Raw genomic sequence first — 69389 nt, forward strand, 5'->3', positions numbered from 1 at the left:
GTCTCCAGGGTGGGAATCTGTTAACCTAAACGTGGTGCTTCCATGTATATTTAGATGTTATTATGTTATGATTCTGTTTCAAAAAGTCCCAGGGGTGCCTGGGTGGCTCAGTCGGTTGAGCGTCCGACTTCGGCTCAGGTCATGATCTCGTGGTCTGTGAGTTCGAGCCCCACGTCGGGCCCTGTGCTGACGGCTCGGAGCCTGGAGCCTGCTTCTGATTCTGTGTCTCCCTCTCTCTCTGCCCCTCCCCCGCTCGTGCTCTGTCTCTCTCTCTCTCTCTCTCTCTCAAAAATAAATAAATGTTAAAAAAAATTTTTTTAAGTCCTTATCCTTCACAGATATATACAGAGATATTTATGGATAAAAATCCAAGATTTGCTTCAAAATAACTCAAGAGAGGGGAAAGTGGATAGAGGTATAGATAAAATAAGATTGGCTATGAGTAGCAAACTGGGGAATCTGGGTGATGGCTACATGCAAATTCATTGTACTGTGCTGCTGACATTGAATTAAAAAATTAAAGCTTTATTAAGATATAATTCACATACCACAAAATTCATCCTTCTAAAGAGTACAATTCAGCGTCTTTTAGTATATTCAGGTTGTGCAATCATCACCATTCTCTAATTTGAGAATATTTCATTGCCCTAGAAAAAAAACCCATACCCATTGGTGGTCACTCCTCAGTCCCCTGTACCCTGGGGACCTGGCAACCATTGTTTTACTTGATGATTGATTCTTGCATATATTTGAAAGAAAGCAAAAAAGGATGGACAAACTTGTTTAAGGTCATGCAGTGATGTGACTGAGGCAGAATCCAGACTCAAGTCTCTTAGAAAAAAGGTAGACTTCACACCTGGTCCAGTTTGAACTGTTTCCACCACCTTGGCAAACTTGTGACGGTGGTTCTTCTCAATACTGAAGGGCTGACCTGGAGTTCCCAATGCAGATTGGAATGCTGTGATTTGCATTTCTTCCTCCTCCTCCTCCTCTTCTTTTTGGAAAAACCTAAATTAAAAAAACAGAATGTAGGGGCACCCAGGTGGCTCAGTCGGTTGAGCGTCCCACTCTTGGTTTTGGCTCAGGTCATGATCTCACGGCCATAAGACTGAGCCCGTGTTGGGCTCCACACTGGGTGTGGAGCTTGCTTAAAATTCTCTGTCTCTCTGGGGCGCCTGGATGGCTCAGTCGGTCAAGCATCCGCCTTTGGATCAGGTCATGATCTCAGGGTTCGTGGGTTCGAGCCCCGCATCGGGCTCTGTGCTGACAGCTCAGAGCCTGGAGCCTGCTTGGGAGTCTGTCTCCCTCCCTCTTTGCCCCTCCCCTGCTTGCTCTCTGTCTCTCGAAAATAAATAAATGCTAAAAAAAAAAAAAAAAATTCTCTTTCTCCCTCCCCACTGCTCTAACAAAACAAACAAACAAACAAACAAAAAGGAAGACACAAAAGCCATAGATTTGATCCTGAAATGAAACAGACTCACTCCTACCTGGATACCTAGTGTGGTATTTTGTGAATGAGGGCCTGGCGTCTCAGTTTGGTGTTTTGTCCTGTCATTTTTCTGAATGAAAGCCCTTAGACGTTCGTATTTACTTAAGGCAAATGCATCCTTCTGTGCACAAACGTTGCAAGATTTCACTATTCTGGGAAATTGGGTGGCTTTCGTAATATCCCACTGACTGAAGGTTGAAACAACTAGAGAGTTCAAGGGAAACAAGTACGAGAGACTCTAATGAGGTAATCTTTTCCCCCTTAACAAATGCTACTGAGAACAGTATTTTGGATGAATTTTCTCCTCAAAACGTAGGGCGTCTGATCACTTTACTCCTAGAGCTCCTAATAAATGCGCAGGAAGGAAGACTGCTTTTGTACATGGACTGTTGTTTGGTATGCCTTATACTGTTTTCACATGAACCTCTAGCTATCAAGCTCCTTGACGGTAGTCTTTGAATGCTAGGCACTCAGTACCTGACTTTTTTTTTTTTTTTAATGTTTATCTATTTTGAGGGTGGGGGAGGGACAGAGAGAGACGGAGAGGGAGAATCCCAAGCAGGCTCTGCACTGTCAGCGTGGAGCCCGACACGGAGCTTGATCCCATGAACTGCGAGATCATGACCTGAACCCAAATCAAGAGTCTGATGCTTAACCGAGCCACCCAGGCACCCCAATACCTTACTTTTTAAAGTGCAGCTGGACACCAGGTGAAGAATATCTAGATCATTAAAGGCTTGGCAGGAAATGTCAGACTGCACGGCTTTAAAATCATCTGATAATCCAGTAAGTTGTGACCTCATGAAGATACCTCTAACACAGCTCTTTTCGTCAAAGTAGAATTTCATCAATTGTCACCAAATTCAGCTAAATTCCCTAACGTACAGATAAAACAGGCAAGGCTGGGATTCTACAGCTCCAGTGATTGTCAGTGCTGACTCAGTTTAATAACCTAAATTTTGAGGGGCATCTGGGTGGCTCAGTCGGCTGGGCGTCCGACTTCGGCTCAGGTCATGGTCTCGCGGTCTGTGAGTTTGAGCCCCACATCGGGCTCTGTGCTGACAGCTCGGAGCCTGGAGCCTGCTTCGGATTCTGTGTCTCTTCCTCTCTCTGCACCTCCCATGTTCATGCTCTCTCTCTCTCTCAATAATAAACATTAAAAAAAAATTAAAAAAAAACCCAAAAACCTAAATTTTGACCCCTAGGTTGAGAGGGAAAAGGAACCAGAGCAAGACTTGAGAAACAGGATGCAAAGGAAACGTTGCAGGTGTCGAGGTGCCGCTGGGGGGAAGGCCGGGTGCTAACAGGGAGCACCGGAAAACCCAGGGCAGAAAATGGTGCCCCAGGATAACGCCTCATGGTGGGGTGAGCAGCCAGAATGCGAAGAGCAAGTTCACCAAAGCGTGAGTGGGAAAGAGGCTTCACAGATTAGAATGCCCGCCAAGTGAGTTGGAAGGCGGAGAAAAGCGCCCAAAAAAGGCCAAAGGCACGAAGAATGAACGCTATAGAAATGACTGTTTTCCCAAAGGTTTTGTTGTTGTTTCAATCCACCGGGTCACTTCCTAGTCTCTGTCCTGGGTCCTGTTTGAGATCTTCATATCGGACACACTCACGTATCGTGCGTCTGCGAATTCCAAGTCTCCAAGTGCGACTCTAGTTTCTACTGCTTCTCATCATGGCGGCTGTTTCCTCACATACTGGATCATGAACCCCGGATTCTTAGATCTGTATCTGAGAGAACGGAGGCCTGGGGGAAAGAGGTGTTCTTCCTTAAATTGTGCTGGCTTCTTTCTGTCAGGTGTCTTTGGCCACCGTCAATGGGAGTTGCTTTAAATTCTCAGCTGGCTTTTCTCCAAGCCACATAGGTAGTGTGAGTCGTTCTCACCTTACTTGGACAAATAGTTTATAGATGGGATTCTCCTTAAGATCTGCCCCACAAACCTGAGCCAGCACCCGGGCAGGCAGGTGTCCTCTTTCCTGGAGGCAGGGCTTTTGGCAAGTTCACCCCTTGGAGGGTAGGGGGTACCTTTCTTTGTAGGTCTTGATCAAAGCTCCCACCTTGTGGTCAGAGCTCAGAAATCATTAGGCTCCAGGGGAGTGACAAATGCCCTTGGTTCAGCTGGATGCCCTATCGGTCCTGATGGTCTAGATTTGTGGTTTTTGGTTGTTTCTGCCTCTCAGGAACTGCCTGAGAATTTCTTGCTAGCTCAGCCATCTATTTAGAGATTAAAAATAAACTCTAAACAGGTGTGTATTGAAAGGGCTCTCTAGAGTATCTGGTCCACTGTATTTTCAGAAACAGAAGTCTTCCCCCAAATCTGTTTATATCTTGCTGTGTTAAAAAAAAAAAAAAATCACTTCATTGATTGAGTGCATGTTGGGGATGATTTTGATTAACCACTTTAATCACAGAAAAGGAAGCTGTGACATTGAAATGACTTGCCTCACTACCTAACATGTCGCTAATACAGCTGAGGCTGTTCCCCCCATCATTGCCCTTCCGAAGGGAAACCAAAGTTTAAGGTAAAAGATTGGTTTCTTTGAATCATCGTAAGAAATGGAATTATAAAGTTTTTAGATTTTAAATTTGTAGAGTAAAAGAGATACATAGCTAAAGGAGATCTGCTATAAAAATCGTACTTCTAGAATCAAACACTAGGGGCGCCTGGGTGGCGCAGTCGGTTACGCGTCCGACTTCAGCCAGGTCACGATCTCACGGTCCGTGAGTTCGAGCCCCGCGTCGGGCTCTGGGCTGATGGCTCAGAGCCTGGAGCCTGTTTCCGATTCTGTGTCTCCCTCTCTCTCTGCCCCTCCCCCGTTCATGCTCTGTCTCTCTCTGTCCCAAAAATAAATAAAAAACGTTGAAAAAAAAAAAAAATTTAGAATCAAACACTAAAAGAAGAGCATGAAAGTTTCCAGTCCAAAGTCATGACTGCTGTTGGAGAACACATGTTCAAATATGTAAACATTCAAAGCAAGGTCCAAAAAAAAAAAAAAAAAAAAGGACTAGCTTTAAATTACCATTATATACAAAAAGTTTATTTTAGAAATCACATATCTTTAAAAAATAACATAGAAGTTCTAAGTTCCTATCATTCACCGTTTTTGAAAACCAGGTGTCACATGGGACAGTTAATGACATGCTGATGCCGAGTCCATGTAATATTCCCGGCATTCTTACCGGTTCAAAATATTGATGTGATTTTTAGAAGAAAAAATGTGTCCATTTTGGAAGCACAGAAAAGTATCTTGATCTTGTAGACAGAAGTCCTGAAACTTCCGATCCATGGCTGAGACTATTCCAGAAACTGGAAAAAGTAGGCATCATTATTCAAATTCACGAACAGTTAAAAAGACCCAGCGGAGCTTCAATCAGGAATGCCATGTGGTCATTCTAGCACATGTGCTAGACCAGAGGAATGCGGAACATGTTCAGCCTCTGCTGTAATTTCGTACGTGGAAAGCAAAAGAAAAGCCAGAAAAAGAAGTGAGGACTTTTGGTCTGTAATTTCCTTATGGAACTGGTTATTCCTGTTCCTACTCAGCAGGTTTCTTCTCATCCTATAAAGGAGCACCGACAGTCACGTGCAAATACCGGAGAATCAGGACACAAAACAAAAATAAATCTAAACTCACTACAGACCAAAAAATACAGCTTTGGAAACCTGAATGAAAATGGATTTAACACATTAAGAATGCTTCAAACGGTTTCACAGGCCAAAGAGGTGAAATGATCCTTAAGGAGGATGACTAACACAGAATTTTTAGGCAATAAACTTCAGAAGATTTGAAAGTTCCTGTAAAATGAAACAATCAATCTATTTAGTATTTTTATCAACTGACCCTAGATTATATTTCTAGGTATTCCTACCCAGAACATGAGGTATTTGCACTTGGGGATAAATATAAACCAAAGTCTATCTGGCAGAGGGGAGGTTAGGGTCCCCTCACCTAGCTTGAGCTGAATCCAGAGAAATACTGTCACTTCCTAAATTAGAAAGTTTCAAGAAAAACCTCGATCAAGATTTAATTGCAAAAATCTTCCAAGAACATAGTTGCCACGTGCATCCACGACGAGTAGTGAACGATTCATGCTGAAGAGAACTGAAAAATAAGATTTAAAATTATGTAAGAACAAAGTCAATCAATAGTAATCATCTGTGAAATAAGCTATGGTCGGAGAGCAGCGGCGGGCTCACTGAATTTTGATTAGATTGGCTTTATCTTCAATTATGCTTTCCATCCGCCGGTAATAACCTTATCAGAAATATTTGCTGAAGAGAAGCATTGCGGGCAATGAAAGGAGAACGCGGGAGGTACGACGAAAGATACATTTCCTAGAAATCTTCGGGAAAAACTGGCCATTAATTTTATTGACGTGAAAAAGGTAGAACACTAAAGTTGCAGATCTGAGCTTTATTATCAGAATGGTATCATTTCAGGATAGGACTGATGGATTCTCTAAACTGGTTTTAAAACGGCACGACGCTCTGGATTCTCAGAGCTGCAGGCCCACCTACCTGCCAAAATGTGTCCTGAAAAGAAAGACACAAAGAGGGTGTGTGTAGAAGAGGCACAGAAGTCGACAGAACCACCGGATGAAAATCCCTCACGACAGATCCACTTGAGCTCTAGAAAGCACTTTAAAACTCTACCTTTCCTCAAATGATCAAGAGATTCAAGAGAAGTGGCAAGTCCTGTATTTACAAAACCGATGAAAATCACACTGTGATAATCAGTGAATGCAGAGCCACCGCACGGATCTGCGTTTCCCACTTTTCCCACCATGATTCTGCATCAAGGTAAAAAAAGATTCTTTTGTACAAATCCAAGGACGGAGAGGTGGCGGCACAACCGCCGGATGGCACGGTGACTTACTACCGAAGCTGGTGACGGGACCCGGTGGGGGCAGGGGCACAGTCCTCCAGAAAAGAACCCTGGGCAAGGAAGGTGGGCTAGTCCGTGGTGGATCGCCGGTACCAGAACCGGGCTCGGAAGTCGTCGCTGCACGTCATGAAGCCGGGGTTGGTGGGCGAGTGCACTATGCAGCGCACGATGTTGTTGTGGCCCAGGGAGAGCAGGTTCCGACGCTCGGCGGTACGGGAGTCCCAGCAGCACAGACTGATGGTCCGCTCGTCCGGCAGCAGCACGTAGTCCTCGGTGTGGTTGAACACGGCCTGCGTCCGGTGCACCTGCCGCCCGCTCAGGCCGGCCCCTGCGCGGACACGAGAGGTTAAGGGTCAGAGTGGCAGGGCTAGCCCCCCAGGGCTACACTTTAGACCCTCACGCTGCCGTCCTTCTGTTCGTTACCCTGTCGATGTAAAAACGGCATCTTAAAACAGAAGTAATACGCATTTATCGTATAATTTTGGAGCCTCCACAGAAGCACGAAGAAGCAAATCGCCACCGACCTACCACCTGAGGCAGCCGACTCCGTCAACGTCCCGACGTACTTCCAGGCACAGGGACATCTTAAGAAAAAAAAATACAGGGGCACCCGGTGGGGGTGGGGGGGGGCTCAGTTGGTTGAGCGGCCAACTCCACTCGTGGTTCGGGAGTTCGAGCACCACACTGGGCTCGCTGCTCTCAGCACAGAGCCCGCTTTGGATCCTGTGTCCCCTCCCCCTCAGTCCCTCCCCCGCTTGTGTTCGCTCTCTCTCAAAAACAAATAAAACATTAAAAAAAATAATAAAAAATAGAAAATCGGTGCCGTGTCATATAGGTCATTTCTGTCATAGTTTAAACCAACTTTTCATTAGGTACATTTTTCTGTGTTTTTTACTGGCCGCAAAATACACCACCATCTGGAAGCACCCTTACTATTGAGTAATTCTTTTCCTGCTAGAGGCATCTGGTTGCAAGTTATGCTGACAAATTCTTTATGCCGAACATACTATTTCCTCAGGATTAAATTCCTAGAACAGAATTCCTGGGATGTTTGAATGTCTGCTCTCCAAAAAGAAGCTCTAGGCTTTTTTATGACCGTGAAAATACAGACTTTATGTTTAAAATATCATATAAAGTCAAAAAGAACAACCGCCTGATAATTCTACACCCAGAGTCAGTATTTCGATGAATCCTTTCTAAATATCTCTGTAAATACCTCTGTATTCTGTAAATCGGAGCTCACATCATATGCTATTTTTATACAGCAGGGTAGCAGAGATCTATAAAGATGGAATACGGCTTAATGGATAAAAACAGAGGCGCTGGCATCAGATCTGGGCTCATCACTTACTAGCGACGTGAACACGGACACATTACGTAGCACCTTTAAGCCTTACCTTTCTCTTCCATTCTCTGGGGGACAATTACAGCACCAACCCACACGATGTTGCGAGGACTGGCATGAGGGCACATCCAGTGGCATACGTGCTCACAAATGTTCCTGTATTTGTTTTTAAGGGCCGCACGCTGTGAAAAGGACGCGTGACAAGAGTGCCCTCGGTGCTTTCTGGTGGACACTTCTGCTGTCTCTGACGCTCCCCTCTTCGAGACTATGTTGGGACGGACATCCTTCTACGTGTGCGTGGGCATACCTGCCAGCAATCTTTTTAGGCTGAATTTCTAAGAGTCCAAAATATATACGTATGCTGAAAAATAGGATTCATGACACCAACCCCCCTTTAGAAGGTTTCCAATCAGCACTCCTTAACAACGAAGTATGTAACTTCCCCAAATGTTGTTCAATACGAGAGAATATCAATCTTTTAAATTCCTACCCTCTGGGGAGTACAAAAAGAAACTCTGACGTGCATTTCTTAGGTCTGTAGAACTGATGGTCATCTCTCTCTCCTTGAGCTCACTGCCCAGTGTCTGGCAGGTGTCTGTTACACGTGCTACACGGTGTCCCTAGCTCAGCATTTTATTTAGTCTTCTGAATTAATTTCTCACACTGAAATTTCTAATGCTCGATAGCTTTTCTTTTTCCTTCAGTATTTCAAAAACCCACTGAATTCTAACTAAACATTAAAACTGGAAACACAGACCTAAACATGCTGGTATGATGGGCTCTTAGCCTGTGAGTTAGAAAACGAGGGAATTTGCGTATCGATTCAGTATAATCTCACTTTAAAATCAAATCCCAATTCTCTGCCGAAGCAAACCAGGCAGCCCCACAGAAGCATAAAACATTCTGCCGTTCACAGGACAAAGCAAACGTAAGAAATGCTGTGAGAATCTGGCGCGTGCCCTCTACACACATCACACCCGACGGCGGCTGTTACTGCTGAAGATGGAGACGGCCCGCCCACTTTTACTTTGACCACTTTTGCATCTTCTTTTTGCAACAAGCACGCAGCCCTTTAACAGTAATAATTAGAGGAAGGTTTTCAAAATAGCTCCCTACAGAAGCGTTTCAACAAAGGACCAAGAATGAGGACGAAACTGACGCTTCCTAAGACCTGCTAGTTGTATGGTCTGTGTCAGAGCCAGAGAGGGACGGCAGGAAGCAAAGTGTCCCCAGGAGACGGATGTGAGGTGGATGATGCTGCACCCTGGTGGCTCCGACGTCCCCGCCTCTTCAATCTTCTCTAAAAGGAGAAGCGACTGCCGTAACAGTTGAGCCCTTACGACGGCGTGGTTTCCTTTCTTTAAAAATTTTTTTGATGTTTATTTTTGAGAGACAGAGACAGAGAGAGAGGGAGACACAGAATATGAAGCAGGCTCCAGGCTCTGAGCTGTCAGCACAGAGCCCGACGCGGGGCTCGAATCTCAAATCCATGAACTGTGAGATCATGACCTGAGGTGAAGTCAGATGCTTAACCGACTGAGCCACCCAGGTGGTCCTGGTGGTGTTTTCCTGTAGAGTTTTAAAGTTCTGGTTATGGTGATTTTAGTGTGGGACACAAACATCTCACAACAGAGGAAACTAGTTGAACTTTCCTGGAGGTTTGCTACCAAACAACAGCCTTTGCTGCTCCAAGGAACAGAAGAATAAGACAATATTTTGACAACATTCATTACCAAGTAACTGTCAGGGTAGCTGTGCTCTCTTATGAACAGGCCTAGATGGCCCCTCTCCGCCTTCCTTCCCTAATGTGTACACTCATTGAGATCCACTGACTCCGCCTTTTCTCTGGACTGCTTTTATGTTTCTGAGGGAAAAGGGCAGACCACTGGTCTACAAACGGACCACCAGAGTCTCAATGTTACTGGCATAGACTCACATCTAGTTGAAGCTGTGACGTACTGAGAAGAACACAGTTCAGAAACTAAGGTTCTATTTCCAGCTCTTACCAACTGTAGCCTTGGCTAAACTACTTAACCTCTAAGCTTTGCTTTCTTACCTAAAAGAGGTGTAACATCTGCCTTGCTCAACGCATACATTTATCGTGTGGCTCTCTTCTGGAAGCCAGAAAATGCTACAGAAAAGGTAACAGCAACTTTTCACGTACCTGTGTATCTGACCAGTGTTCGTCCTGTTGATATCTCCCAAAGTTTAGCTACGGAGTCTTTTCCACTGGAGAGAATGTATTTGGAATTTTTGGAGAAAATGGCAGAACAAACCTCAGCACCGTCATGCGCCTTCTCAAAGGTTGTGATGCACCGATTTGAAACACCATCCCACAGCTTGATGCAGCCGTCCTTGCTACCGGTGACATACATGTTGGCGCTGGGATTGTAATTAACGGAGCATATAGCATCGGTGTGTTGATCTTGAGGATTGCAAGAGACAAAACACTGAAACGTGTTGATATCATAAAGCCGAAGAGTAGGATGCTGAGTCCCAACGAGTATAAAGTCTCCGGAAGGATGAAAAGAGATAGAGCGTAGCATTTCAGCTTCCTGTTAGGACAGACACATTAAGTGGTGGTGAATAATTAAATGCAGAGAACATGTGGAAAATATTTGGTTGACGGAGAGAATACATAAAACAACGATCAGATGTTACAAGGCAGAAGAAGGAACAACGAACTTTGTAAAATACGTGAAGGTATCATTTGAACAGAGATTTTAAAAACCAGCTACTGGTGGGATTATATTCTCAAAACCGTGGAAGTGAGCTTCGTCATTTGCAAACGAGCACTGGGAGAACTCAGAATGGAACATCATCAAGCTAGGATAGTTTCACACGTTAACGAATGAGGATAAACACAACTTGTACGTGTGGACAGCTTCTTTAATCTGTCCTACGGCTCCAAATACGGAGTAAAAAACTCAGTTCAATTACTAAAAGGTGGAAGCCACTACTAAAACATTAGTATTTCTTTACTGCATACTCAAAATATCACTTTTGCAGTATCACTTTTCCAGTAAACGTCTGAGAGTTTCAACTGAATAATTTTTTGATTCCCGCTAAGTTACACTTCGGTGAAGTGACTGTTTCACCTTTAAACAGGGATCTGCGACGTTGAAAGAGTGACACAGGTTCTGAGCCCCTGTTGCACAAACTGTGACCAGAGAAAGTGGGTGCTTGACAGCGTGGGAACCACAGGCCAATACACTGATTCCTGTGCCACCTGCAGCACGCGTCCTTGCAGCTGCTTCGTTTTGTAAGATGATCCCTGAGGCTACTTTAAGAACAGGAACAGTCATACAATAAGTGCTCTTTGCTTTTAAGAAGAAACTGGATAGCTCCTTTCTAAACATTCCTAACCTGAATGTACTTGAAGGCTCTTTTTGCAGATGGTTTGGAATAATCAAATAACTTCAGAGTATAATCCCTGGAACCAGAGGCAAGGATTTGCTCCGTTGGGTGGAAAGCGAGACACGTGACTTCATCCACGTGGTCATAAAGCGTTCGGATCACTGGGTGGTTTTCCATGTTCTGTTGTGCAGTCTCATTCATCATGACCTAGACCAACGAGAAAAGAGATGCTCAAAGGGCAAAATCTGACTCAAAGCCCCCGACTATGCTATGTTAAAGCTGGTCTAAACTAGTCTCTCACTCTCCCGACGAGCAGCGAACGAAAGGCAGACGGTATGTACGTTGCTGGGATTTTTACCTCTATTGGCATGGCGCTCTTGGCCAACATTCTTTCCGTGTCAAGTATCTTTATGGAAGCATCGGCAGATCCGGTGGCTATTAACTGCCCGTCTCTGCTGTAGGTGGCTACGCGGCAGGGGCCTTTGTGGGATGTGACATAGCATGTTTCGTACTCTGAAGCCTCTGGGGACATAGTTTGGACGTCGGCATCAAACTCTAGGTCAATCCCCGTGCCAGGGGCCACTGTATCTGAACGACCAATTGCATACTGAACTGCAGTGTCGTCGTTTTCCATTCCTGAAATGAACCAAAATTAAGTGCATGCAAAAATGTCATTTTAAAAAGCCAAGACAAAATTCTGGATCCAAACTGGGAAAGATGTTGGCCAACATCAACTTACTCTGTCTTGGAGTGGCCTGACACTTAACCCTTCACAAAATTATGTGTATGTCAACCCGGGTGTTATGTTCAGTGACAACACCGTAGGCAATATAACATTGACTGCGGAAGGTCAGGCTCAATAGGTCACGTCACCTCCCCCTGTTTTTTGCTTCCAAAATTTTCTACTGTAACGACGACTACAGAAACTCAAAAAAAGCAGTTCTATAGCTAAGCTGCCCATTTTTTCTCGTTCTGAATTTTAATATTTTTAGTGCTGACATCTGTTAGTAGCAGCTCTGGGGCTCATTAAGACAGATACACTGTTAGCACTAACACTAGTGAAACGTAGTTGAAAGACTGTTGATATTTAAATAAGTTTTTCAAGAAAATGCATTTTAAATTGAAAAATAACTTCATGTACCATATAAACAGTATGTTTATTAGTATAAGAAAAATTAGCAATAGAGATGAACACAAAAATGACCTTGTATTAGATTACTCAAAGATAATTACTGTTAAAATGGTGGGATGAATTCTTCTGGACCTTTCTCCATGCACAGTTGTTACAATTCTTGCAAAAAAATAGAACCAAACCATATGACATGTTGTAACTTACTTGTTCATTTACTCAAACAGAATAAAAATCTGGCCAGTGTCATTTTTATCTACATCGTGTGGTTGGACCCAATTTGAGGATACAAGAACATTCACAACGAATTTCTTATTGTTGGATATTTCAGTTGTTTTTGTTTTATTTCCTCGGAACAAATTCTCAAAACTGGCATTGCTAGGGGCACCTGGGTGGCTCAGTTGGTTAAGCATCTGACTTTGGCTCAGGTCATGATCTCACAGTTCATGAGTTTGAGCCCCACATTGGGCTCTGTGCTGACAGCTCAGAGCCTGGAGCCTGCTTTGGATTCTTCCACTCTTTGGAGCCTCTCTCTCTGCCCCTTCCCCGCTTGTGCTCTGTCTCTCTCAGAAACAAACATGAAAAAAACATTGTTTTTTTTAAATTAAAACAAAACAAAACAAAACACCATGGGGCGCCTGGGTGGCTCAGTCGGTTGTGTCTGACTTTGGCCTAGGTCATGATCTCAATGTTCACAAGTTCGAGCCCCGCCTCAAGCTCTGTGCTGACAGCTCAGAGCCTGGAACCTATTTCAGATTCTGTGTGTCCCTTGCTCTCTGCGCCCCGCCCCCCCCCCCAACTCTGTCTCTTTCTCTCAAAACACTGTCTCTTTCTCTCAAAAATAAACATTAAAAAAAATTAAAAAAAAAAACCATAAAAACTGGCATTGCTAAGTCAAAGGGTGTAAACATATTGGAATTTCTATATTTTATAGAGTGCTTTCTACAGCCCAGGCAAGCACCAGGATGTACTGTTGAACGAGACAGAGATCCTGATGTTTATTGCACGTGCTGTCCTTTCTTGGGGAAGGTGCAGACGTGTGGGAAACAACCTGAAACAATGAAGTACATTTCGGAGAGTGATTCTGTCATGAAGGAAATGGGGTTGTTGTTGTAGAATAACTGGGGAGGTCTGGGGAAGATAGTGGGTTATTTTCAAAAAAGTGAAAAGGACTCTGAGATGACATGTGAGTTGAAATCTGCAGTCAATAAAACAATGACAGAATGTTCCAGATAATTCTCATAGAGATCCTGGGGCTACAGCCGGTTTGAAATCTTCATAATCTGGGGTTTGCTTACCCTTTCAGTACCTACCACTGTACCTGACACATACTAGGCACTAAGACTGAACAAAAATCATTGGGAAAAATTCTGATCGTGAAGACCTCTGAAACCTTGTTAAGGAATCCACGTGTCCCCAAGCTACCTAGTTTGATGAGGTGTAGGAGCTGCTCCGAGGGCGCACAGACAGACTGCGGCTTGATTTCGTTGATGAGGCCATTAGCAATGCTAATATAGCCATCGTAGAGCAGCTGGCTAATGATCAGCTTGTACAGCTGCTGGCGGTCCTTCAAGCCCACTTTGGTTCTGTACATCTCGGAGAAGACGAAGACAATCTCCCTGGCAGCTGCAAGGGGAGAAAGCAGGGATGGTGAAGGGCAGAGGCACCAGTAAATCACGGAAGCCACGCAGCAGTCTGGGCAGACCGGCGGGGCTTCCGTCCCGGCCCTGCTAGTTGCATCATCTTCGGTCAGTGACCGCGTTCCTGAGGTCAGGTTCCTCAGCTGTTAAGCATGTTAGCAAAGGTAAAAACAGATGGCACGTGCAGAGCATTGAGCATAGTAGCACACAGAAATTACTCAAATCGCACCAGCAACTATTTACAGAACTTCTTTTCGTCGACTATTCTCTGTCATACTACCCACCTGCCACTTTTATTCTATTCTGCTATCCCACAATCTTCTGTTTCTTCTGTTAAGAAAATACCGACTGTTTTTGCAGTAGGGAAGATGGCTACTATTGTTGAATGTCTAGACATTACTGTTTCCACCAGGTAAGCTGTATGTTTACTAATGTCAGCTATGTTGTTTTTTTTTTTTAAGTTTATTTATTTGAGAGAGAGAGCAGAAGCAGGGGAGGGGCAGGGAGAGAGAATCCCAAGCAGGATCCACGATGCAGTGCTCAGTCCTGCAACTGTGAGATCATGACTTGAGCTGAGATCAAGAGTCGGACACTTAACAGACTGAGCTATCCAGGCACTCTGAGTTATGTTCATTCTTTTTTTGTTTTTTAAAGTTTTCTTTTTTGGGGGCACCTGGGTGGCTCAGTCGATTAAGCGGCCGACTTCGGCTCAGGTCATGATCTCGCGGTCCGTGGGTTCAAGCCCCGCATTGGGCTCTGTGCTGACGGCTCAGAGCCTGGAGCCTGTTTCAGATTCTGTGTCTCCCTCTTTCTCTGACCCTCCCCTGTTCATGCTCTCTCTCTGTCTCAAAAATAAGTAAATGTTAAAAAAAAAAATTAAAGTTTTCTTTTTTTAACGTTTATTTATTTTTGAGAGAGACAGAGAGTGAGCTGGGGAGGGGCAGAGAGAGAGGGAGACACAGAATCCAAAGCAGGCTCCAGGCTCTGAGCTATCAGCACAGAGCCTGACGCAGGGCTTCAACCCATGAACTATGAGATCACGACCTGAGTGAAGCCGGCCACTCAACCGACTGAGCCACCCAGACGCCCTGCGTTAAGTTCATTCTTAAAACATGTTTTAAGGGCGCCTGGGTGGCTCAGTCGGTTAAGCGTCCGACTTCGGCTCAGGTCATGATCTCACGGTCTGTGAGTTTGAGCCCCGCGTCGGGCTCTGTGCTGACAGCTCAGAGTGTGGAGCCCATTTCAGATTCTGTGTCTCCCTCTCTCTCTGCCCCTCCCCTGTTCATGCTCTGTCTCTGTCTCAAAAATAAATAAACATTAAAAAAAAATTAAAAAAAAAAAACATGTTTTAAGGTAACCAACTTTGTTAAATTATATAACTTAATTATATAGTAAATAAAAACATGAGGGCAAACAAGCCACCACGCTATGAAAATTAAATCAAGTTGAATGCTTGGAAAGATTCAAAAACAAATTGCTTAATAAAATATTGGCAAATAGGGTATGGCCAAAACGAGTATAAAAAACGGAAAGGGGTGCCTGGGTAGCTCAGTCAGTTAAGCAACCGACTCTCGATTTCAGCTCAGGGCATGGTTTCAGGGTTTGTGAGTTTCAGTCCTGCATCAGGTTCTGCGCTGACACTGCAGAGCCTGCTTGGGATTCTCTCTCCTCCCTCTCTCTGCCTCTCCCTGCTCACTCTCTCTCAAAATAAATAAACTTTAAAAAAAAAAAAAAAGGAAAAAAGGGCACTTGGATTGGTTTCCAAGTTTTTAAGCTCTCTCTTATAAAGTAAAATGAAAACTGTAGATGATGGTTTCTGGTTTATGCAAAAAAAAAAAAAAAAAACCTCCAACTGGTGGACAGCAGATAACTTTGACTTTCAAAAATCAATATTCGTATGTGTATGTATGTCTGGACAGCTATCAGAAGGGCACGGGAGCCTGGGAACAGCAATAAAGAACAGAAGTCGAAGGCAGACAAGAAATTGGAAGTCAGAGTATAAGGCAGAGAGAGAGAGAGAGAGAGAGAGAGAGAGAGAGACAGGGTGGGGGGATGAATACAAGAAAGGAGAGGAGTAAGCAGTAACACCAGCCCTGCCTGGTATTCCTTGTACTTTACAGGGACTGATTCTGGAAGGAGGGGTGCGTTATAGGAAAGAAGTGGGAAACCATGTTTTCTAACTCCCTCCGGAGAATAACTGAAGCTACTGATAATGAGAATAGTTAACATTTACTGAGCGTTATGTTTTGTCTCACTTAATCCTCAACACCATCCTGTAAGAGAAGCAATGTGATCGTGTTAAAGATGAGGAGGGAAAGTAACTTGTTCAAGGTCCCACGACTAGTGCTTGCAGAAACCTGGACTAGAATGCAGATGGTTTGACTCTAGAGACTTGTGTTGTTCCTAACGACTACCTTTAGTGCTCCTTAAAAGCTTAATGACAAACTAGCTAAAACTAGACATTCAGTGTAGTGTATGACACCCATCACATAAGCAACTAATATGCATTACCTCACTGAATACTCATCTAATCCTATTTTAGAGATAGGTAACATGAGGGCCAGAGAGGTTAACTTACATGGGATCAAAGAGCTTGTAAATAGCAAAGCCTGGATCTTTACTCAGGGTATTTGACCCCAGAGCTTGAGTCCTCACTGTGCTGCACTGATGGGTGTTACTAACAACAGCTAACGTTTGTAAGCACTTGCCAGACACTGTGCTAAGCACTTTACAAGCATTAGGTCATTGAATGAAATCATTCAAAGTATTCAAGCACATGTAGAAGCAAATGTATATAAATCTATGCTTGTGCAGACAGCACTAGGGCACGATAGAGATGACGAAATCGGCACAAAGAAGTTAGGAAACTGAAAATAAAATGTGGCCGAGTAACTCGTCAAGTGGCCGCCAGGACTGCGCAGACCAGAGCCCAGAACTTAACCACTATTCTATCCCGTCTCCGCACTCACGACAGGAGCATCACGGCGTGTACAAAGATTCAAAAAGAAAAGGCCGAGCCCCGCTTCTCAATTCTCACAGAACGTTCACTCCCTGCGCTAGTAGGTGCCTAATTACCATCCCCAGTTTGCAGGCGAGGCCCGAGGTCAGGAAGAACAGGACCTAGAAACTGTTTACACCCGGGAACTGGAAGGGGGGGACCAGGGCGAGAACACAGACGCCCCCTCACTAGGCTCCGCCACCGTCCCGCCACAGAAGAGCACCAAGGATGGGAGCGAGGCCTTGGAGGAAGAGGAAGGGGTGTGCAGGCCGAGCCTGGCAACTCAGGGGGCATGCCACCCCGCTCACTATCGGGCCTTCCCGCCGCGCTCGTTTTTCCGGGGGTCCCGTGAAGACCCCAGCGGACCGCACCAGCCGCTCTCCATGCATCCCAGCCCCCCAGTACCCGCTAGTCCGGCTCTCTCGGTCTCCCGCTCTCTCCCAGAAAAATGGAGGCACGAAATGTGTCCGATCGATCGCTCCGAGCGCACGTTCACTGCGCACGCGCACAGGGCGAGGCGCCGAGCGCTGCGCTATCGATCGGCCCCACTCTCGCCTGCCCTTCTCGCCATCTTACTTACTGGCGCGTTCGAGGGGTTCGTTAACCTCCTCCGACTTTATCTCTTGCGCGACAACCCTGACTGACGCCAAGGAAATGCTGTCTCGCTGACAAATGTCGGGTCCCGGAGGGCACTGCAGGCGCTAGAACGGCCAAAGTCTGGCGGGCCGTTGGCTCCACCACTTCCGGGGCCTTACGGGGCAAGTGCGCCTGCGTGCTGTCACCGCCTTGGCCGTGCCTCAAGCCGTGAGGGGCTGTGAACCAATCAAAAGGCAGTGCCTCTCTAGCCCGGGCCAATGAGCTTTCGGATTAGAGGGTTTAACTCCTATTTAAAATAAAGACTTTGAATCGTAACGGCTGAGCTCTCGGCAGGAGTCGGCGGCCTTTGGGTCGGAGACGGGAGCCAACGGGTTCGTAGACCCTGGGACTGCTCTGTGAGGCGGACGGGCGAGGGCGGCGGGCCCGGGTGGCCTTTGAGCGGGCGGCGGAGGAAGAGTCGAAGTCAGGCGTCCCTGGGTCTCCACCTTCGTCCTCCCTTGTCCTCCTCTTCCTGTCCCCCTGCATCCTCCCAGCTCCTCTCCTCTGTGCCCGGTGCTTTCGCAGCGCCCTCCCATCTGCGCCTGGGTACTGGGGCGCCCTGTGAAATGCCGCTTGGGGGTTTGTTACACTCCTGGAGTGCGTGGGGTTGTTGAGTGGCATTGGGGTGGGGGTGCCTTCTGAGGGGGTTCTCCTATCGGCCAGCACCTGGGTAAGAAAAAATAGGGAGGGCTTTTGGCGTCGGGAAGTTCACGTTCTAGAGGGGGATGGGGGCCAGACGACGAACTGGCGCGATAGCTTTCAATAGAAAACAGTCGTTGGTTGACCTGGGCTACTTTGGAGGAATAAATGAAAACTTCCTCGAAGATGTCTTCCTTGGTGCGTGCTTCTGAAACCACAGACCTTGGACCACCTTTGTCGGGATTTCTGAGAGCCTTTGTTGAAAACATAGACCCAGCTCATGAATCAGAAATGCTTGGCATAGGATTCAGGTGTCTGTAGTTTGTCAGGTTTCCCAGCTGATTCTTGATGTTTCACGGAGAACCGGTGATCTAGACCTGCGCACATAGTCATCTGGGGATGGGAAAATGCTGGATGTGATTTGTTAGGTCTGTGGTTCGGCCTGACGGTCTCCACGTCTCACCAGTGTCGTCCAGATGGAGATACTGTCGCGGACTTTTAACGGTTCCTCCTCCTCCTCAACCTTCCTTGTTCTTTGAACTAAAAACACTTTTCAGCAGCACGTTCACTTCCACTCCTCCAAGTAAGTCCGTGCAGACACTAGCAGGTTTGAAGAAGGCAAAGTCTTCTAAATGCACGGTGATGTGAAGTCTTAGCAGTTTTCCTGTTTAGAATAGTAGGATATGTGGTTTGAACTGCAGGGTCTTGTGAAGGTCATTGGGTTATGTGGCTCCGGAACCTGGCTGTAGACTGGAATCGCTGGGGAAGCAGTCTTCTTGGGGGCGCATTCTGTTGATGATTATTCCTCTCCCTGGGAAGGCAGAGTATGTTCCGTTGGAGCAAATCTCTGGCTTCTGTCGAAGACTGTTGAATGAATGCCCTTAGGCCTGTGTGATCTCCTTAATCCGCTGCTTGTAACTGTTAGGGAAAGTGAAGAGAGCGTTAGAGTGCGTGTACAGCACGAGCTTGTAACTCCTTTTTCCTTTCTGTCGTTTCTACTAACCGCTGTTTGATATAAGGACTCCTGGCTGTGGTTCCGTCTTCAGGGTGGAGTTATTTGCCTATTTGTGGAATGGATGTGGAAGCGTGGGGGTGGGGGGGGTGCTTTCTGGCTGGGTTCTGGAAGTCAGAGAGTATCTGGGTAAGAAAAGTACAGAAAGGTTTCCGTTTTCTTGGAGTTTATGTTCTACTTACTTGATGGGGTGTTGTACCTGCCTCACAGCATGGGCCTAGTGTTATAAACCGTTTTCATTACTGATTTTGCTTCCTTAGTGGGTTAACTCATTCCCCAGACACTGGTGGGTGTACCTACTGTGTGCCAGGCATGTTCCGGGGAGGCCGCAGTGAACACAGTGGGACTAAGGCCTTGCTCTCACGGCGCTTACTTTCCTTGGAGATACTGGCAGGAGGTGGGATATCGCCTGGGGAGGCAGAAATAAACAAGCACAGTGAGGTTCTGTAAGATGTTAAGGGCTAAGCAGAAAAACAGAGATGGTCAGAAAGGAGACGTCTGAGCAGAGACCTGACTGGAACAAAGGAGCAAGCCACACTTCCATTTGAGCGAAGAGCCAAATGGTGAAGAGAGAACAGGAAGTACAAAGGCCCTGTGGCCGGGCACTGCTTTGAGGAAAGAAAGAAGTTCCGTATGACCAGCATGCAATAGATAAGAAGAGGAAATAAGGCCAAGAAGGTGGTCAGGGTCCACACTCTAGGAGACTGTAGGCAAGGAGGATTTTGAGGGACCGTGAGGGGCTTCTGAACCAAGGGCCAGCATGGCTGACTTGTTAATGGGACCACAGGGCGCAGTGTTGAGAATGGGCCATCACGGGGCAAAGGTGAAAGCAGGGTGACCATTGGGAGCCCGTTGCAAATAATTGAGGGGAGAGAGCCTTGGTTTGACCAGGTGGTGGTATTAAAGGTTGTGGGCAGTGGTTTTGAAGGTAGAGCCTCCAAGGTGTGCTGATGGATTAGATCTGGGCTTTGAGGGAGAACCGTGTAAAAGATGAGGGGACCCGAGTGACGGGCAGGATGGGTTTGCCAGCAACTGAGGTGGGGTCATCTATGAGAATAGGGTTGGGGAGATGGGGACAGGGAGGGAGCAGGAATTCAGTTTGGAACTTTTTTAAAGTGAGATGCCTCTCCGATTACAGATTACAGGTCGAGATGTTTCGCAGGTGGCAAGGGTCAGGGGAGAGGTCTGGAGATGGAGGTTTGGAGGTCTCAGCCCGTGAATGGTGGTGGGAGCCAGGAGACTGGATGAGTGCACAGAGGGAATGAGCACAGCTGCAAAAGGAAAGGTGTTCCTGGGCCTGAGCTCAGGCTACTGAGAGCAGAGGGGAGGAGTAGCCGGGAGGAGAGAAGAGGGTGTGTCTGGATGTGTTGGGATGGAGATGCTTGGCTGACCTTCGTGGGGGGATACTGAGCAGGTAGGTAGGTAGGAGTCTGGCAGTCAGAGGAGAGTTTAGGGTAGAAGATGTAAATTCAGATCATCTTAAAGATGTTTAGGGGCGCCTGGGTGGCGCACTTGGTTAAGTGTCCGACTTCAGCCAGGTCACGATCTCGCGGTCCGGGAGTTCGAGCCCCGCGTCAGGCTCTGGGCTGATGGCTCGGAGCCTGGAGCCTGTTTCCGATTCTGTGTCTCCTTCTCTCGCTGCCCCTCCCCCGTTCATGCTCTGTCTCTCTCTGTCCCAAAAATAAAATAAACGTTGAAAAAAAAAAAATTAAAAAAAAAAAAAAGATGTTTAGAGCTCTGGTGCTGGATGAGGGGCCCTAGGACGGGTATGGATGGAGAAGTGGGGTCCAAGGACTCATTCTGGGTCCAGTCTGCCCAGACTCTCAGGTTGGCAAAAGTGAGGCTGATCAAGCAAAGGATGTTGCGGCAGGACAGCTGGTGGGGGGGGGGGGGGGGGGGGAGACAAGCCTACAAGCTAGTGGAGGCTGGGAGTGGAGTAAAAGTGACCTTGTCAGACGCCGCTGGGGTCGCAAGTGAGCTGAGGGCACGGAATGGACTTTTGAATTTGCTAAGAGTAGAGGTCAGTCATGAGCTGGCCACCCGAGCAGGCCAGTCTGTGGGATGAAATCCTGATGGGGGAGGGCCAGAGGGTGAGAGACACGTGGGTGTGGTGATTGTGGATGACTGTTCTGGAGCTTTGTTCTTGACGGGAGAGGGTGAGATGCTGTCGTAGCTGGAGTCAGTTATGGGGAAGGGGGGACCTGTTTTTAAAAGGCAGTGGTGGGGGAGGGGCGTCTGGGTGGCTCAGTCGGTTGAGCATCCGACTTTGGCTCAGGTCAGGATCTCGCGGTTCGTGGGTTCAAGCCCCGCATCGGGCTCTGGGCTGACAGCTCAGAACCTGTAGCCTGCTTCCAATTCTGTGTCTCCCTCTCTCTCTGCCCCTCCCCTGCTCATGCGCTCACTCGCTCGCTCTCTCTCTCTCTCTCTGTCAAAAATAAATAAACGTTGAAAAATAATAATAAAAGGCAGCAGGTATTGAAGCAGACTCCTGCATTGATGGAGCAGGAGGACTCTGGGAGTGAAGTTGGGTGGAGGCCCCACATCTGTCCCTCTTGTCGCTTGAGAAAGTAAGACACCCTTGTCAGCTTCATTGGGACAAAGAAAAAAAATAAAATTTTTGTGTTGTGGAGGCTTTTTCATCAGGAGCTATATCCCTGACCTCGCACAACAACACTTTGAAGCATGAGGATTTGTGTACATTAAAAGTGGTTCTTTTTCTTTTCAGGCATCATGGACAAATCTAAAGAAAACTGCGTTGCAGGGCCTGTTAAGGTAAATCGAATAATCGTAATCTCTGTCACATTTAGAAAACCCAAATGGAGGTTGGTTTTAGATCTGGAGTTCTTTTCACCGTCACTTTGGATTGTAACTTTAGAGGTGTCTGCTACATTCCTGGAGGAGTTAGTCCCCTTTCTCGGCATTTCATACCATGTTGTTGATGGGCACCTGTTATTTTGTTCTGCTTTGTCTTCTAGCTAGCTCTTTAAGTATCTGTTCCTCCATTGTGTGCAGGACAATAATGTATACAATAGGTGCCCGATACTTGCCTGTATTTGCTTGCTTGCCAGAAATTAAATTGCTTTGCCACAGCTTGTTCTGGTCACGCTGCAGGACATGGTAAGCTCCTAGGAATGTCGGGCTGTGTTTTAGTGAATATTTCCTGGGAATCCACTTTGAGCCAGGTTCTGTGTCAGATGCAGGGATTACAATGATGCAAAGCGCATGGTCTTTGACTAAAGAACTTAGCCCTTTTGGGGAGTTATGGGAGCCAGTACTGCGCCTTCACAAAATATGTATGCGTAAGATGACCCGAGTAATTCCGTGGAGGGTGGGTGCTCCATTCAGGTTGGGATGGGCTGGAATCCAGGAAGGGCTTCCCCAGGGAGGACCCTCAGCCTATAGTATTTGTGGAGCGGCTGGGTGAACGAATTTTTATACAAAGATCTTTTAATATAAGCATGCCCCAGAGTTGATGTGTGTGTGTGTGTGTGTGTGTGTGTGTGTGTGTGTGTGTATTTTTCCTTCTAGGAAATCAGCGTAAAAATACACACACACACACACACACACACACACACATCAAGCAAGATTTGTGTGTGTGTGTGTGGGGGGGGTGTCTTATTTTTAGAAATTTTAATTTTCTTTTTTTACTAAGTTTTAAATTTAATGTTTTTAAAAATGTATTATAGAGAGAGTACCAGTGAGGGGGAGAGAGAATCCTAAGCAGGCTCCACGCTCAGCACAGAGTCCAACTTGGGGCTCAATCCCATGACCCTGAGGTCATGACCTGAGCTAAAGTCAAGAGTCGGATGCTCAACCAACTGAGCCACCCGGGCGCCCCAAGTCTTTTATTTTAATACCAGTGTAATTAACACACCATGGTTTATTAGTTTGAGGGGTACGTTACAGGGATTCAGCTCTTGTGTACGTTACCCCGTGCTCATAAGGATAAGGGTCCCCTTTGTCCCCATCCTGTTTCACCACCCCCCCGCCCCAACCCCACCTCACCTCTGGTAACCACCAGTTTGTTTTCTGTAGTTAAGAGTTTGTCTCTTTTTCTTTCTTTCTTTCTTTCTTTCTTTCTTTCTTTCTTTCTTTCTTTCTTTCTTTCTTTTTTCTTCTCTTTTCTTTTCTCTTTTCCCCTTTGCTGGTTTGTTTCTTAAATTCCACATATGAGTGAAATCATATGGTATTTTGTCTTTCTCTTACTAATTTTGCTTAGCATTGTACTCTCTAGCTCCATCCATGTCATTGCAGATGGCAAGATTTCATTTTTTATGGCTGAGTAATGATCCCTTATATATCTATACCGCATCTTCTTTACCCATTCCCCTATCAGTGGACACTTAGGCTGCTTCCATAATTTGGCTCTTGGTTTGTTTTTGTTTTTAGTTTTTTAATGTTTATTTTTGAGAGAGAGGGAGAGAGAGTGTGAGCAGGCAAGGGGAAGAGACAGAGAGAGAGAGAGAGAGAGAGAGAGAGAGAGAGAGAGAGAGAGAATCTAAAATAGACTCCAGGCTCTGAGCTGTCAGCACAGAGCCCAATGCAGGACTTGAACTTGGGAACGGCGAGATCATGACTGAAGTCGGATGCTTAACCAACTGAGCCACCCAGGCGCCCCTTTAATTTGGCTCTTGTAAATAATGCTGCTATAAATATAGGGGTGCATATATCCGTTTGAATTAGTGTTTTTGTATTTTTTGGGTAAATACCCAGTAGTGTGATTACTGGGTCGGAGGGTGGTTCTATTTTTAACATTTTGAGGAACTCCCATCCTGTTTCCCACAGTGTCTGTGCCTGTTTGCATTCCCACCAGCTTCGCACAGGGGTTTCTTTTTCTCTACATGCTCACCAACACTTGCTGTGGTCTTTTTGATTTTAGCCATTCTGACAGATTTGAGAAGTTTTCATTTTCAAATAAATGGATACTTCTCCTTTATTTACTGACTGAAAGTCTAAAATGATCAATTAGAAAAAGGCTAACTTGAGTCATTGTATTTGATTCTCAAGTCCTACGATAAAGATCATTTTAGGAAACTGCTGTTTAAAATGTCACTGCCTGAATGCCTACTGTGTTGTGGGCGTTGCTAAGCTGGACGTTGTGACCTGAGCTGAAACCAGGAGTTGAACACTTAACTGACTGAGTCACCCGGGCACCCCCAGATGATCTTCTAAAACATCTTCACTGAGGGGCGCCTGGGTGGCTCAGTTGATTAAGTGTCCAACGTCGGCTCGGATCATCATCTCGCAATTTGATTTCTAGTCCCACATTGGGCTCTCTGCTGTCCCCATGGAGCCTACTTCAGTTATTTAGATACTCTGTCCCCCTTCTCTGTCTCTGCCCCTCCCCCACTTGCTCTCTATTTCTTTCTCTTTCTCAAAAAAAAAAAAAAAATCTTTATCAGAAGATAACCACTGTTGAGTATTTTGACATATTTCTTCGTCTTTTTTCCTAAACATATGTATGACATTACTAAAGAAATTTCAATGGAATTGGGATTTTGGTATAAAGTTTTGCGTTGTAGCTTTTTGCTGGGTAATAATTCTCAAGCCATTGAGAATTCTTAGGAAGTGTTTAATGTCTCCCTCTTTAGATGGAAATTTAGTTAATGAACATTTGTTTATGGGAGCATGATTTTTGGGAGTGGGGTGTTGGGTGGGTAGGAGGATCATTCTGGTATTCCTTTCAGCCATCTACTAACCACATCCTTTGGAAGCGCTGATGAACATTGCTTTCCCCTTCCAGGTACTATCAGTGACCTTTGTTATTTTGTTATACTAGAAAAGAGACTTTGTGGAATTCTCAAAATACCCCGCTTTTGTTCATGAAGACCATGATGTTTATTTTTTCCCTCTCAATCTAGACCACAATTCCCCTTGGCGATGGTCCAAAACGTGTTCCAGTGACTCAGCAATTTCCTTCTCAGAATCTGTTATCTGCAAATAGTGGCCAGGCTCAGCGGGTCTTGTGTCCTTCAAATTCCTCCCAGCGAATTCCTTCACAAACACAAAAGCTCGTCTCCAGCCATAAACCGGTCCAGAATCTGAAGCAAAAGCAACTGCAGGCAACCAGTGTCCCTCGTTCTGTCTCTAGGCCGCTGAATAATACCCAAAAGAGTGAGCAGCCCTTGCCATCGGCCACTGGTAAATCAACTTTTTGAGACTATTAGATTGTTATTCCTTCCAGTTGCTTAAAAAAAGGGGGGTGGGGGTGGAGGATAGACTTGGGCGTTTATTGTTTGGAGCCCTAGCTTTGATGTCATTTTTATTGAGGATACGGAGAAAAATCTGATGTCAGGTTGAGGTAGTAGGGTCTCCTGTGGGCCAGCCCTGCGCTCAGGATGGAGAACCTGATTCCCACCCTCGTCCTTTGATTGAGGAACTGAAAACTTCCAAAGTCTGGAGTGTGGAGGGCAGTTGGGGAAGCAGATGAACTTGGATGGACTGAGGCCGGTTGGGTGAGGTCACGGTGGAAGCTCTTGGCTTGTTGAGGAGTGGGGCTTCATCCCCTGGGCGTGGGGAAATTGCCGAAAGGTTTTCCAGCGGAGGAGGGACCAGCCTTCTAGAAATCTTACTAGATCGGCTATGTGGAATGAACCGGAGAGAAGCAGAACTGCACTCGGGGGCAGCAGACAGGAGGCAGGCTGCCGGGGGCTAGGTCAGAGATGGCAGGGACCTGAAGTGGGCAGGGGCAGGTGGATGCTAGTAGTCCTTATTTACCAGCCTGGCGTGCCCACGCTCAGGAGAAGTGCTTCCTTCATCCACGTCGTCTCCTTCAGTTCTCGCAACCACTCTGTGAAGGTGGTCGGCGACCAACTCTGTTTTACAGACGAGGGAGCGGAGCCTCTGAAGCATAAACTTGCCCACAGACACAGCAGGATGGAGGGGTGCAGGCAGATCCAAGGGCTGACCTCGGACGCGGACTGGGTGGAGCTGGGCAGTAAGCTGGATGGAGGGATGGTGGTTATATTGCCGCCACGAACTGAGGTCGTGAAGCGCGAAGGGAGAAAGCCGGTCTGGGCTCCCGTCACGTGTCTGAGCAGAGCACACCCTGCTGTTTTGGAGTTTGAAGTGGAAATGTCCAGCCTCTGGCTGATGAAACGATGACTTTAGCACCCTGTTGTGCAATCGGTTTATGGTACATTTTGCTGAATCAGGGGCTTCTATTTTTATATTTCCCCTTGGCAACTAATGAAGGAAGGTGGCTGACTTATGTTTTGTTGCACGCTGTTAATTTGTATGTAGCTGATGGAGAGTTGGCTGGCCCACTTGGGGGGGGCGAAGGTGATGAGTGGGTGCTTATCATGGGTCGAGAGATTGGCAGTTCTGCCTTAGAAGGTCTTCGTTTGGAGACTGAGGCTTCTGGGAGAATCTGCATGGTCTTGAGCTTTGAATTATTGGAGGGCCTAGCTGTATGCATATGTATCTCTCTCTATGTAGGTGTATATCTGCTCATCTTTAGAAATCTAGAAAAGGCTTCACCAGGTGGGAGTCAGGTTAGGGTGTGGTAATCTTTTTTCTATAAAGAAAACTAAGAAGATCTTCCATTCTGGACACACCATTAATATTTTGGTGACCATTCTTTGATTCATTTCTGTTCATAGGTTTTTAATTTATTCTGTAGAGTTATTCTAAAGTAATTATAATTATTCTAAAAGCAGGTTTTTGACTTATTCTATATAGGAAATAATTCTGAAAAGGAACTGACAACAAAACAGAAAAATGAAGAATCAAAAAAGTAAGTTTTATTTTACTTACAAAGTCCTGTGCTATTGTGCTGTTAGAATATACTTTTATTTATTTATTAATGTTTATTTATTTTTGAGAGAGAGAGAGCGTGAGAAGGAGAGGGGCAGAGAGAGAGGGAGACTCTTGTCATCTGAAACAGGCTCCAGGCTCCGAGCTGTCAGCACAGAGCCTGACATGGGGCTCGAACTCAGACCATGAGATCATGACCTGAGCCTAAGTCAGACACTTAGCCGACTGAGCCACCCAGGTGCCCCTAATTGCAAGTTTAATTATGGGAACTTGTTAAAAAATAGAAAAGGTCTTTATATTTTCACTTAGGATATATAAATGTTTCCAAATTCTAACCTTTGGCAAAAGGGAATTTTAATGATGTTTACTCGTGACTCCAGCTTTTCTTACTGCGTTCCAAATTTAGAACAAACTTGTATGAATCTGTTACAGAAATGTGTAAAATAAGTTCCTCTCTACCCTCAGAAGTAACCACTACATGTAGCTTAGGTTTGTTTCTATACTATTTCTATTCTCCTGTTGCAAAACTGTATACACACGTATATATGACTATATGAATATTTCAACAGTATTCATTGAATTGTTCTTTATACCGTCTTCCCCGGGTATTTTCCCAAAGCTTGTTCCCAACTTCCGAACTGTGTAGACTCTACAACGTAGACCGTAATGTCTATAATGTAGTAGGAGGAGCCAGGAATGATCCCACAGGCTTTTTTGCTTGAGTGCCTAATAGTGGCTTTCTGAGAATCGAAATCCAGCTGTAGGATCCATCCCGCCTGCTTTGGCAGAGACTGACTGTCCGCCCCGAGAGTCGGCATCTCCAGGTTGGAGGAGGAGGCTATGGTTAGCCTGCTAGAGGCCCGCAGACCGTTCTGAAGGCTTCCTTCCTCCACTTACTTACCTAACCTTTCCCGTGCTCTTTAACGGTGGTGGCAACAAGTGTGCACTTCAGAGTGTAGTACTGTCTTGGGACACTTTGCGTTAAGGCTTCAGCTCTAAAAGCCCAGATTGTTCTTTGTCTGACTCATACAGTCATTGGCAGATAGGGGAGCGGGGGATTTAATGCCTGTGGAGACTCACATAGCGTAGTTATTGGCTTGGCTCTTGCCGAGGTTACCTAACGAATACAACATTAAATATAAAATTATTTAGAGGTCTATCTACTACCCGCTAATAAATTGTTAGAAAAGATTTGTTTTCTTCATATTTTAAAATATTCAAAATTTTTCCTAGAAGGCAGTGGGCTTTGGAAGATTTTGAAATCGGTCGCCCGCTGGGTAAAGGAAAGTTTGGTAATGTTTATTTGGCGAGAGAAAAACAAAGCAAGTTTATCCTGGCTCTTAAAGTATTATTTAAAGCTCAGCTGGAGAAAGCAGGAGTCGAGCATCAGCTGAGAAGAGAAGTAGAAATACAGTCCCACCTTAGGTAAGTTTCCAGATTGATGTTCGAGAGAATGTGGTACAGAACCTAGTTACTAAGAGTTAAACCATGGAAGGCCTGCTCCATAGTACTGCAAAGAGTGTTTAATTCATCATTTTTCAAGGATTCGTCTAGAGAAGTGCTGTGGTCCTGAAAAATCACTTGGAGGTTTATGCTGTGTTAATGAAGTAATTTATATGAGTCAAATTTGTGTGTGTGTGTGTGTGTGTGTGTGTGTGTGTGTGTGTGTGAGAGAGAGAGAGAGAGAGAGAGAGAGAGAGAGGGGAAGGGAAATGATACTTCTGAGTTCTTTTTTTTCTTTTTGTTAAATGTTTATTTATTTTTGAGAGAGAGAGAGCGAGCACAAGGAAGGTCAGAGAGAAAGAGGGAGATGCAGAATCCGAAGCAGGCTGCAGGCTCTGAGCTGTTAGCACAGAGCCCGACGCGGGTCTTGAACTCACGAGCCGTGAGATCGTGACCTGAGCCAAGTCGGATGCTCCACCCAGTGCCTCGATATTTCTGAGTTCTAAGCAGAGGTTGCAAACTGGCAGCCTGCAGGTTGACTTTGGCCAGTGGGTCTTTTTCCTTTCTTTTTTTGCTCTTACTATTTTTTTCAGACTTGAATCACTTGTTAATACTTAAAAACCTGTCCAATCAGGCCTGTAACCCTCCCTGGCAACAACTAGCTGGAGCTGAAGGGCTACTGCCCTGGGCCGTGTTCTCAGCTGCCCGAAGTCCTCAGCAGCAAACATCTGCTGCTGTTGAACCCTGCTTTTAAGTTGTGTCTCCTAGTGCTTGGGAATCAAACTGCTGTGGGAGTGCCATGCCTCTCCCCCTTTCTCTCTAATAGGCAGAAAATTAATATTTAGCTGAATTTCCCCCCCGAATAATAAAGATGACCTGAAGGAAGGAAATAGTCTTAACCAAACCTGAGGCCCATTAATACCTTGCATTGCTTGTAAACTGATAGGCAGATGTGTGTATTTTTCTTCAGAGCAGGTCTGTAGTTTCAGATTCTCAAGTTTGATGAGGGGTGCGGTAGGGGGTCTGTGACCAGAACTAATTTTCACTGGTTTTACATGAGGGGTTTGATTGGTACTTAGTACATATTCTTGTATCCTCTCCAGAAAGCAGGTGTTAAAGAGTATTCATCCTTTGTTGCAGGCATCCAAATATTCTCAGACTGTATGGTTATTTCCACGACGCCACCAGAGTTTACCTAATTCTAGAATATGCACCTCTTGGAGCTGTCTACCGAGAACTTCAGAAACTGTCCAAGTTTGATGAGCAGAGAACTGCTACTGTGAGTTTTCATTTACTGTCCTAACTCTTGTTCCCTCTGTTCCACCCCACATAGCAACGCACCCTTTCATTACAGTCCAGTGGGTTTCATCTAAAGAAAGATTGCTTAATAGGATCAAATGTTTGAATGAAAGAATCAGAATACCTTAGTTGTACCATCCATGCACATAAAATCAAGTACCAGGTGGAATATTGTGGCTGGTGTGTTTCCACAGCGGTTTTCTAGAGAAATGTATATGTGAATAGTTGCCCTCTTTTTTTAATTGCATTTTTATTTTTTAATGTTTATTTTTGAGAGAGAGAGAGAGAGAGAGAGAGAGAAACGGAATGTGAGCAGGGGAGGGGCAGAGAGAGAGGGAGACACAATCTGAAGCAGGCTCCAGGCTCCCAGCTGTCAACACAAAGCCCGACGCGGGGCTGGAACCCACAAACTGTTAGATCATGACCAAAGTTGAACGGCCAGCCGACTGAGCCACCCAGGTGCCCCTTTGTAGTTAACCTCTTTTTTAAAAAGTTTACAATAGTTTTAGATTTACAGAATGTGAAGATAGTGCAGACTTATTTTCTCCTGTTTATCTTACATTAGTGTGGGGTACCTACTATTCACCTGGCTTATCACTGCGGGTGTTGGCCTTGGTCCCCTGGCTGAGGTCACGTTCATTAGGTGTCTTTGCTGTGAAGTTACTCTTTTTCTCTTTGCATACTGGGTTCTTCTAAAGCGTGTCACTATGCACAGCCCACACTTAAGGAGTAGGGATTATGTGCCACCCCCACCCTAATCTACATAAATTGTTCAGAATTCTTCTGCATCAGAGGTTTGTCTGTTCTCCCTTATTTATTCAGTCATTTATTAATGTGGATTCATGGATATTTTATACTTTGAGTATAGTCCAATACTACTTTGGCCCTTGGGATCCCTTTCACATGGCTCCTGTTTTAGGTGGGTTTTTGTTGTTGTTGTTTGTTTTTTTCTTTGGTTGGTTGGTTTTTTTGACCTACTCCCATCATTGTGGGTGTGGTGTTTGAGCACTTCCCTGCATCTGGCCCTGTAGGATGCTGCACCTCATTCTGTAGATTTCCTATCTCAGTCCTAGAATCAGCCATTTCTCCAAGGAGCCCTGGTTCCTTTTATGGGAAAATGGTATTAGAAACCAAGACCTGGGTGCAAGATGTGCTCATTGCTAGTGGGGTGTCGTGTCTTCTCCGTGATCTCAGCTGACAGAACAGGGACTAATCTATGTATACACATGTATCTGTATTTTTATCCATTTGTATCTATATTAAGCAAAACATGAGTCCATTACCACAGGATTCATTCTACCCTCCTCCCCTTGTTTATCTGTAACCTCCCATTGCAGCCTTGAAAAACCTGAATTCTGCTGTCCACCAACAGTTTGATTATTCAGTTCCAGTGTCCATGTGCAGTGGTATCCGAATGATTAACCAGTTACCCCAGTGGGGAAACAACTAGATGCATTTAAGATTCACCTGTATCTTTTCAGGGTGCGGTAGCTCATTTTTTATTGCTGAATAATATTTTGCAGCATGGCTACAGTACAGTTTATCACTTCATCGATTGAAGGGTGTCTTGGTTGCTTCTAGTTACTGGTGATTATGAATAAAGCTGCTATAAACATCTGCATGCATGTTTTTGTGGGTCGTACGTTTTTAACAGATTTGAAAACTAGCTTGTGTGGTGAGATTATGTGTAACTTTATAAGAAACTGTCAAACCATCCTCCAAAGTAGCTACACCATCTTTGCATTTCCACCAGTGAGTGTGCCCCTGTTCCTCCTCCTCCTCACCAGCAACTGGTACTGTGTTTTGGAGGTTAGCCCTTCTTATTGGTGTATGTGGTAACTCATTGTTTTAATTTGTAGTTCTCTAGTGATCTATGACAGGTATCTTTTCATGTGCTTATTTGCCATGTGTATCGTCATCTTTGCAGTGCCTGTTCAGATTTTTTGCCCATTTTTAATCAGGTTTTTGGTCATTTTGAGTTGGAAGAGTTCTTGTATATTTTGGATACAGGTCCTTCATCCCACACGTTTTACAAATGTTTTCTCCCAGCTGGTGGCTTGTCTTTTCATTTTCTTACCTGCATCTAATCTTAACATCCAACATAATTGGGTTTTTGGTTTTTACCCTACGGATTGTGCTTCTTCTTTATTTTGGATGAAATTACTTGTTTGAAGAAGTAGAGTGTCTTTGGGCAGTTTTTTTGTTGAATCAGCAGATGATGGGTGGTTACTTTGATTACACTCATTCTTTCTTTTTGGCATTGATGGAAATGGTGTTACTTTCAGGTGGTTGTACTTGTGAATTCACAGCACGAGTGGTGAATGACCCTTTGGTGTGGTCTCAGGAAAATGGACATACTATTTTAAACTTAATGTTAAATGTTTGCTTTGTGGATAAGTAGAAATAGATTCATCTTATTACTTTCAAAATATTAGCTAACCAAATTAGTTGCCTTATTTAATTGGCAGTTAATATTTCTACTACTACATTTTGTTCAATCCAGATGGAGTTTATGTTGGTGTAAGCAGTAGTTATTTGAAAAAAAAACTTGGTTCTTTCTAGATTCTATAGTAGTTAGAATGAATATGTATGCACACTGTTTCCCTTTTCTGATTAATTCAAATAAAAGTAAGTGTAGAGAAATATTGGGGCCCTTTATACATATTCACAGTGTGATGTGGGAGGTATGAAGGAGGCTGCTGCTGGAGAGCCCTGGTTGAACTAGCTCCTTGGCCTCGATTTGAACGGAGAAAATGCCTTGCCCTCAAGAATCTAGTATATGATCTTTATGTCAGTAGCTCAGTTTGGTGTAGAAGAGCTCTCTTTGCCTCCACTTTCAGTTTATTATTTTCTAGATTTTGGTCTCTGGCTTTTGCCCGAAAGAAATGAAAACGTTTCTTCTGACCATGATATTTGCTTTTTACAGCAATTTGTCGAGTAGAACTTTTTGGTGTAAAATAATGTGTTCAGTTCTGTCTAGTGGTTGCTTTGGAAAACCTTTCTTCAGCCAGAGTGGGTGGCTCAGTCGGTTTAAACGTCCGATTTCAGCTCAGATCATAATCTCACAGTTCATGGGTTCGAGCCCCACACCAGGCTCTGCTAACATCTTGGAGCCTGCTTCAGATTCTGTGTCTCCCTCTCTCTGCCCCTCCCTGGCTCACGCTCTCTCTCTCTTTCTCAAAAATAAATAAACATTAAAAAAAAAAAAAAAACACCTTCAGCCAGAACTAAACATATTCTTTCAATACGCTGATAGCAATTCTTATCTTTTTGCTAAAACAGATTCTGGACTTGCTAGAACTCTCTTTGGCTGAGATGAAAAGAAAACTAATGAAAGGACTGACGTGCTGTGTGTGCTTTTTAAGCTGACTAATGAATACGTATACCCCCAAGTTTAACACTATGTAACACGCAAATGTACCTGCTTTTAATTTTTTTTCAAGATTGTTTTTTCCCCTTAAATTTTGAGTTTCAAACAAATACTTGTGTTATAAATTGATCTTGGCTTTAAAAATGGGAATTAAAAAAAATGGGAATGGACTGTACTTGAAAATTAAAAAAAAATTTTAATTGTTTACATGTCTGACTCGCTAATTTGTGCCAGTTTTTCAGTTGTTATCATCATTCATTGCTACTAGTATTTCTAGCTCGTCAGTTTTCCCCCCTGTCCTTCAATGTCCTATCTGCTATAGTAGCAAATAAATAACTTAGTATGGAATACTCGTATTTTATGCTAAACATGAATTTGGTTCGAAAAACATTTTTAAGAGTCGTCTGTTGTTTCTAGCCTTAAAACCTATAAAACACATTAAAATCAATGTTGGCTTTCCTTTCAGAAGAGATGTCTAAAATTGTGTTATATAGGGGCGCCTAGGTGCCTTAGTTGGTTAAGCATCTGACTTTGGCTCAGGTCATGATCTTGCAGTTCACGAGTTGGAGCCCTGAGTCGGGCTCTGTGTTGACAGCTCTGAGCCTGGAGCCTGCTTCCGATTCTGTGTCTCCCTCTCTTACTTCCCCTCCCCTGCTGGTGTTCTCTCTGTCTCTCTGTCTCTCTCTCTCTCCCTGTCAAAAATAAATAAAAACTTTAAAAATGTGTTATATAAAATGTGTGACGCAGACTCTCCATACTTTTTGTTTCCGTAGTATATCACGGAGTTGGCAGATGCCCTGTCTTATTGTCACTCAAAGAGAGTCATTCATAGAGACATTAAGCCAGAGAACCTGCTCCTCGGTTCAGCTGGAGAGCTTAAGATTGCAGATTTTGGATGGTCGGTACACGCCCCATCCTCCAGGTATGTAACCTTAGAGGTGGAACTTACTTAGTGTTTAGCAAAAGCCTTCGGGGCTTTCAGGAATGAAATAGTCAAATACTTAAGGATAGAAATGTGGAATTGGGGCTGGTCACAGTTACACATACTTGGGAGAAACCTAGGCCCGTTAAGTGTCTTTGAGAATATTTGATTCTCCTACTGTTGTGGGGTTATTGTGTCGTAGGCCTGGGTTAAAGATGCTTCATGTCCTCAGAGGCTAATGAAGGGGACCTACGGGACAAGTGAAGGACAGAGGAAGTGCAGGATGTGTTGGGTGGTGATGCCTGGGGCAGTGGTGAAGTGGAAACTCCGCTGCTTCCTGGACAGGAGACCGGCTTCAGAGTGCCGCGCACAGAGCTCTAGAGCTGAGGGCACAGAGCTTTGGGGAATTAAAAAAAAAAACAGATTTTCTCCAAATTGGTTTGGATAGAATTTTCCAGGTGGTGGTTGGATTCTCTGTGGTGTGCTTTTGTCAGTAGCATATTCCTTTCTTGTCCCCTCTTAATAGAGAGATCTTAATTTTGCAAACAAGAACTAAAATCTTCTGTACTGTTTTAATTTAATTTGGGTCTAATTAAGATTTTGAAGCCTCGTGAGGTGGTAGGGCATTAAAAACCCTCATCTACTGGTAAGTTTGTCAACTTTGGCAAAGGACTTAAAAAATCATAGCCATAATACTTTATACATTTTTTTTAAACCACTTATATCTTTTAACCTAAAATAGATGACGTGGTGGAGGTGGGCAGCTTTATTTTCGCCAGATCACTTGTAATTGTTCGCAGCAATGCATTGAATCTGCTGTTGCAGTGTCTCCTTTTTTTTTTTTTTTTTTTTTTTTTTAAAGCTGGTTGTCTGTCACTAGTGGGAGCTGTTGGCACCTAGTGAGGCAAATGATGATGAAGAATTGTAGGCTTTGTAAAATCGCAGGGCTAAACTGGACCTTAACCTGTCCGGTGGTGTCATGTGATGGGAAAGATAAACGTCCTTTTAAGAAAGGATACGCCAGCCATGTCGTCCCACCTCCCCAACACGAGTAACCGTAAGAGCTCCCAGGAGTGCTGTCGTTGGAGGAACCTGCTGACTCGGCCCCTTTTCAGCATCTCCGTGGTGATGAGGGGTTTCACGTGTGCTCTCTGGGTGCCGGGCGTGCTGAGCATAGGGCCCGCGTGACCCCCTAGGAGAGCCAGTGGCAAAGAATAACTGATAGGAAGCAAGGAAGACCTCCGCGTGTTCGCGCCCGGTTGATGTTTGCCACCCCCAGCGTATTTCTGGCCTTTGGTAGAAACACACACAGAAGTGCCGAATCGGCGGCTTGATAGCTCCCATCTAGGGCCTACATGCAACGAGTGCCAACATTTTGCCATATTGGCCGTGTCGATTTTTTGGTGAATAGACCAAAGTAAGTAAATTTTCAAAATTATATTGCAGACGTTATGCTTCATTCTCTGGGCACTTTGGGATGAATCTCCTAAAAATAAGGACATAGTCCCTATAATCACGACCGTTATCACTCCTCAGAAAATTAACAGCCTTGTCAATAGCTGTTTAGTCCATGTTCACGTTTCTGCAGTTGTCCACAAAATTTAGAGCTGCTCTTTAAGTCAGAATCCAACTAAGGTCTGTCCATGCATTATATTTGATTCTGTTTCTTTTGTCTAAATTTAAACCAGTTGCCTCACAATTTAAAATGGATTTTTCTTTTTTATCCCTTTTTTCCTTTTTTATTTAAAACATTTTTTTAAATGTTTATTTTTGAGAGAGACAGAGTATGAGTGGGGGGAGGGCAGAGAGAGAGGGAGACACAGAATCCGAAACAGGCTCCAGGCTCTGAGCTGTCAGCACAGAGCCCGATGTGGGGCTTGAACTCAGGAACCACGAGATCATGACCTGAGCCACCCAGATGCCCCTCTTTTTTTTTTTTTTTAATGTTTGTTTATTTTGAGAAGGGGGGGAGGGGCAGAGAGGAAGAGAGAGAACCCCAGGCAGGCTCCACACTCAGTGTGGAGTCTGACATGGGACTCGGATCCCACGAAGGTGAGATCATGACATGAGCTGATGGCAAGAGTCAGATGCTTACCCACCCATGCGCCTCTAAAATGGATTTTTCTGATTGTGGTGTCCCTTATCTTGGTCCTTTATCTTCTGTGGTTGCTGAGAACTGGAAGTAGGTCTAAGGACCTGAACAGTACTTTTGGCAAGAATACTTCCTAGGCCACCCTCACATTTCAGTGTCTCTCTTGTACCACTGATGTGTCAGAAGGCAGCATGGATCTGTCACGCCAAAGCTAGTGTTTTCACAGTGGGACAGTTTTTTAGTGTTTTTGTCACTAATGTCACAGGACCGTTAAGCTTTTTAGCATCTCTATAATATAAAAACAACTATGGAACTCCAAATTGTATTTAGAGAGAGCTTTCCTTTTCCAGCTACTTTGGTAGAGTAGTGATACTTTTCATCATTTACGGAGGTTCCGGAGTGGGACAAACTTGGGGCGTGGCTTGGTTGCTAGCTGCGTGATCTTGCACATCTCCCTCAATCTGTTTCTTGTCTGAAACTGGGGATTTAAATAGTTTCTGCTTCATAGCCTAGGATCTGGCCTAGGAAGGGCACTCTGTCAATGTCAGTGTAATCGTTAATGACGTTTAGCAGCAATTAGGGTAATAAAAACAGGTGCATCGACCCGAGCCTTCCTCCATTTTTAGGAGAACCACCCTCTGTGGCACCTTGGACTACTTGCCCCCAGAGATGATTGAAGGCCGAATGCACGACGAGAAGGTGGATCTCTGGAGCCTTGGGGTACTCTGCTATGAATTTCTAGTTGGGAAGCCTCCATTTGAGGCGAGCACATACCAAGAGACCTACAAAAGAATATCGCGGGTAAGACCTTAACGAGAACTGATCCGTTGCTTCTTGTCGAATTCTTATCAGCCTTCACCTTGGCCCTGAGCTGAATATTCATACTGTTCTGTCTTAAGCCGTGTTTTGTGACTGTCACTTGTCGTACTCCAGGTTGAATTCACATTCCCTGACTTTGTACCGGAGGGAGCCAGGGACCTCATCTCAAGACTGTTGAAACATAATCCCAGCCAAAGACCGACTCTCAAAGAAGTACTTGAACACCCTTGGGTCACGGCAAATTCATCAAAACCATCAGGTAGCCAAAAAAGCAAAGAATCAACCGGCAAACAATCTTAAGAATCCTGCAGGGGGAGAAATCCACGAGGCCCAGCTGGCGACACTGTTGACGGCCTGGCCGTGACCCATGACCGAGGGCACTGCAGACAAGGGCCCACCGAGCAGGCGGTGCCTCACCCTCCCCGGTCAGTCCGCTTCCGCGAACAGTGCACTCTGGAGTGAAAGTAGCCGCAGGACTTGTGGCCACTTCACAGTCCGGAGGCGAAGTTCACCTGCAGCCTCCCCACGGCCTGTCTCAAGTAGGATGTCCTTGTGGAAGGCAGCTCGGGGCCCGACTACGGGGAGAGTGGCCACTCCGCCCCGACTCCATCGGTGAAAGAGGTGTGCAATGACCATCCGGTCCCTATGTGTGCATCTGCCTTCCTCGGTGGCCGAGCCTGGGAAAGCTGTCAGGATGAACATGTGATTCTTTCTTTTAAATGTCAAAATAAAGATTTCTGTATAGACTGCTATGTCATTTCCCTGGCATCCCTTCAGGACTGTTCGGTGTCTGTCCCACACTTGCGCCAAGTGCACGTGGTTAAGGACCAGATCAGGCTTAAGCCCTCGGTGACTGTACACTCGAACGCGTGCTCCACCTGTGTCTTGGGGCTGGCTGGATGAGACCTGTCTCTGCTGTTTCGAAATGTCAAAGGGCTGATCTTTCCGTGGTTTTGATGCTTTATTTATACAGTTTTGGTGAAGCACAGTAAGTCACATATAAAATGATTAAAGTTGTCACGTGTCTAACCTTGAAATTATAATGCATTTTCCAGTTCATTCTACCCTTTGGGAAATGCTGGGCTAAGCGTGGGCCTGCTGGGAAGGCGGGAAGGCCCCCCAGTGGTGGTGTCAGGGCTCTGGAGCCGGGCTGGCCTGTGAACGCACCTGCCCTGCGACGACTGGGGACAAAGCAGTAGGGGCGCCCCTGACGGTAGCGGGGACAAGTCAGGGAGCTGGCGAACTGTGGTGGGTAATTAGGTAGGAGAGGCGTCCAGGGAAAGTGACATCTGAACTAGGCTTGAAGGGCGGGGAGGACTTAAAGGCTGGGGGTAGGAATGGTGAGACAGCCCTGTGGCCCCGGGAGGGGGCGGCAGGAAACCTGGCACCACGGGGGCAAGCATATGGCTGTGTGACTGGGTGGCAGGGCAGGGGCACCAGGAGTTGGGCTGTGGGGGCTGCCAGCGCCCTCTCTCCAGCCTCCACTCTTTCCGCTGTGCCCAGTAAGTGGTAGTTCCTGCAGTAGGAACATTCCGTGCAACAGCCCAGCTCGGGGAGCCGGAACCCTTGGTGGGTCCTCATCCTGGGGGACCACCTGATGAGTCAGTAGTACAGAAGTGGGTGTGCCTGGCATGGCATGGGCACCTCTGGGGGGTTCCCTAGAGCTACAGGAGGTCAGGATGGACCAAGGGCTGAAGGAGTTGGTCATCTACACCCACACCTGCCCACCTCTGGGCTCTGACCACGTTTTCGAGAAGATGCAAAGAGTTCCACATGTGGGGTAAACTAGTTCTTTGCAAACTGGTTTTCCAAGCGTGGCCCTTAATTCTCTGAAGGAATGCTTGCTTGGCTGGAATCCCTCCTTCCCAGCCGCGTGGGGATTTGCGCACAACCTGGGTTCAAGCCTCCTGCCCCTTCACAGCTGGTAGAGGCTTCCTTTGCTCTCCTTGTTATCTGGCTCCCAAGGGAGCCAGTATCCCAAGGGATACTTGGCAGGTTATTTTTAATATTTTTATTACTTTGGGGTTCTGCCATGTATGTAAACATTAAACGTGAGTACACGAATACAGTGAGGCTACGTGGGTAATTCTTTCCACCACTTGTTTGCTATTGGCCTAGACGTGAGCAGGTGCCATGCAGGTGTATCCCTTTGATTTCTTGTACTATGTGCTCCTAACGCATCAAGCTACGTGTTTGTTTCTAGCTGCCAACATCCTGTCCTCAACCAAAGATGGTGAACTTGACAGTGGAAGGGTTGAAGTTCCTGACCTGTGCTCTCATGGCCAACTTTTGACATAAGGAACTAGATGCCAGAGACGTCTAATTGTAAGGAAGAGGCCAGCACAGAGAAACTTGTCTGCTGTGCTGATGCAGTCACAGAAGCTTCAAAACACAACTGAGCAGGGGCGCCTGGGTGGCTCAGTCGGGTGCTGACAGCTGAGCCTGGAGCCTGATTCTGTGTCTCCCTCTCTCTCTGCCCCTCCCCCACTCGTTCTGTCTCAAAAACAAATATTAAAAAAAATTCAAAACATAGTAGAGCTTCAGTGGTCCATCCAGTTAATCCCCGAGGGACAAAGGAGGCTTTGCTCCTCAGTCTTGAGCTAAACCAACCTCTCCGTCCCCAGGATATTTCACACACCATCCACCCAAGCGTCGTTCATACATGACTAACTTCACCAGTGACACCGGCTAAACTGCCATTTCCCCAAACCCACACGAGCAAAGAAAATAGCTCATTGTGTTAGCACAACATTAACACACGAGTCACACGCCGTGCTGCTTCATAACCGGCAACAGTTCCAGCTCCCCCGGAAGAGGAATGCAAAGTTCTCTGTAGGCTACAAAGATGTTTATTTGTTTTCATGGAACATAAGCGGCTCCTTTTGTCAGATACAAAATTAGGGCTGAGCAATGGCTTACATTTTTAAAATAGAGCATGTTTTATTCCCCTAGTTCCATAAAAACATTGTTAAGTACGAGCAATCTGTACATCTTGCTGGTGAATTCACATAGTCCCTGACCCTCTGATTTCATCGTCTCCAGTGTCTCTGTTCTGTTGGGACCACCGGCCGGAGTGGAGTGGAGTGGAGGTGGGGCTTACTTAGGAGAGAAGGCCATGGCTATTTGGTTTGATGATTGGTTTTATTGCTTGCCCTGTCTTTCCACTTCCTCCATGGAATCAAAGTTTCAGATTTCAGCTCTTAAACCTGAGGGACTGTCAGCTTTTCTTGCATAGGCATTGCTGGGGATCTGAAAGGTATGGAGACCGGCAGAGAAGGTGGTTGGGAGCACGAAGCCAACTGTGTAGACAGACCAGGCCACAGGAGGAATTGCCCACATTCCATGAGGCCTCTCACTGAGCCGTGTAGATGTCCTTGGAATTAGATCCCAGAAAGGCAGTTCCAACGTTAAATGGGTAAAACCTTTTGGCAAGGGGCTCATTGCTTTAAAAGGGGAGAAAAAAAGCCACTTTAAAGATGTTGCAAGTGGCGAATTTGTCCCACAGAGCTTCTTGGAAAAGAACTGAAATTACGGACATAGGTTGCTAAGGCTTAACCAGGGAACTGTCAGCAGCCAGGTGGTAAAACGATGGTCAGTTTATGGTATCTTGGGTTCTCTGTCACACACGTAATCAGGCAAACAAACGAAACCTGGAACTCCCTCGACCACGGTGGCAGGGCAGAATTCGTTGAACTGGGTTCCTAGTGTGGACAGTGCTTTGTGTGGGCAGGGCCTGGAGGGTACATTACGTGGATCCCACAGAAAGCAATTCTCTCTGGTTTGCCTGCTCCTATCTGCTTCAAGGACAAAAATCTCAATTTGGACCTGTGTGCCTGAGTTTCTGTTCTTAACTAATGTCCTTAACAGCAAATGGGAAGACCTCAGGTCAGGTCAAACACCCTTTACCGGGTAAAACTGGGTCAACGGAAAGTAATTACACATCCCCTCCCCCAGCCGGGGTGTATTATTTTGCATTATTTCCGCACTTGCCTCCCATTTACAGCAAGTGCTACTAAGTTTCCTTTCTAGAGAGTGATACAAAATCTTTTCCTATAGAACATAATTTCAACTCAATTAAAAATGGGAATAGCAACACCATGTAAACACTGTGACCGCAGTTCTGGAATGTCTGAAGCTGGAGATCTAGATTGAGCAAAGATTGTCTGAGCTTTCTGCATGCGCAGTGTCCAAATTCACCCGTGGACCAGGCCCGGCAGAAGCCGAGTGATGCCATCAGGACTGGACAAAGTTTCTGTATTTTACCTAAACAGAGACAAATGGCCTAGTTTCATGAAATGAGAGAAAACCTGCCTGAGGTAGGCGTCCACCCTGTCCAGATGTGAAGGTTGTTGAGGATCAATGAAACACACCAGAAATACTTGTGGGTTTTCTTCCCCCCGAAACAAGTATAACCAATGTCAAAGTGTTGATGCTAATTTAGATCCTGATTACCTACTGGGAAATCTTAACTTCTGCTTCATTAATTGTGGCCCTGGCAGCTGTTTTGCAGAATATTGCTTATTAAACCGCAGGCAGCCTGACAGCAGATATTGGAGAAAGGGGAATTTTTAAAACCAGCTTAATGAATCACTGCCCTTTAAGAAGTGGAGCAGAGATGAATCCCTGGGGCTTCTCCAGACTAGAACCTCACCACCGATCTTCCAGAAGGAATGTTTTGTGGAGGTGACAACTCGATTTGTGATGTTTTGCTGACATTTTAGATTAGGTATACAAGCCCTGTGATAAACAGCATTTGCAACATGTGTGGAGCAAAATGATTACAATTATTAACAGACACCCTGGATTTTGCTGGGAAAGGCAAAACTTATTCGTGAGAACATAGCAATTAGCTTCCTGTCCCCATCCTACCCCCAAAAAGCTATATCCTAAGACTAACCCCAAATTTCTATCTAAAAGAACTAGGTTTGCAGGCCCGCAACTGAAGAGTTCATCAAGGCTTTGCAGCTGGAGGTTTAAAAAATCCCACTTTGCGAAAATATCTGACGATGAAGGGCACAGAAACCAAGGTAATGCTGATTCTCACGGGTGCAAACAGCTTGTGGATGGCGTAGGCCACCACGAAGGTACTTGTGCCCGCCGCCATTTTTGACTGTACCAGCGACTCCTTAAATCCGAGTTTAAGCAGGACTGCAGACATGTCCACACCGCTGGGGGAAGAGGCAAAAAACGAGACAGAGAGAGAGAGAGAGAGAGAGTATTACTGCAAGGGATTAGACAATCAATTTGCCTCTAAGATTTATGGTATTTAAAAAATTTGGGGCGCCTGGGTGGCTCAGTCGGTTAAGCGGCCGACTTCGGCTCAGGTCATGATCTCGCAGTCCGTGAGTTCAAGTCCCGCGTCAAGCTCTGTGCTGACAGCTAAGAGCCTGGAGCCTGCTTCAGATTCTGTGTCTCCCTCTCTCTCTCTCTGCCCCTCCCCTGCTCACGCCTCTGCCGCTCGCTCTCTCTCTCAAAAATAAACAAACATTAAAAAAAAATTAAAAATTTAAATGTGCTGAAAGTTGCAGATGTATAAAAAAATTCATAGGAAAAGTGTTCTCATTCACCAAGAATCCTACATGATAGTCTGTTACTGTCAGAGACCTTACCTTGAAATGACCGTGTAAAATACGCCCAAGGAGATCAAGGAGATTCCAATGTGCAGCGACACTCCAACAGCACCATACTCTTGAAAAATCTTTCTCAGCTGCTGTGACTTGCTTGGCTTTTTCTCCTCCGTGCTGCCGCCATCCCTGCCTGTCGTCGCAGTGATTTTGCCGGGGTCCTGTGCACAGACCACAGAAGGGGAGACGTGCTGGGGCAGGAATCGGTGGCTTTCGTGTCGCACAGGGTTCCGTTCTCCTTCCTACCCAGTGAGCGACCAGCTGCTGTCCTTCCTCAGTCAGCCGAGGCTCCTGCCCATGTCAACACTAAGAGTGCTGAAAGGCTGGCTATCGGGTATGATCAACAGAATGATGGGCCCCCAAGATGTCCAGGTCCTAGTCTCCAGAACCTGTGAATATGTTACCTTACATGGTAAAAGGTAAGATTTTGCAGATGTGACTACGTTAAGGGTCTTGAGATGGGTAGACAGATCATCACTGATTTCCCGAGTGGGACCAATGGAATCACAAGGGTCCTTATCAGTGAAGAGAGGGAGGCAGGAGGGTCAGGGAAGGTGTGAAGACAGAAGCAGAGTCATGAGCGCAGGGGCGGCCCTGCGGCTTTGGAAGCCGGAGGAAGGGGCCACAGGCCAGCGAGTGCATGTGGCCTGTAGAAACTGGCGAGGTCAGGAAGTGGATTCCCCCTCAGAGCCTCCAGAAGGAACCAGCTCTGCTAACGCCTTGACTTTAGCCCAGCTGAGACCCATTTTGGACTTCTGGCCTCCACACCTGTGAGGTAATAAATGTGTGTTGTTTTAAGTCCCTGGATTTCTGGTGAGCTGTTAGAGCATCAACAGTAACTAAAACCTTGGGTTCACACACTTGGGGACAGGGATGATGCTTTATTAAGCACCTTCTCCGAGCCAGGTAAGGCTCAGATGCTTCTCTCCACCTGCTATAGACTTTTGTCCTCACAACCGCCTTCTAGGTAGATCCTAACTTTCTTCCTAAATCACAGAGGAGCAACACAGGTTTCCAGAGGCCAAAGAATCGGCCCCAAGTCACCAAAACTAGAACCCAGGTAATCTGGGTCCACAGCCGGAGCACATGACACCCATCCTCGACTCCACAAAACAAGGGCGGTGTGTGCAAAATAAAATGGAGTGGAAGCTATGGTGTATTTACCACCAGAATCGAGGTTTACCCCTGAGCTCTGGACAGAGGGAGGGATGATTCCTGGGCCATAAATGCCCTGCCCGGGGTTTGCATAGAAAGGACGCATCTATTAACATTTATCGAGCACCTACAGGGCCTGGATTGTTTGGGAGAAACAACCCAGGAACACTGGATTTCTTTAAAAAAAAGAAACCTCCCGGGGCGCCTGGGTGGCGCAGTCGGTTAAGCGTCCGACTTCAGCCAGGTCACGATCTCGCGGTCCGTGAGTTCGAGCCCCGCGTCAGGCTCTGGGCTGATGGCTCAGAGCCTGGAGCCTGCTTCCGGTTCTGTGTCTCCCTCTCTCTCTGCCCCTCCCCCGTTCATGCTCTGTCTCTCTCTGTCCCAAAAATAAATAAACGTTGAAAAAAAAAAAAAAAAAGAAACCTCCAGGGCTCCTGGTGGCTCAGTCAGTTAAGCATCTGACTTCTGCTGAGGTCATGATCTTACGGTTTACGGGTTCGAGCCCCGCGTCAGGCTCTGTGCTGACAGCTAGGACCCTGGAGGCTGCTTCGGATTCTGTGTCTCCCTCTCTCTCTGCCCCTCCCCAGCTTATGCTCTAAGTAAATAAACATTAAAAAAAAATGTAAAAAGCTCCTTCTCAACATGGAGAGTGCCTTGTTTATGAAAGGATTTCTTGAACCCTAATGACCTGTGTCACAGCTCTTCTGGGAGAAAGTATCTGGGTCAGTTAGCTCCGGTTCTTGGCTTGTAGCAGGATGGCTTTTGCCTCGTATTTTTAGAGTGTGCAGCATATGGAGCCACACTTCAAAGGCAAGAGGGAGGAGCGTGACAACCCAGAGTCCCCAGGAGGTAGGAACAGGACTCCCTGAGGGAAAATAAAACAACACAGGGACCCAGAGCAGCACCTCCAGACCCTGCAAGGTTCCTCTGGGCCGCAGGGGACCTCCCAGCCCGCTCCTACCCTGCTGGCGTCCCAGCCCTGCGGGCTTCAGCTCTGACTCAGCAAGTGGGGCGGGAGCCTTCGTATGGGTTCCCAGGTGACCCAGATGCTGCTGGTCCGTTTGTACCTCTGTCCAGGGGTGCAGCGTCTGATTCTGTGCTTTGGGGTGAGGCCTGGGCTTTGGGATTAGTTATCAGTTGCCCGGGGTTGCCAGGGAAAGCCCCTGCTTCCCAATCCTGCTTCACCTCTCTCTGCTCTTTCCTGCCCTCAGCATGTTCTCCAGGAGGGTCTTCCCTTGTCCTCAGATGCACCTGCTGTGCAGCTCACTGGGGGCTCCTACCCATAAGCCTCGCTCTGGGAATTAATCTCAATTTCATTAAATGTTCGCATTCCTGGGAATCAAATGTGCAGGCCACTTGCAGAGTTATGAAAACAAAGACTTAACCAAAGGGGGGGACGGTTGAGATCCAGTACTGGGTCATGGGTCTCAGAGGGTGCATTTTTTTTTTTAATTAATTAAGTAACCTCTACCCCAACGTGGGGCTCGAACTGGCAACCCTGAGATCAAGAGTGGCACTCCGCCGACCGAGCCAGCCAGGCACCGCCCTCCCCCCCCCCCCCCCCCCCCGGAGAGTGCATTCTGATGGGCAGTAATGAGAGGTTTTAGGAAAACCATCTGTGTCCTCAGGATAGGCCCCTTCTACTGAGCCAGGCCCCAGGCTTAGCACTTTAAAGGTGTCATTTCATAAAACCCCTCATAGGAAACCCATGAGTAGGCACCTCTGTGGCTCCCACTTAGACAGATGGGGAGACTGAGGTTCTGGGGAAGCGGCAAACTGGCTGTGGGTGCCTGGCTGGGTCACTGCACGGGCCACCATGAGGCCACATGGCTTCTGCAGTCAGACTCGCCTTCTTGTCCTGTAAAGGCTGAACATTGCTAAAGTTCTGGAACACTCTTCCAGGACTTCAAGGCTTTGGTGGGGAGAAGGGAAACCAGTCAGTGCCTTTAGGCTGGCCAGCGCGTGTGATCGTCCCTTCCCTCCGAGCTTCCGTCTGCCTCTGCCACCCACCGGCCAGGAAGGCTGCTCAGAGCTCAAGTTCTTTCCGATAAACAAGGCCCCACCCGCCTTGTAGCTGCTGAGGAAGCCCTGGGACGGGAGCTGCCAAATGGCAGGCGCTGATAGGACGGTAATCTACAACCTACCTTCCAAGTGCCAGACAACGTTCTGAGGCCGAGGAGGGAGAAAGCCCCTTTCATTTTCCACCCTTGACACTTGGCCCGACCGAACTTAATCATGCCCTGTCAGTCCATTCACCAGAACTGAGCGGAGCTGTCTCTGTCGAGGGCTCTTTTCTTTGCAACCTCTATTTTGGCAAAATGCCTTTTGGCCAAAAAAGAAAAATACAGAGGCAGCCAAACTTCCAGCTACAGAATAAGCAGCATCTACTGCAAAACAACGGGAGGGATAAACTATTCAGACACGATGGACCATCTCCTGTTAGGCAGCAGCAGGGTTCAGTGCTAACTTTCTAGAGTTTGAATCTTGGACGGTTTTCTTCCTTTCATCGTGGTCAAGGGAAGTATCTTTGAGCATTGTGAGCCATTCGGTTTTCTTCCTAACCCTGAAGGAGACTGAAGAGGCTAAAATAAAGGAATTTGGGAGGGGGTGACTTGTAAGAGTGGGAGTTTCTCAGGCATTCATTTCTTTGTGAAATAACGCTTCAGGTACCTGTGATATGATGTGTTAGGCACTGCCCAGGGTGCATACAACAGTATACATCCTCTAGATCTGTGCTTAGCCAAAGTGCTTTTACATCCTTGCGTGTGTGTGTGTGTGTGTGTGTGTGTGTGTGAGAGAGAGAGAGAGAGAGAGAGAGAGAGAGAGAGAGACTCCCTCCTCCCCTCAATCCTAATAGTTATTAAAATACAAAAGGCTATTTGAGAAGGAGCAGGAAGGTTTGAGGAATGAGCCAAAGATTTTGTTCAAGAGTTGCTCACATTGTTTGGAGTGACACCTGTTTTCACTGGGTCACTAGGTAATGATAATACCAACCACTACATTGTATTTACTTTGTATCAAGCATGGCTCCGAGTACTCTGAAAATATTAATGCAGATCATGCTCACAACAACCGCGTGAGACAGGCACTACTGTCATCCTCACCTAACGGAAGAGGATCCGGGAAGCCCAGAGAGGTTGAGTTAACTTTCAGAAGGTCACGCAGGAATTATCTGTCAGAGCTGGAATCGGAACCTGTCGAGTCTGGTTCCGAGGCTTCCGCTCTTAATAACTAGGCTCTGCGCCTCACTTACTCACGGATAACAGCTCTACGCGAGGCACTGCTGTAAATGTAGGGGACAGCAATGAACGAGATAGACAAAACTCTACCCTCAGGGGGCCTAGGGTCTAGTGGGAGGGTAGGGGCAATAAACAAGCAAAGCATCAGGGCAGCTAGATGTGACAAGTGCTGTGGAGAAACACCAAGGAGGGGAGGCAGATGGGTCGGACTGTGGGCAGGGACGCTGCCGGTTTAAATAAGGTCATCAGGAAGGGGCTCCCTGAAAAGATAGCACGTGAGCAGAACTGACAGAGATGAAGACACTGGGGCTCAAAGAGAGCCAGTCATCTGCCCGAGATTTCCCTCCCGTAGTGTGAGTGCAGGCAGGCTAGGCAGCTCTGTTAGGTGACACGCAGGCCACGGAATTGGGTTAAGCGAAAAGGGCAGGATTCTCCCAGTTACAGTGGAGACTCCCCGCTGAAGGCAGACGTGGGTGCGACTCTCAGGTACTTAAATTTCTGGCACATTTGGAGACCCCAGCCGCACTCCCTACTCCCAGCGGCCAAAACCAAGGTGCCTGTGAGTAACCAGGGGCAGTTGACAGGGGCACCCCTCCACCTGCTCTCAGGCCCCCCTGGGGAAGTGTCTTCTCAGGGAGGTGACACTTTGATGAGTATGTTCTGTCCTAGCATCCTGTTAGGTTCGATCCCACTCGGATCCTGCCCATCTACCAGTAGCTCACGGGGCCCTGTGATTTACACATTTACTGTGACAATGACAACAATAGCTAACGTTAATTTAGAACGTACCCGATGCCAGGTACGCACATTACCTTGTTTCACAGTCAAGCTCCATGAAATGTGAATTATTAACATCCCATTTCATGGGCGAAGAAACTGAGAAATAGAGAAGTGAAGGAATCTGATCAAGGCCACAGAACTAGTGAGTAGAGACAGGAATGCAGGGACTCTGCGACCACACTCGTCACCACTGTGTACACACATCATGCACACACATACACACGTTCGCACATGCTCACATACACAAACCTGCCAGTGCCTGGGCCTGGGCTGGGGACAAAGCTAATACTGGCTGACGGGACACACAAGCAAATCAGGAGACCATTCCAGGTGGCAAGTGCAGGACCGATGGGGGGGAGGGCAGTGGAGGCACCCAAGGTATCACTGGTGGTCAGGGAAGGCTTCCTGGAGGAAGGGACAGGTGGGCTGATCCACGAAGAATCACTAGGAGGCAGCCAGGTATGTGTAGAGGGCTCAAGGCTTAGAGACAGGATCTACTGGCTACCAGACGGTGGAACAGGAAGCAGAGTCAGGGTGTGGGTCCCCAGGGAACCTTCATTCAGGAAGCTCCGCTGGCACTGTGCTCAGGCCTGCTTCCCAGCTCTTCTGGGGAAGGTCCGACTTTTAGCCCCTTGAAAGGTCAGCAAGCTGGCTCAGAGCCTTCAGCCTCCTTGGGGTGAGGTCGCTCACAGAGCTGGGGAGTGGAGGGGCTGAATCCCATCCCCCGGTGAAGGGACGGAAGCCGGCAAGGCCTGAGGCACTCCTCCGCAGGAGGCCGGGTTCTTGGAGTCCCAGCTTGTTAGGTCCTGTGTCTCCAGACCGCACCACTTTACTACTGTTTTTCTTTAAGAAGATGAACTTAAAAAACAAACAAACAAACAAACCTGTAACTTTTTTTTTTTTTTTTTAAAGGAAAGTCCCGTATTACCACTCCGAAGGGAAAGAGTTTTCACTTACCACACATACAAGGCAACTGAAATGAAACAGGATGAAAAACAGTGTTTCTTGCCCGAGTCTTGCCTGAAGTCTGGCAGGGAGGCCTGGTCTTTTGGTTAGATAAAAAGGAGCAGCTGCAAGTGCTGGAAGGTGTTCAGGGCGGCAGCACCCCCGGAGCCGTTCTCCCCCGCGCAGTGCGGAGGACGTTCCAGAGCCACTTGCAGAGGGAACAACTCTGACAGCCAAGTGAAGGCCTTAATACCAAGTTCAAGCCCCAGCTATAATACTCTGTGCTACCACCACTGTGCCGGCCGACGCTCTGGGAACCTGGGGCTCTGCCGGAGACCGTGTGACCTTGGGCAGATCACCAGACCTCCCTGAGCCTCAGTTTCTCCGCCTGTCAATTGGGAGCCTCGCTACCTCGGCTCGTAGGGATTGGGGCCTTGGGAACCCTGGAGGGGCTCGGCCTCGCACAGCTGGGCGAGCCAAGCAGTCCTTGCGCGGAGGTCGGCCGGGATCCGGGCGCCCCAGGAGCAGGGTGGGGGTGGGGAGGCTTACCTGGTGGCCTTGGATGTGCCCGCGGGCCGCACGCAGCAGCGGGGCGTCGGGCCCGGGCCGGAGCAGCGGCAGCAACAGGGGCGGCGGCGCGCAGGGGGCAGCGGCACCCAGGAACCAGGTAGCGCGAGGCCGGACCCGGGCGCCCACCCGGCCCGCTGGGCCCAGCAGCGCCAGCAGCCCGGCCATGGCGCGCGGCGAAGCGCTGCCGCGGGCGCAGCGGACCCGAGTGGGAACGAGCGCCGGTGGGCGGGGCCCGCCGGAGCCAGAGCCCACAGCGGCGTGGGCGGGACCGGAGCCGCGCGAACCCTTCCAGGCCCCGCCCACCCGCCCGGCCCCTCCGGCTCCCGAGCCGCCCGATCCCTCCAGGCCCCGCCCACCAGACCCGCCCCTCCGGAACTCGAGCGGCACGCGGGGTGGGGGGGCGGGAGCCGAACGCGGAGTGGGCGGGGCCGGACCCGGAGGCCCTGGCGGAGTTCGCGGGGCGGGAGATTCGCGCGCGTTCCCCACCTTTGGAGTTTATGCGGCGTCGGATTTCTGCCGTGTTCTGTAGGTTACAAGAGTCAGGGGGGCAGCCCAGATTCGAGAGTAAGGGGGTTAGACTCCTCCGACGTGATGGAAAGTGGCGAGGTCACGTGAGGAAGGCTTATGGGATGGGAAATATTGTTGTGACCATCTTTGAGAAATACAGTCGGCCACAGTATTTGATAACTATTAATTGATGATAGTGATAATAATCTTTGATCTCCATTCTACAGAAGAAGGAACTGAGGCTCAAAGAAATAGAGCCTTCCCTGAGGCCTCTTAACTTCGTACACTTCTCAGGCTTGACATCTTTAGAATTTTTTGTTGAAATTAGAGGATTCTAAATGTTTCTAAATCTTTGCTATTTTAGGCAAAAAAGAATTTAGCACGGGGAATTAGTGCTTGGAAACTCATCAGAAAAGCTAGAGAAGTGGGCAGCAGGCTGAGCCCCCAGGAAACCCTCTGGACACACTATTGAGTGGCCGGCCAGAGAAGCAGCCCCCTCAGCCACAACTGGGAAGGTGGGCGTCAGGAGTTGGCCGGTGGAATGAACGAATTCTAGAACACACTGCCAGAGCTGTGATCCGGGGGGTCAGGAAACTGCTGCCACCGCACCTGCTTTCCAGCTCCCACAAAACAGGTTACTGGACTCTGGAAAGGGGGAGTTGTGTCTCTGCCACAAATACTCGCCCATACCCGCGGCCTGGCGACCGGACACCTGAATTCTGCTGCAGAAGGCCTCCGCGTCTCGGCAAACTTGTTTCCCAGCACCAAAAAGCCCAAGCCGCAGGACGACGCCTTTGCCCCATGTCCGCCTTCAGAATATTGTGTGAGTGCAACCAATTGGCAGAGACAAGTTCACATCCAGAAACTCAACTGCAAAGGAGTCTGGGAAACCTTAGCCTTTCTGCCCGGAAGGTTCTGGGAGGAGCTGGGAATGGATGTGCCTAGATTCAGTTGGGCAGCGAATGAAAACTCTTTCCGGAACCCTCACGCTTCTACCCACCATGAAAAGCCCCTTCTGTCCCATTGGCTAGAACTGTGTCACATGATCCCTTTTAGCTGCAAGGGAGTCTGGAACTTGAGGATCTGGCAACCACAAGCCTAGCTGGCTTTGTTGCAGGCACGTTGTCTCCCCGAATACAGTTGAGGTTCTGTTGGCAAAGAGGTGGTGGAGGGTGGGCGGTGGGGGGTAACTCACAGATGGTGCCACAGGACTGTGTGCACGTGTGGCAGGGAGTGGGTAACGTGAGAATGTGTGCAAGTGGGAAGCGGCATACGTTGACTGTGTGTGTGTGTGTGTGTGTGTGTGTGTGTGTGTGTGTGCAGGCGTGTGAAGGGTTGAGATGGAAGGGGGTGAGGTGCTGAAGGAGAAAGATTCCTCCCTTCCAGCAGAGAAGCCCCTTTTCCCAGTTTCCAAGGGAACACGTTATTAATCCGCTCTGGGGTCCAGGGCCTGTGATTACTCACCGTGACTTGTGTCTATAGGAACGTGGGGGCTCCATATGCCCCCACACAGGCAGAGGGACTGTGTTAGGATGGAAAGTGGGCAGTGTTTGGGACCAACTGCTGCGTTTTTTCCCAGTGCATATTCTCTGGCCATACCTGAGTCTTCCTGTGGACAAGAGCATTTTTCTTCTCCTTCTCTTTCTTTGTTAGGTTATGCAGTGACTGTCGCAAATGTTTTCTGCCCAGAGGGGAAGCTTGAGTCTTGACTCATTGCCCCGGCCACCTCCCTGTATCCCTCCATGCCATTCCCCACCTCCTTCTGTTTCTGCCCCTTTTCCCAAGACAAACCCAAGTGCCCCCACCCATCTATCACTTCTTGCATCCCGTCTGTTCCTTTCCGATCAGCATTTATTATTCTGAACACTTGCTGTGGGCCAGGTACCGTGCTGTGTGAAAGGAAGGCCTTGTTGTTTCAAGATCTGGTGGCTAGCCTCACGGCTGTGGTGTGGTACAGGCCTGGCTTAGAACCTGGCTCAGCCCTGAGCCGGGGCTCCAAATAAGTCTTTGCTTCTTCCCTTGTAGGAGGTGGGAGTCATAGCATCCATCTCAAAGGGTGCTGTGAAAAGTGTACGTGATAACATGTTAAAAGCTGCAGAGCATTCTACGGTGTTGGTGCACCATGATTTACTTAATCCAGTCTCCTAGTAATGGATGTTATGGACTGAATGTTTGTGTCCCCTCATCCCACAAGTTCCTATGTCGAAGCACTAACTTTTGGTATGATAGTATTGGGAGATGAGGAATTTAGGAGGTAAATAGGGTGAGGTTAGGTCATAGCGTGGGCTCTCGTGATGGGATTAGTGCCCTTATAAGGCGTGGAAGAGACCCCGCACCCTCTCTCTGGCTGCCATGTAAGGCCACAGCGAGAAGGCGGCCAGCAAGCCAGGAAGATGGCTGTCACCGGTCCTGGACCAGGCTGTGGCACCCTGATCTCGGACTTCCAGCCTGCAGAACGGTGAGGCAGAAGCTTCAGGTGTTCAAGTCCCCAATCTGTGGTATTTTGTTAAGGGAGCCCAAGTGGACTCATACAGATTATAATGGGTATATATATAGGCGATTTCCTTTTTTTTTTTTTCTTTTTGCTCTTATAACGTGGACTTAATGACCAAGTCTCTTTTTTCAACACCAATTATGTGTGATGTTTTGCAGCAGCAGATCGCATTAGTAACTCTCTCCGTGAAATAATCTCATCCCTTCATATACTGGCGTGTTCAGCGTGTCCTTACTGGGTACTGATGTGTGTGGGCTTTGCTTCCATCATGCAGCGCCTACTGATACTTGTCCCTGTGCGGAGGGAGATGTGCATTCGCTCATTTGTTCAGCATCTATGCATTCAGCATCCATGTGGTGCTAAGTGTTGTGCTAGGCATGAAGGAGACGGAGAAGTACAGGTCCGGTTCTAGTCATTGAGGCAACACACACAGAAGGAGCCCTCGACTCCTTCATTCCTAGGATGTGGGGCTCCCCCCGCACCCCTTAGGCCGGTGTTGACAAAGGTCACCAGCGGTAGCTGCAGCGTCTCACTTCAGAGTGCCCCCTTTCTCCTTCTGGCTCACTCACCCCGTGGGAGCCCTGCCCCTGTTTGAACTTGGACTCACTTTGGGTCATCTTCTCTGCTTTTCTCCATCTCTCTGGGGAAGAATCCGGGCTGAGAACGTGGGCCGTGGGGGCAGACGCACCTGGGTGTGATTCTGAGTCTGCCACTTACTAACTGTGGCACCCTGGCAAATCATTCCCATCTCGATGCCTTGGGGTCCTTGTCTCTGAAATGTGGACAATGACGGTAAGCACCTCAGTGCTGGTGTGAGGCTTGAGTTGGACACCAGCGTTCAAGTGCTTCGCCTACTGCCTGGCCTGTGGCGGGAGCTCAGAAAACGTGCGTGGTAAGGAGATTCTGAACCCTCCCGCCCCACTTCCTGCCTTGTTGGGTTCTCTCTTCTTTTTTCCACTACTAAGTAGAAGACTGGGGACTGATGACACTTGGGGGTTTGGGGCCAAGATCTTGGGGCTCTGGGGTCAGATTTCCTGGGGGCGTGCCCCTGCTTTACTGTGCACTATGTGACTAAAGAAGTCACTCAACGTCTCTGAACCTCAGTTCTTTGTGAAATGGGAACGATGACTATACCCACCTGACAGGGTTGCTGTGAACATTATGAGGAACTGTGCACACAGGGTACTTGGAATGGGGTCTGGAGCATACAATGCCCTCCAGAAAGCTAGTCGTAGTACACATGGTGTGTACTTCATCCATTCATCCATCCATTCATTCATTCATTCTGAGGAGAGGGTGAATGATATGGGCGAGACATAAATAAAGGCTTTGAGGTGGGGGGCTCGGGGCATGGGACCTGAGCTGTCCAGTTCAGTGAAGCCACTCAGGGAGAGACACTACTCATAAAACCACCCCTGAGAAAAATGGTAGCTTGTTGGAGGCTGGAGGTGCTGAGATGCACCTGAGACTCTCCCCTCGATTGTTTTGGAGACAGAAACAGATCGCTGTTTAGTGCTTAGGAAGGATCTGGATTAATCGGGACTCTGATCTCTGAAGATTTCTTTCTTTTTTGTGTGTGATGTCTGAAATGGTTGCTAATGAGAACGTCTGAAGTAGTTCCTAGTAACGATTTACTGACTACTGCCTTTACTGACTCACATCTGAAAAGCATGGGGTCTAACAGGACACAAAATCAATATCCATAAAGCAAACCAGCGCCTACCTGTTCTGTTGGCAATTGTGGTGATTTTAAAAGCTCGATTGATTTTTTTGTTTTGCCCCTAATAAATAATACTTGCTCACTGTAAGAAATAAAATTCAAATGAGATGGCGGGTAACTTTGTTTATTCCTTCAACAAACACGTTTTGAACACCTGAACTCTGTGGGGCACCATTCCAGGTGCTGGGGGCACACTCGTGACCTAGGAAGACACAACGTCCCGCGGAGCTTGTGCTCTACTGGGGAAGAGATGTTGGGGACATATAATTTAAAACAAAAGCTCCTGACAATCCAGAAAACCTTTTCACAGAAGGGAAAGAGAAATAAAACAGTTTTATTATTGAATAAACATTAAGCCAGGGTGGGATACATATCACAGGCAATTCACCCAAGACTGAAAGAAATCTCACCCTTTTGTGCGACTGAGCAGTTGCAGCCCATTACGCCCGTGTTCTCAGGATAAACGATAACTCGCTCTCAAGGAAGAGGGTTTGAAAGCACCGCGTGTCACACACAGTTCATCTCAAATCCACCGGTAATTGGGACGGCCACTGTGATTGCTAATTGTCTCTCTCCAAAGCGATAGAAAAACTTCTCGTGTCTCTATGACAAGCCCGAGATTCTAACAGGGAGCTAGTCACCTAAGTGAGCCCCTCCCCTCCACTGCTATCTTTCTGCAGGTCTACATGTCAAAGAGATGGCTCTTAGACTCTGAAGAAACACATTTCTGGCAAGAGATGATCTCACCTTTAAAAAGCTTTGCGTGCATCTCGCAGGGGCAGAAAAGGAGTTTTCAACTTTTCTAAAGGAAATGCTCTAAGAAAAGGAGGGGTCTCTTTTTGCACCATGGAAAATTCATTAACATTTTTTAAGAATTAGTTTTGAGAAAGTGAGCAGGGAAGGAGCAGAAGGGGGGGTGGTGGTGGGTAGAGGATCTGAAGTGGACTCTGCTGACAGCAGAGAGCCTGATGCTGGGATTGAATTCATGAACCGTGAAATGACCTGGGCTGAAGCCAGTCGCTTAACTGAGCCACCCAGTTATTCCAAATCCTTTTTTTCCAACTTGATCTCACTCTTATATAGACAGGCATTAAGTAAGTATACTCTGATGTCGGGCAGCAGTAAGTGCCATGTGGAAGAGAGGTAAGGGATTGGGGAGTAGTGGGCGGGGTGATTTTAGATCGGCTGGTCTGGTAGATGTCATGGAAAAGTTTCTTGTGCCCTGAGCCCGCAGCAAGAGAACTGGGGAGGGTCCTTCCAGGAGCCAACAGGGTTAGGGCCTTTGTGTCCTTCCAGGAAGCTTTCTACATGTGAATAGTCCCATCTAGTTTTGTCTTTTTTTTTTCTTCCAAAAATGGGATTATAATGTGTCCTTCGTTTGCTTTTTTACCCACTATCCTATCAAGGACATCTGTCCATGTGGGTAAATACAGAGCAGCCTAATCGTTCTTTTTTTTTTTTTTTAACATTTATCATTTTTGAGAGACAGAGAGAGACAGAGTGAGCGGTGGAGGGGCAGACAGAGGGAGACACAGAATCCGAAGCAGGCTCCAGGCTCTAGGCTGACACAGAGCCCGACGTGGGGCTCGAACCCACAAACCGTGAGATCATGACCTAAGCTGAAGTGAGATGCTTAACCGACTGAGCCACCCAGGTGCTCCGACCTGATCTTTCTTTAAATGGCTGCATTGCATTCTCTGTGGTGGCCGTGCCAGAAGGGGGTTTACCCCTTTTCCTATTTGATGGACATTTAGGATCTTCCCAGTGGCGGTGAGAGTCAAGTTCTGGAGCGAAGCCCAGGTTCAAGCTGAAGCTACGTCACCTTCTTCCTGTAAGGCAGGAGGCAGGTCCTTACCCTGTGCCTCTGTTTCTGCATCTACGAGACGCGGACAGTGATAGCAGGTACATGATGGGGAAATTGTGAGGAGTCAAAGTATTAACACATGGAAAGTGCTCAGAATACTGTCTAGCTCAGAAGAGTGGCTGTTAGCTATTATAAATTATATCAATAACTAATGGTTGTTCTCTTGTTGGGTTATAACTGTTTTCTCGTTCCCTCCTTCCCCTCCTCCCTCAAATATTTCTTGAGCATCTGTGATCTGCCCCGTATTGTGTCTGTTACCGGATGGAGGGCTCGGCGCGGTCCTTGCTCGTCCGGAGCTCCCGTTTTGGGTGGGGTTGATGGACGGTGAACAAATAGCCAAGCGAGGATAGCGTCATGAATTGTGGGCATTGGGTGGTCGGAAAGGCCTCCCTGAGGAAGAGGCATTGGCCATCTGAAGGGTGCAAAGAAGCAGACACGGCGCGATCAGTGGGAAGAGGCTGCCAAGCACAGGAGGTGGCAGGGTGGCCTGTCCAAAGAGGTGAGCTTGGCGTGCTGGGGGGGGGGGGGGAGGGGGCAGGGAACTCAGAGGAGCCTGAGTGGCCGGAACAAGGAGTGAGGGGCATGACCGGGCCAGAAAAAGTTGCCAGGGGCCAGAGCAGTCGATTTCATTCTCGATGCAGTGCTTTCAGCCCACGTGCACCGCAATCCTACGAGCGTGTTAATCAGGTCCCTCTGTGTTTCTGGTGTGCAGATGGGCTGGGGGAGGAGAGACTGAAGCAGAGAGCCCCAGGGGGAGGATTTTGCAGGCCGGAGGGGGAGGGGGAGGGGGAGGGAGAGGGAGAGAGGGAGAGGGAGAGAGAACGTGCCTTGGGCTCTGGTGGTGACGTGGCGGCCACGTGGGAGGACACCAGATGCACGAGGGAAGACTTGGGGTGGGGCGAGGACAGAGATGACTCCAGGATTGTCGGGCGAGGTCGCGAGGCCGCCGATAGCACGTGACTCCGGGTCGACCCGGCAATTGGAGAGCCCTGGCCCCGCCCCTGACCCTGGAGTTGGCCCCGCCCACTGATCTGGGGAGGGAGCCATTTTCACAGTTGCGGCCTGGAGGGCGGCAGGTGGTGTTGAGCCCGTCCAGACGCTGACTGAGCTCGGTTGAGGCCTCTGTGTAAACTGCAAGCTTCTGGCGGTGGGGGCGGAGAGGTGCCCCTCCCCAGGTTCCCTGGCTGCTTAAAACTGCCCCTGGGGTGGCCTGCCTCCGTCTCCCGTGTCTCTCTGTGCTGCGTGCGCTCCGTGCGCTGGCCGGTTTCGGATGCCAGGGGGACCTGGGCGTTGGCACCTGCAGGGCTCAGAACTTCACCCCCAGCTCCGGAGGGGCGGCGGGCCATCAACTGAGTGGGGAAGACGAAAGAAGAGCCGCCTTGTGGGGTAAGTCAAGATTCTCCCTTTGGAAAGGTTATATTCCAGGGTTTGCGAGAGACATCAGTGGGAACTGAGTCCCATTCGTCCGGGAAGCCAGGCACGCTGGGCCAGTTCTCAGGCTTCCACACGCAGGGACATTTTAAAGTGATGTTGGTACTTGGATGACCCGGAAATGCGTGCGCGCGCGCACCAATCGCTCATTTGTCTCCTAGCAATTTGGAAGTGCTGCTCATTAGCCTTCCTCGGTTGGCCTCAAGCTTTGGGCACCGTTCCGCCGTCCGGTTTTGACCTGGGTCAGTGTGTCCTAGAACACTGGGCTCTAGCCTGGCACCGCCACCGACTGGTTTGTGGGAGTGACAAGCAAGTGATTTGAAGTCCTTTAGCCTAGTACATCCTCACCATGTTCTCTCTGTAAGATGGTGACAAGTACCCAGGACCACCACGCCAACGAGGAACTCAGCAGGCAGGGGAAGCATCCTGGAGGGGTCTTGGGTGGGTGGGGGGCAAAGCCATTTGATTTGCTTAGTTTCCCCTTTTTTAATAGATTTCCAAGAAAAAGGGTGGCAGGTGGGGAGGCATTTGACCTGCCAATACGTCTCCAGGAATAACGGTTTTTATTACTTCCAGATGCGGGCTGCTGGCGTTTGACTTTTAGTACTGCTAGTGGCTTGTTAGCTGGCCTTGGCCAAGTTACTTAACCTCTCCGAGTTTATTTCCTTCTCTGTGAAATGGAGATAATAATATTATCGACTGTATGGGAATGCTTGAGGTTCAGTGGAGGTAAGGTTCTTGGAACAGAGCCTAGCACGTAGTAAATCCATGGTACTTGCTCTTGTACTCCTCCTGGACGGGAGGACCACTACTCATCATTCTTGTTATTATATTACTATTACGTAGAGGAGATTCCGGCCTGACGTTGATAGCTGCCAGGCTCTGGGTGCTTTTTATGGATTGTCACGTTTACGCCTCAATGCAACCCCTGGGGTGGGTATTCTCATCATTTCCGTTTTGCAGACGAGGCAATTAAGGCTTAGGGAGGTTAGGGGAAGGATATCGGGGGCTGCAGGGCCTCCCTGACGTTGGGGGTGGGGGGCTTCCTTTCTTCCCACGCTAGGCGAGTTCATTGAAGCCTTAACCCGCAATATCTGGGGCACGCTCCGGGGCTGACTGCGTGCTCGTGCACGAGGGCGGTCTGCACCCGAAGGTGGCTCAGCCTCAGGACGAGCGTCAGGGCACCTGAGTTCCGCTGTTTTGCAGCCAAGCGGTACGTACAGGTGGTTCCCAGTGAGAGACCCTCGAGTTTTTTCACCCTCTATAGTGTGGCCCGGCGCACGCCTAACCCTGTTCTGAGCGTCCTTGCCCAGCAGGTGGCGCTGCAGGCCCTCCCGAGGCTCCGAGCGCGGAGAGGCGAGGCCCCTGCCAGGACAGGTTTGGGGCGAGTTTCTTACCGTTTGCAGAGGCAGCTGCTGAATTCAGTTCCCTGGGCAATGGAATCTCTGGCCCGTTCAGCATTCCCTAACGCAGACGAGTCGCGAATTCCCTTTTGTAGGAAGCCCGTCTTAAATTCAGGGCTGAACATGGAAATAACCTTACCACTCATTCCTCTGAGTGCTTTTTTGGGTCGTCCTTTTGTGTTTAAATTTTTTGTTACACCAGCATGGGTCCACACTTAGGCACGATGAATAGATCAATTGACATAATGTCTTCAGGGAGAAGTATGTGAACGCAGCAGGTATGATTTTCCAGAAGAGGACCTGAGTCTCAGACAGACAAAGTGAACGGAGAGGTAGAGCCAGGAGGGGACCCCAAGTGGTCTGGCTCCAAGGTCGTTTTTTCCCTAAGTCTCCCAGCTATTGGGTAATTATCCTCCTTCCCACTTTCCATGTCCCCCCTCCCCCTACTGAGTCTCCCAGCAGAAAATGGGATCTTTATTGGCAGCAGTGAGGGGGTGTTGGAAGAAACAGGATAAAGAGAAAGGGGATGTTTTCTGAGGAGCGAAAAGTGACTCTGGGGTACTGCACAGCAGCTGTGTTCGTGGCTGGGGACGGGGCTTTGGGGTATATGGGGTGGGAGGTCATCCTGGGATCAGGAATGGCAAACCCTACCTCCCCCACAGGGACAGACCCTGTGTAAACCACCATACCCATCTAAGGGGGCAGCTGCCTCTGGTTCCGGCACGTCGTGTGCCCCAGGTGGTCCTGTCTCCTGAATTCTTAAGATAAGCTGCGTGGCAAATTGCAAAGGTGGTTGCAGATTCTCCCCCTCTCGTTCCGTGGTGAGGTCTGTTTTCCACCCCTTGATTCTGGCTGGCCCGTGACTTGCTTTGGCCAGTGCAATGCAGCAGGGGTGGTGGTGTGTGTGTGCATTTTGAGCCGGAGCCTCAAAGGGTCTTGGACACTCTGCTGTTGCTCCTAAAAATGGTCACCGTGGGAACAAACCCGGCTAGCCTTTCTGGAAGAGGAGACCAGGGAGAACAGAGTGAGTCATCCCAGCTGAAGCTGTCGTAGACGTCCCGCCCCCTTCTGAGCTCCAGAGGACTGCAAACACCCGAACAAGCCCAGCAAGACAGCCAAGCCAGCCCAGACCAGCAGAGCCATCTGGCCGAGCCCGGTCCGAATTCCTGAACCCCAGGGTCACGAGACCTTGCACAGAATGCCGCACAGAAAATGCTGACTGACCCAAGCCTGCTGTCTGCATTTAAAGAATGTAAAATCTCATGGGTGCCTGGGTGGCCTCAGTTGGTTAAGTGTCCGAATCTTGGTTTTGGCTCTGGTTGTGATCTCATGTTTCATGGGATCGAGCCTTGAATCGGGCTCTGTGCTGACTGTGTGGAGCCCAGATTCTCTTGGGATTCTCTCTCCTCTCTCTCTCTCTCTCTCTGCCTCTCCCCTGCTCATGCTTGCTCTCTCTCTCAAAATAAATAAACATTTGAAAAAAAAAAAAAGGATGTAAAAATCTGATTTTTAAATGTTGGCAATGAGTTAGAAATAAACAAGGAGACCAGTCCTCCCAAGTCTTTAGAGGTTGAACCAAATATTTCTGAGTTCTGGATGGGGCCCCAGGAATCACCAGTTGGCAAACACCGCCATAAAGTCTATGGAATAGAAACAGATCTTGGTTTCCTGCTTCCAGCAATCTTGCACATGTAAATTGTAGTGAATTTATAAATACTGAATGTTAGTGTGGAAAATGATTTATTGTGCTGCCCCTCAAAAGGGGTCTCATCTGTGTGGGCTCTCCTCTTGGGATATGGAGTTTCAACTTTTGTATCTATGGGTTTCTTTGTTTGAGATGATCTCTTGGTCTCGTTTAAAAATAGAATCTTTATGCTTCAGTGAGGTACAAAGTCCTGATCTCGTTACCTACTGCAGTGAGCCTGGACACCAGCAGAGTTTAAGCTTCTGCACATCAATCTGCTTTAATAACTTCTGTGGTAAATAATCAAGGGTATTGACTTGGCTGAGGAAATGAGTATTTTGAATCAGCGTCCCTGAGCAGAGCCAGGCGAGGAAGCGGGAAGAAACCAGACTCTTGTTTCACACTTAAGATTTCCAAGGTTTCCAAGTTGTTTTCCCCGCATTGTCTGGGAGACATTCAAGAGCCATTAAAAACAGTCTTGGTCCTAAACAACTGATATAATGAGACAGATGTAATTCCCTCCGATTTGCAAAACTGGGAAAGAAAAGAAAAAAAACCCAAGGGGTAGGAGTAGCCTCTGATTCTTTCAGGGGAATTTGTCTCCGAGTTATTCACTGGTGGATCTTTTATGAGGCTGAGAAAGGATTGTGATTGTACGTATTTTACATAATGGAGCTCAGCTTGCTGTCCTCTGCCTTCAGACTTGGAGAAGGCCTGGCTCATTTGTGCTCAAATACTTTTGATTTACTCCCATTTCATGAGCCGCGTTCAGGTCAGCTAATGGATGGGGGAGGGGGGGAGGAGAGACACCGTTCCATAGAGCATCTTTTCTCTGAGTGTGGAGAGGGACTGTCAGCATCAGGATCACCTGAGTGGGGGTAAGGAGATGGCTTAAGAAAAATTGTGATGTAATTGACATACAACATTGTATAAGTCTGTGATGCGCTGGTTTGATGGGCTCATGTACTGCAGTATGATGACTATAGTGGTAGGTAACACTTGATCATGTTACATATTTATCAGTGTGTGTGTGTGTGTGTGTGTGTGTGTGTGTGTGTTGAGAGTGGTGAAGATTTAGCTTGTCAGCAACTTTTTAAAGTGTTGTCTAAGTTCTTTTTAAAAAAGTTTTTTTTAAGTGTTTATTTTTGAGAGAGAGAGAGAGTGAGAGCAAGGGAGGGATAGAGAGAGAGAGAGAGAGGGAGACACAGAATCCAAAGCAGGCTTCAGGCTCTGAGCCATCAGCACAGAGCCCGACACGGGGCTTGAACTCATGAACCTTGAGATCATGACCTGAGCTGAAGTCAGTTGCTTAACCGACTGAGACACCCAGGTGCCCCAAGATTTAGTTTGTCAGCAACTTTGAAGTTTATAATACAGTATTGTTGACTGTAATCACTGTGTTGTGCATTAGACCTCCAGACCTTATTTATCTGCTAGTTGTACGCTTGTCCCCTTAAAGAATATCTTGCCAATTCCCATACCTGCTCCCCTCCCCCGCCCTGCCCCAGCCCCTGGTGACCACCATTCTATTCCTGTTTTTGCACGCTCATTTTTTTTAGATTTCACATATAAATGATGTCATACAGTATTCATCTTTCTCTGTCTGATTTACCTCACTTAGCATAATGCCTCCAACAATCCATTCATGTCACAGATGTGGCAGATTTCCTTCTTTCTCATGGCTGAATGGTATTCCACTGTATAAGGCCACATCTTCTTTATTGATTCATCCATTTATGGATGCTTAAGTTGTTTGCACATCTTGGCTGTTGTGAATAGATCTACAGTGAACATTACCTGGTATGCAGATATCTCTTTGGGACACTGATTTCAATTCCTTTGTGCCCACCAGTGGGATTGCTGGATCATGTGGTAGTTCATTTTCTTAATGTCTTGAGGAACTGACATACTGCTTTCCATAATGGCTGTACCGATTTACATTCCCACCAGTAGTGTAGAAGTGTTCCCTTTTCTCCACATCCTCACCAACATTTGCTATCTCCTGGAGGATGGCTCCTTTAAAAAGCAGATTCTCGAGTCTTGACTAAAGCCACTGATTCAGAATCTCTGTGGATGGGGACCTGGGACCTGTAGTTTTAACAAACCATTCAGGTAATTTTTTGCAGTGCAGAAGACGTGGGGAGGGGGAGCAGCAGAGTGGTAAAGGGTGAGCTCTTGGAAAGCCTTCCCTTTTGTCTCTTTGTTAAAATGTCTAAGCTTAAAGGTCTCAGTGAGCTGCCTAGCTCAGTGAGCTGCGACATGGAGCGCAGGGAGTTGGCTTTGGGTTTGCCACTAGGATCAGGAGACAATTTTGCAGAAAATTTAAACCATGTTTTTGCTCAGGCTAAAAGTCTCAGCCTCTGGTTGTGTGTCTTTATGTTACCTGAAATACTGCCATTCAGAGCTAGCCTAGTACTGTGAAATATGGTTCTTCAACAGGATGGCTGACTCTGCGATAAGCTACAGGAGTTATCTACTGCTGCAAGATACATTACCCCGACACTCAGTGGATTAGACAACAATAGACATTTATTATTGCTTACAGTTTCTGTGGGTCAGGAATTTAGCACCAACTTCGCTGCGTGGTTCTGGCTCACGATTTTTCATGAGATTGCAGTTAACATGTGGGCCAGGACCACTGTCATCTGAAGGCTTGATTGGGGCTGGAGGATCCGCTTCCAAAGTGGCTCCCTAACATGGCGGGCCAGTTGGGGATGGCTTTCCCTAGGTCAAGTAATCCCAAGAGAACAAGGCAGAAGTCGCAATGTTCTTTATAACCTAGCTTTGGTAATCATACAGTGTAATTTCTGTGATATTCTATTGGTCTAATAGGTCAACCCTGTTCACTGTGATACATTTTGGAGTTACACAGACGTGAATACCATGGGCGCCCAGGTGGCTCAGTCACTTGAGCGTCCGACTCTTGATTCCAGCTCAGTCATGATCTCACAGTTTGTGGGATCGAGCCCCATGTTGGGCTTTGTGCTGAACAGTAAGGAGCCTGCTTGGGTTGGTCTCTCTCTCTCTCTCTCTCTCTCTCTCTCTCTCTGTCTCTTTCTCTGCCCCTCCCCCACTTGTGCACAATCACACACACTCTCTCTCAAAATAAATAACTTAAAAAAATGTGAATACTGGGAGGTGAGGATCACTGGGGACCACACTGGAGGCTGGCTGCCACATGAACAGTATTCACCTTGTCATAAAAGTAACAGCTGCTATTGGTGGAGGGCTTCCTATGTGCTAAAACATCGTACGTGCTCTTTACACACAGTCCTGTAATAGTTTGCATGCTATTTATTGGTTGTCAACATTTCGAATTGATTCCCAGGCCAAGCATGAAAGACTTAGCTTTTGTGTTCAGAGGTCAGCAGGAATTGAAAATCAGAACTGTTTCGACACATAAAACAATGGTATAAGCATACTGTTTAGAGCTATAGAGGTGATCAGTGAGGTGTGTTAGTTGGAAATTGGTGCCGTGTGCCCAGATGGAAGGATTCTGCCGAGGGGAAGGTGTGGAGGAGGGTGAGACATTTCCGGGACTTCCCAGGGGGAGCAAGCGACAGTCTCAGACTTGAATTTCCACCAGTGTCACCTGTTGATCATTAGCACACAGACTGCTGGGCCCCATGCCCAGAGTTTCTGCTTCAGCTTTCCTGGGGTTGTGCAAGAGAAAAAAACTCATGTTTCCCTGCCACTGGCACAGAGCGCTTCTGTGACCAGATGGGTAGGTTTTTTTCTCATATGGACCAATTCTCCTGACGCCTGCTGGATGTCCTACAATTCAGTTGAGTTCTGACACCATCGGCTTGGAGTTAATGTCAGACCCCACAGGTTCAGGGCTCATTTCCACAAGACTTACCCTCTTCAGTTGCCAGTCACAAGTAAAAGGTTGTCACCTGTGCTCTGACCAGCTGGCTATACATTGGGGTTCTCATTACCCCCCTGCCTTGGGTTCAGTAATTTGCTAGCCAGCTCATAGAATTCTGGGAAACACAACCACCCTGTCCCAGACAGTCAGTCATGTCTTAAATCCCCCTGCCACCCTAGCCTCTTCCCCTGGGGAGCGCTCAACCTGATGAAGAAAATGGCAAGACAAGCAGAGACGAAATACAGTTGTTGTTTTTTTTAAGACTTAGAAGAATGCCAGCTGTGGGACTGGTATCCCCCCCCTTTTCTGTTCATATATGGAAGCATGAATACTTTTGAATTGACTAATTTTCCTCTGTAATTTTATTTCAGAACAATGGCTTCTTAGAAGTCTCCATGGTACCCAGGGAAATGATACAGATGAGCCCAAGTGCCACCCATTGTACAGTGATAGCATCTCTGCAAAATATTACCCCTTGTCTGGAATACATGTTGGATGTTGGCTTCTTGCATCATCCATTTATTTGTTCATTCATTCGTCTAGTGAATATTTACTGGGTGTCTTGTATGTATCAGACACCGTTCTTGGTGCTAGGGCCACCACAGAGAGTAACAGAAGACAAAATACTGCTCTGAGGGAGCTGATGTTCTAGTGGGAAGAAGTGGGACAGTAAATGAGTAGATACTACAGTATGTGGGATACACGATCGGAAGACTAGCTGTAGAGAGGAAAGACAGCACGAGGGAGTGTGGGTAGTCCGGGAATCCTGAGCTGCTGTGGATTGGTGACATTTGACCAGAGACCTGAGTGGAGTGTGGGAGTGAGCCATGTGGCTACTTGTTGGAAACACATTCTGCGTCGAGAGAACAGTAAATACAAAGGTCTGGGGCCAAAATTGTGTTTTTGTTTGTTTGTTTGTTTGTTTGTTTTTATAAAGGTGGATGAGAAGGTAAAAGATCCTAGTTTTCAGAGCCATCTGTGCTTTCTCAATATTTAGCTAATCAATCCAGTTTTTCCTTTCCACTTTATCTTCTGAGTTCTTTCCATTAAAATTGTGTAATTTTTGGGGCACCTGGGTGGCTCAGTCGGTTAAGCATCTGACTTCAGCTCAGGTCATGATCTCGTGGTTGGTGAGTTCGAGCCCTGCGTTGGGCTCTGTGCGGACAGCTCAGATCCTGGAGCCTGCTTTAGATTCTGTGTCTGCCTCTTGCTCTTCCCCTCCCCTGCTCATGCTCTGTCTCTCTCTGTCTCTTAAAAATAAATAAACATTAAAAAATTAAAAAATATATAATTTCTATCACAATAACTTGTGTAAGTAAAAGGAAAACATAAACCACAATTGCTTTTTTAAAAACGATTTTCATTTATTTTTATTTTGAGAGAGAGAGAACCAGCAGGGGAGGGACAGAGAGAGAGAGGGAGAGGAAGAGAGAATCCCAAGCAGGCTTCACACTGTCAGTGCAGAGCCCGACCCCATGAACTGTGAGATCATGACCTGAGCTGAAATCAAGGGACTGATGCTTAACCAACTGAGCCACCCAGGAGTCCCAACCACAATTGCTTTTTAATTAGGGTGGAATCTTGTAAATAGAAGGCATTTTGTTTCTTGATCTGGATACACAAAAATGAGTGTGGTGCTGAACTGGGGCACAGGGCCTCAGGGGAGCGGTATTTATGCGACACAAAGAGGGACATTTGGAGTTGGAAGGGAGCCACCTGGGAGGGGACGGGTAGAGATGAAGCTCTGCAGGAGTGAAGCAGACTCTGAACAATCCCCTGCGGTGGGAGACTGGAGGAATGGAAGAACAAAGACTTAAATCTGAAATAATAACTTAATGTTTTTTCAATTTATTTTAATTTATTTGCTGAACACTTCCTTAGCACTTAGCCAAATATGGTTTTAAGTGCTGTTCAAAATATGTTTTTGAGATACAAGTCATATGCCACATAAAATTCACCCTTTTAAAGCCTACAATTGAGTGGTTTTAGTATATCAGGAAATTGTACAACCATCATGGCTATCTACTTTCAGAACATTTTCATCACCCTGAAAAGAAACCTCATACCTGTTAACAGTCGTTCCCCAGATGTGCAAAATATCTACTCATTTAAGATGCATTGCAGCTCTCTAAGTTAGAGACTGTAATTACCCATCTCTCCCTGAGGAGGAACTGAGCTTGGGGTTCATAGGAGCTGGAATTTGGGTTCAAATCCAAGTCATCTAGTCTTGGAGGCAATGACCTTAACCATTATCTTCCCCCCTGCCCCGATAAAAAGTAACTTACTGATAATGAGTGAAGGTGTTTATTACACACCACAGGGGGAGGAGATTCAAAATGATCAGAAGCAACACTGGTCAGCAAATAAGAAAACAAGCTTCTAAAACAACCACTGTGTTTTGCTACCCCTCTTCTCATCCTTGATTTTTGTTACAGACCTGTTTTACATTAAAGTTTTAAACCAGCCTTCCTGTACTTTTCTCCATCTCTTTAAAAGAACATTTTTTAACGTTTATTCATTTTAGACAGAAAGAGACAGAACTTGAGCAGGGGAGGGGCAGAGAGAGAGGGAGATACAGAATCTGAAGCTGGCTCCAGGCTCTGAGCTGTCAGCACAGAGCCCGACGTGGGGCTCAAACCCACGAATCGTGAGATCATGACCTGAGCTGAAGTGAGATGCTTAACTGACTGAGCCACCCAGGTGCCCCATTCTCCATCTCTTTAAATGCCACCTTCAACTACCTGGTTTCTCAAGTCAGACTTTGAGGTTCCTTTGACACCTCCCTTCTCCTCACCCCTAACATCCAATCCTTTTTCAAGTCTTGCTGACTGTTCTCTCCAGACATCCTCAAAGTGAGTGTTCACTTCTTTCCATCAGTGCTACTACCACTTTAATACAAGCTACCACCACTTTTCTTCTCAATTCAGCTAATTGCAGTGCGTCAAATGCGCCATTTTGTGTTCTGCCGCTACATTTTTGCAGATGCTGTTTGCAGTGTCGGCAATGCTCTTTCTCCTTTGTCCGCTTGGTAAGTTCTTTCCTTATTTTTAAGACTTGCTTGAGGTCCTCCCCTGGGCATGCTTAATGGCAGAGGTCTGAGGTCCTCCTCTGGAAATGCTTTATGGTGCCCCACCACCTCTGGGTCCAGCTGGTTTCAGCACCGCACTGGTGGACAGTTCCCTGCCCTAGAAGGCTTGCTATGCCTGTCTCTGCTTTGCTGCTGTGGGTCTTTCTACAGAGTCCCAGGAGGGGGCGCCAGTGTGGCCTACGAGTGCCAGGAATATCATGGCCCCAGGAGCAGCCCGACTTCATTCTCTTTCAGGAGGAAAATTCTGAGGCACATTCTACAGTTCTTCAGTAGACTTTATTGTCAAAATTAAAACCCCCTGTGTTCCAAAGGACACCATCAAGAAAATAAAGTAATCCACAAAAATGGGAGAAAATATCTACAAATCCTCTGATACAGGACTTGTGTCCCGACTGTGTAAAGTATCCAACAATAAGAAGACAGCCTAAGTTTGAAAACAGGCAAAGATTTGAATTAGACGGATCCAAAGAAGATGTACTCCTGGCCAGGAAGCACACAAAAAGATGCTTAACACCATTAGTCTTCAGGAGAATACAAATCCAAATGACAGCTTGTTACCACTTCACATCCACTCAGATAGCTACAGTAAGAAAGATGAACAGTAACTAGAGTTGGCAAGGTTGTAGAGAAATTGGAACCCCCGTGCATTGTTGGGGGGAAGGTCAAATGGTACAGTCCCTGTGGAAAAGAGTTTGGCCCTTTCTCAAAAAGTTCAACGTGGCATTATCCTATGATCGGGCAATTCCACACCTAGGTATACGCCCAAGAGAATTGAAAAAATACATCCACACGATAACTTGTACATGAATGCTTCTGCCAGCATTACTCATCATAGTAAGCGATGGAAATGAGCCAAATGTCCATCTGCTAATGAGTGGATAAAAAATGTGCTATACAGAGTTGCCTGGCAGGCTCAGTCAGTACAGCATGTGGGTAGAGCATGTGACTCTTGATCTGGGAGTTGTGGGTTCGGGCCGCATGTTGGGTGTACAGATTACTTAAAAATAAAATCTTAAAAAAAAAAACACCCCACTATATATATACGGTTATTCAGCCAAAAAAAGAAATTAAGTATTGACACATGTTACAACTTAGATGGGTCTTGAAAACACTGTGGTAGGTGAAAAGTAGCCAGACTCAAAAGGCCAAACATTGTATGATTCCATTTTTATGAAATGTCCAGAATGTGCAACTCTGCAGAGACAGAAAGTAGGTTGATTAGTGGTCACCGGGAGCTGGGGGGCAGTGACAGTGAGGAGTGACTGCTGATGGGCATGGCGTTTGCTTTTGGGGTGTTGAGAATGTTCTGGAACGAGTGCTGATGCTTGCACAGCTTGGTGACTACTCTAGAACCTACTGAACTGTGCACTTTATAAAAGGGTAGGATTTTATGGTATGTAAATTATGTCCATTTAATGAAAGAAGTACTCTTTCTTGCCTTTTCTACTTTGATCCTTTTTGGTCAGCGTGCTTCATTTTTCTGAGTTGCCAAGGTTTCTGTTCATGATTTCCCCAAAGGTGCTGGTGATGGAGTGAGCACACCTGTGATAACTTCAGTTACCCTGACCTCTTAGCTTCCTTCTGCAGAGAACACCCTTCTGCCCAGTGCAGCTAAGCTCTAAAGCACTGTGATGTGTTGTGCCTACTTAGAGAAGTGACTGGCATCATCTCAAATGGGGGACCCAGGCCACTTTGTTCCTACACCCCAAGTGGTACCTAGGTTCCTGTGCTAACTAAACAATTGCATTTTTCTGTGTGGACCCCGAGGGGGAGAAATGAAGCTTGCTCATAGTTCACTGCAGCTCAGAGCCATTCCGGGCCGGGAAATGATGGCAGCCTCAAAACGAGGACACTGCCAAGTTGAAACCTCAGATAGCTTGGATAAAACGTAAGAGGCTGCGTGCCCTAGTGGAAAGGGTTCAGGCTTTGGGACCATAAACACTTAGGTTCAAGTTCTAGCTCTCCTAAGTGACTCATTTGTAAGCCTCAGTTTCTTCATGGAGAGGAATGCTGCTTCCCTTGGGAGTTTGGGGAGGACTCAAGACAATGAATGGAACCTGCTTAGCACAAGGATCGTGCTCAGTTAACAGTGGTCAGGCTTAATATGAAATATAAAGTCACGGTGACCTCGTGGATCTGATCCATTAAACCTTGGGCTGGAATTAATTTAGACTTTGGTAGAAAG

The 69389-nt window shown here is 47.2% G+C and overlaps 3 protein-coding genes and 1 long non-coding RNA gene across 5 annotated transcripts; 1 reads left to right on the forward strand and 3 right to left on the reverse strand.

Moving 5' to 3' along the window:
* Positions 1–504: 504 nt before the first annotated feature.
* On the reverse strand, positions 505–4199 carry LOC124503434 (uncharacterized). Its single transcript, XR_006960172.1, has 2 exons — positions 3103–4199; positions 505–1008 (listed from the first exon to the last, which is right to left on the reverse strand). It is a non-coding gene; the product is annotated as an uncharacterized LOC124503434 (long non-coding RNA).
* Positions 4200–4506: 307 nt separating this feature from the next.
* CSTF1 (cleavage stimulation factor subunit 1) lies at positions 4507–17535 on the reverse strand. Of its 2 annotated transcripts, none has more exons than XM_047067863.1 (6): positions 17426–17535; positions 13633–13833; positions 11437–11714; positions 11088–11285; positions 9886–10276; positions 4507–6704 (listed from the first exon to the last, which is right to left on the reverse strand). In XM_047067863.1, the coding sequence occupies exons 2-6, from the start codon at positions 13799–13801 to the stop codon at positions 6445–6447; spliced, it is 1296 nt and encodes a 431-aa protein (XP_046923819.1). In that variant the 5' UTR covers positions 13802–13833; positions 17426–17535; the 3' UTR covers positions 4507–6444. The 2 variants fall into 2 exon arrangements, with proteins under 2 accessions (XP_046923819.1, XP_046923818.1); XM_047067862.1 differs by lacking the exon at positions 17426–17535 and adding an exon at positions 17251–17317.
* Positions 17536–17709: 174 nt separating this feature from the next.
* Positions 17710–37584, forward strand: AURKA (aurora kinase A). Its single transcript, XM_047067864.1, has 9 exons — positions 17710–17813; positions 21858–21904; positions 24994–25273; positions 26813–26867; positions 28121–28312; positions 29471–29609; positions 33773–33921; positions 36640–36814; positions 36947–37584. Exons 2-9 carry the CDS (start codon positions 21863–21865, stop codon positions 37130–37132), a joined length of 1218 nt encoding a protein of 405 aa, XP_046923820.1. The 5' UTR covers positions 17710–17813; positions 21858–21862; the 3' UTR covers positions 37133–37584.
* A 2079-nt stretch (positions 37585–39663) lies between these two features.
* Positions 39664–49340, reverse strand: FAM210B (family with sequence similarity 210 member B). The gene is made up of 3 exons (XM_047068431.1): positions 49125–49340; positions 42442–42617; positions 39664–42000 (listed from the first exon to the last, which is right to left on the reverse strand). Exons 1-3 carry the CDS (start codon positions 49308–49310, stop codon positions 41784–41786), a joined length of 579 nt encoding a protein of 192 aa, XP_046924387.1. The 5' UTR covers positions 49311–49340; the 3' UTR covers positions 39664–41783.
* Between the last annotated feature and the right edge of the window lie 20049 nt (positions 49341–69389).

Source organism: Lynx rufus, unplaced genomic scaffold (genome assembly GCF_022079265.1).
Source record: "Lynx rufus isolate CCGP_SWC_20201006 ecotype Redwood Valley unplaced genomic scaffold, mLynRuf1.p SCAF_8, whole genome shotgun sequence".
Lineage (NCBI taxonomy): Eukaryota > Metazoa > Chordata > Mammalia > Carnivora > Felidae > Lynx > Lynx rufus.

Excerpts from the sequence above, each read along its gene's own strand:
- AURKA (XM_047067864.1), top strand. The coding sequence starts at position 21,863 with ATGGACAAATCTAAAGAAAACTGCGTTGCAGGGCCTGTTAAG. Across the intron at positions 25,274-26,812 it reads GCCCTTGCCATCGGCCACTG|GAAATAATTCTGAAAAGGAA; the intron begins GTAAATCAACTT and ends TATTCTATATAG. Across the intron at positions 36,815-36,946 it reads CCTACAAAAGAATATCGCGG|GTTGAATTCACATTCCCTGA; the intron begins GTAAGACCTTAA and ends GTCGTACTCCAG.
- CSTF1 (XM_047067863.1), bottom strand. The coding sequence starts at position 13,801 with ATGTACAGAACCAAAGTGGGCTTGAAGGACCGCCAGCAGCTGTACAAG. Across the intron at positions 11,715-13,632 it reads CCTACACCTCATCAAACTAG|GAATGGAAAACGACGACACT; the intron begins GTAGCTTGGGGA and ends GGTTCATTTCAG. Across the intron at positions 11,286-11,436 it reads AGAGCGCCATGCCAATAGAG|GTCATGATGAATGAGACTGC; the intron begins GTAAAAATCCCA and ends TCGTTGGTCTAG.
- FAM210B (XM_047068431.1), bottom strand. The coding sequence starts at position 49,310 with ATGGCCGGGCTGCTGGCGCTGCTGGGCCCAGCGGGCCGGGTGGGCGCC. Across the intron at positions 42,618-49,124 it reads GGCACATCCAAGGCCACCAG|GACCCCGGCAAAATCACTGC; the intron begins GTAAGCCTCCCC and ends GTCTGTGCACAG. Across the intron at positions 42,001-42,441 it reads TTTTACACGGTCATTTCAAG|CGGTGTGGACATGTCTGCAG; the intron begins GTAAGGTCTCTG and ends CTCTTCCCCCAG.